This window comes from Cibotium barometz, chromosome 17 (genome assembly GCF_041138505.1).
Source record: "Cibotium barometz isolate CiBa-2024 chromosome 17, ASM4113850v1, whole genome shotgun sequence".
Taxonomy (NCBI): Eukaryota; Viridiplantae; Streptophyta; class Polypodiopsida; order Cyatheales; family Cibotiaceae; genus Cibotium; species Cibotium barometz.
In genome coordinates this window covers 9797723-9869811 of record NC_141062.1, presented here as the reverse complement: position 1 = coordinate 9869811, position 72089 = coordinate 9797723, and the positions used below count along the sequence as shown (strand labels likewise).

The 72089-nt window shown below is 42.3% G+C and overlaps 1 protein-coding gene and 2 pseudogenes across 1 annotated transcript; 1 reads left to right on the top strand and 2 right to left on the bottom strand.

Annotated features, from left to right (window-relative positions):
- Positions 1 to 22840: 22840 nt before the first annotated feature.
- LOC147629654 (putative voltage-gated potassium channel subunit beta) lies at positions 22841 to 24418 on the bottom strand. Its single transcript, XM_086811155.1, has 4 exons — positions 23795 to 24418; positions 23504 to 23650; positions 23183 to 23347; positions 22841 to 23087 (listed from the first exon to the last, which is right to left on the bottom strand). The coding sequence occupies exons 1-4, from the start codon at positions 24374 to 24376 to the stop codon at positions 22971 to 22973; spliced, it is 1011 nt and encodes a 336-aa protein (XP_086667281.1). The 5' UTR covers positions 24377 to 24418; the 3' UTR covers positions 22841 to 22970.
- Positions 24419 to 31960: 7542 nt separating this feature from the next.
- LOC147629653 (uncharacterized) lies at positions 31961 to 64983 on the top strand (annotated as a pseudogene).
- A 611-nt stretch (positions 64984 to 65594) lies between these two features.
- Positions 65595 to 68581, bottom strand: LOC147629652 (uncharacterized; annotated as a pseudogene).
- Positions 68582 to 72089: the final 3508 nt, after the last annotated feature.

The following is a 72089-nucleotide window of genomic DNA, read 5'->3' as shown; positions in this document are numbered from 1 at the left end:
ACAATAAAGATACTAATTTGTATACATTTGTTTGAAAAAAAGCATTTCTCCGTGAGGTTGAAAACCTCTCACATAAGCGCATGTAAATTTTATAATTTGTAGGTTTTAGCATTAAAACCTTCACCCCCAAATGGTGAAGGGTTTTTTCAAAATATCAAGGTCTAAATACACTATGCGTGGGTATTTCTGTCTTGTTTGGAGAGAGAGAGAGAGAGAGAGAGAGAGAGAGAGAGAGAGAGAGAGAGAGAGAGAGAGAGAGAGAGAGAGAGAGAGAGAGAACCCAAACAGAAATTAAGCCCACACAGAGAGAAGGATATATCGAACACCATGAAAACTTCTTACTTGCATTGATCGAACAACTTGAATAGCGAGATACATCCATGTACATGAGGGTGATCAAGGAGTGCTCCTAAAAGGCATAGGTGAATGGGCACACCCCCCTATAGCTCTAGCATGTACACATTATGGGCAGGTGTCTAATTGTGCACCCACTAATACCTGGCACACCTGGTGGGTCGGCCAAAACCTTGGACGATGTGAACCCACAAGTATGATAGGGGAATGCAAAAGGTGGAATGCTTTGAGATACATGCATATCCATGCTATAGGGTACAATATGGATATGTAAAACCATGCATGAATAATGATGTCCACACTCCAAGAGCATGGAGTGGTCCATGATTACAAAATGGATGATGTGTCCATCTCGTGAACACCACTGCATGTTGATCTACATGAAGATTTGTCAATGTAGACTCTAGCATTTGCAGCATAGGTATAGAATAGCCTATCATCAAGAAAGTATGTCGATGTAGATCCTCTAGCATCTCAAACATGTGCCCAAGGTGGCACAACACCATGGAAATGTGTCGATGAAGCACATAGTGACAAAGAGTCACCATAGAACCATGCCAAATAAGATCTAAGCATCTACATCAAGAAAGCATGGATGGTCAGATCATCCTCCAAAGAGAACACCATCAGATAGGAGTGATCCACCATAGGTACTAGAGCAAGAGTATGCTCCTCCACTAGAACATCGTCTAGAGCATCATTAGGCTCTAGCTCGGACATTGCATCATAAAAGATATCATCATCAAAAGGAATGATCATCATGAATATCATGAGCATGTGTTTCACCATTCAAGGTGATATCATCCATAAGCTTAAGAGAAATCTGCTCCATCCTCCCTATGCACTGCGACACACAAGGAGGGCCTTCAAGAAACATTTGTGCTTGAAGCATGTGAACATCCTCATCAAAGAAGATGAACACATAGAACCATAAGTGTATAATATCCATATCCACATGCCAATAGCATAGAAAAATCCATACTATCCCACCACAATGTATAATCCATAAGCATATTCTTAAACCTCCATTAATATGAGCATGGAAAGATAAATAAATCCCATCATGCATAGCATAAGAAACCATAGCATAGATAGGCAAATCATCCCCATCATGCCTTATAAAATAATGGGATAAACCCTCCATCACATGGAAAAATCCATCATTCTATATCCCATCATGCATGGAACACATGTCATTAATAATCATATCATGAAAATCAACATGTGAAGCATCATCACATAATGAACCTAATTGGCTTGTGGTGGGGACTTGTGGGGCTTCTTCTCTAGAAGGATGGTGCTTGCCTTGGTTTCCTTCTGAGGTCCTCTTTATCTTCAGGATTGTGGCTTTGGAAAAAGGCAAAGGCCACAAGTGTCTTGTGGGTAAGCCACATGGATGGTATGAATGATGGCATCTATGATGGCGGGCTTTTCTCAATGTAAGTGTAGAGTATGTGATATATCATGGGATGCCCTATGGGTTGTATTGGTCATTGGGCATATTACAAAGATGGAGATAAGTAGACTTCATTGTGAGACGACAAACAACGGTATTCATAGCTATCATGGATGAGTGAAGTAAATCTTCATGGGTGGGGAAGTTAAGGTCAAGTGGGACAATGAGTTCGAGTAAGTGATCTTCCTCGGTAAAGAGTGTAGAATTCATGATTATGTGGGACCACGTGGCAAGGTTGGATACAATCAGTGTGGTGTTCAAGAAGGAGATGGCTTGGTTGCAAAAGAAATGGGTGGCGACACGAGGGTCGATTGTTGCATTGTGTTGATGCAATGGGGCTAAGTCATTGTGTGACAAGTGTGGGTTGTGATAGGGTCCAATAATAAAAAGATATTGAATTAAAGGGCCATGGTATGCTTGGGTATCCCACAGAAGACCGGCTCATGGTTGGCAAAAGCTATTGAGGTCGTTGGCCCATGAGAGACCATGAGAGAAGCATGTCGAGCATGTCCTTCTAGTGGGTGTCATTTGAGGAAAGGGTTTCCAACTTATGGATTTTCGAGTGTGCTTGGGTGATGAGGGATTCTTTGTGGTGAAGGAGGTCTTGGTACGCTGCTTCATAAGTGGCTCCTTTGGTCATGGCTTGATTGTATTCCTCATGGAATTCAGTGAGGGCTTTGGTTGCCTCATCGGTTTTAGGCACACTCCTTTGAAAATTGGTTATCCACATGGAGATCGCTTGGGCATATTCAGCTTTACCTTTCTTGAGCTCATCTAGGAGTTTGTTTCTTTAGGCTTCATGTGCCTGGGTTACTATCGTAACCTTGATCGCTAGTTCTTGGTATTGAAGTGACAGAGGGCATCCATGTCTTGTTCCATGTCGTACTTGTTGTGAGTGTGGGCTAAATCCTCTTAAGCAGTTTCAGTAGCCAAGAGCTCATTCTAAGCGGATGGATCTCGTGTTTTTCTCTCTTGAGTTGGGCTTCAAGCTTGGCATTCTTCTTATATATAGCTTGAAGAAATTGATGCGAGTGGTTAAGCTTCTGACGCTCTTCTTGCAGATATATTCATCCATTGATACTTAAGCTCTTGTTATTACTAGAGGATGTGGCACTTGCAAGTCTTGGCCACATGGCCAATAAGCTCGACCCACCGGTGAGTCTCATGACCACATGGCCAATAAGCTTAATCCATCGATGAGTGTCGATTTTTGAAGTACTTGGGGGAGTTAAAAAGTCATGGGCCAGATTGTGTGGGATGAGATGGTCCATGAGAAACCAATACATGGTGTCCTTGAGTGTTTTATGGAGGTGGGAATGGGATGGTCCCGCAGGTGGAAGGCGACTAAAGTGAACATGGTAGAGGTTGGGATGATGTAGAAGTGGATCATGGATTTATGGAGGGTGGGGGGATCACTTGGTGACTCTCTTAATGGGCCTCTTCGGTTTGGTCTCCATGCACCTCATCCGGATATGGGTTTGGTGTGCGAAGAAGTCTTGGGGCTTAAACATATAACTTATAGAGCCGAGAGGAGCTTCCTCTTGAGTAGATTTATTTTGCAAAGGCCAACCTTGGAGGAAGAGCCTTCAACCACACACATGCCACTACCACTAGCTAAACCATAATTGCAGCCTCTCGCAAACCACAATCCCCTTCCTTAATCTAGGATTGTGGCACATCTACCATAAGTTTTAGAGATGTCAAATGTGTGTGAAGATTGTACGATGGGCAAGCAACATTGGTATACATTTCCACACGAAAGCAAGAATCATATAAAGGCTCCTCTAGAGCTTGTACATGCAAATATCAAGAGGTGGGTTATGCACCTACACCTACGTATTCAATGATGTCACCAAACTGTTAGACTTTGGGGCAACACTTTGATGTATCTTTGTGCCAATTCTTCTCACTAGTCTTAGTGATCCCCAGCGTTGCCACACCTGATCTTGTATATCTTTTATCTACAATATGAACTGCTCTACTACTCCATCAAAATGCTTTTCTGTTGCAAGATGATACTCAAGGTTTTGAATTCTTGTTTGATTTCTTGTCTTTAGAACTTTCCATGCTTCAAAAGTTATGGTAGTATGCTGAATCAGGGTCATCACCGAGACTAGTGATGATGACACATAGATATTTGCATTCCTTTGCCTCCACATCTAGATATCGTTGGGGTCTTGGCCGCCCCAAATGATCTTGGCCAGCGAGACGATGACAACATTTGATCTCTTCCACCCTAGCTCTTTGATGGCCTGCCCCATTATCTCCTCCACCTTGCCATTCGCATACACCTCTGCGTTGTCGAAGAAGTTAACATCAAACTCTCTTGGCCATTAGCACCTTTGCCACCTGCACATCAATCTGACAATAAGAGAAGACTTTCTCTTTGATGGCCTGCCCCATTATCTCCTCCACCTTGCCATTCGCATACACCTCTGTGTTGTCGAAGAAGTTCACATCAAACTCTCTTGGCCATTAGCACCTTTGCCACTTGCACATCGATATGACAATAAGAGAAGACTTTCTCTATGCCACGTAGTCCTTCCATAGACATGGATAGTGGGGATACCATTTAAAAATTTATCCTTTAGTGTCATTTTCATAAGTGAAATTTCAATTAATTCGAGTTATAGAACCAACAAGTAGGTGACCCGCGTGTTGCTATGACATTAAGCTTTTGCTTATATGCATATGTGCTATGTGCATATGCAAGCATATAACTGCATGTGTGTGTGTGTGTGTGTATGCATCTATGCATGTGTATGTCTATGCAAGCACGTGTGAGTGAGTGTGTGTGCATGTATGTGTGTGTTTTTGTATACGAATGTGTGTATTTGTGTGCATGTGTGTGTGCATGTGTCTATGTGTGACTCTCTCACACAAATATATATCTACGTGCGTCTCTCTCATATACATTCTCTCTATGTCTTTCACATGCACAGACATAATCCTCTCTCACATACATACACGTGCACGTGCAGTCTCTCTCTTCTCACACCCATCTTGCATACACACACACTCTCTCTCTCTTACACACACACACACACACACACAAACTCTCTCTCTCTTACACACACACACACACACACACACACACAAACTCTCTCTCTCTCTCTCTCTCTCTCTCTCTCTCTCTCTCCTACGACGTTAAAAGAGCTTCTTCAAATGGGTGTGTGGGTAAATAAACAAAATGGGCTAACCTTTCTATCACCTAAGGTGTGGTAGATTGGTTAGCTCATGGAGTTGTTATTCAACACGTCTTGTGTTCGAATCTCACTCCCGTCGGATAGATCATATTTGGTCTCTTGGGATTGTTTCTACGACGTTAAAAGAGCTTCTTCTTCTTCTTCTTCTTCTTCTTCTCTCTCTCTCTCTCTCTCTCTCTCTCACACACACACACACACACACACACACTCACACACTCACACACTCCACATGCACTTGTGTGATTGTGTATGCGTACGTATGTGTGTGTGAATTTATTTATATATAATAGTATTAATGTAATGTTATTATATATTTATTAAATTTATTTTAAAAATTTTATTATATATATTTTATTTATTAATGATATATTTATGTTATAGTATTATGTATATTTATATATTACATTATATTATATATATATATTTATACTAAGTCAAATTTATATTTATACACACATACATATATATATTTAATTGAATTTATATTTTAATTTATATATTTTATTAAAATCTACTTTTATTCTCTCTCTCTCTCTCTCTCTCTCACACACACACACACACACACACACACACACACACACACACTCACTAATGCAAATGCACACTATCTTCTCTCTCTTTGGGAATAGCTTATGTTTAATAAGAGTATATATTGATGTGTCCGGCCAAGGTTAAAACTTAATACTCCTCTTTATTTTAACTTGTTAAAATAATTATTTTTTCCTACCACTGGGGATGCATATGACACCACCGGTCCTCGCTAGGGAACTTGCGGACTACCAACACAAACACTATGGGTTGGAGGAAAGGGAGTGTGGATCCTCTCAGGAAAGTATACCCGCCAAGGATGAGTTGACCTTAATGGCTAGACATCGTCTACCTGCTCTCCAACCACCACATAGCACCGTAGTATCCCTAAAGGCCTCTCACTCACACCACACCCACCATTGACCACTCACTCACCTTACTCACACAGAGAGATTGACCAAACACCACAAGAACACAACATTGTATACCAAAATTCCCAAAAAGAATGATACAAGAGAGACAATGCTCCAAGAGAGAGAATGTCATACACCAAAGAATGTGCCACAAGAGAATGTCCTCTCCGAGAGAATGTGCTACCAGTCAGAATCTGCTACATGGCGGAGAGAGTGCTCCCCTTGACTCCTCCTTGGGTGTCCTCCTCCTCAAAGTACCACCCCTCATCATGTTGTGTAGAGGGAACATCTTCCATTGGGAAAAGGGAGATGGTGCTCAAGAGGATCTCTCCCTGCCTTGGGAAAGGGTGAGGGGTGTTGCCTCCATGAGTACCATCGGAGTTGGCCATGCACATCGTAAAGTGCCACTGGTAGTCGAAGGACCCGATGGGTTGGAGATGTCAGAGGGCACTGGCGGTGATGGCGGTGGAAGATGTTGGAGGGCACTGGCGGTGATGGCGGTGGAAGGGCAGTCGAAGAGCGGCACCGGTGATGACGACGCTCGGAGCAGTTGGAGGTGATAGTGGAAGGCTATTGGTGGAGTGTGGAGGACCTAGCTTCCTATCCATAGGTCGCCCACACTACTACTCAATTCACTGTCTTGATGAATGCCACAGAAAAAACATATGGTTCTTTAGCAAGCTAGACTTCGGGCAAAACATCAGGTGGGCTCCCAGCAGGCATACCTCATACACTGATCTTTCCAAGCAAACCTTCTGGAGAGATACACAAATAATAAAAACGATTTAATTGGGCTCTTGGGAAACTTCATCGAGCAAGCTAGATGTGGACAAAATGATTGAACTGAGGGTTCTGGGGCACTTCATCTTGCAAGCCATCTCTGTCTGTATTAGTTTACATTATCATTGTAGTTTCCTGCATCCAACAAGCCATCTCTACCTGTATTGCAACTTTGCCCGAGTAAAGCATCCGGCACAAAGATTACGCTTACACCAATAGAAGCACAAACCAACTGAACCATAGTCATCATCGGCGACCTCGTCTAGGGCAAAACTTCTAGCACAAAGTTTAGGCATACAAAGATACAAAATGAAACATGGCCATGGCTAGTACATACTCGTAGGCAAACATGAAAAATAAAAATACTGAAGACCGAATCAACCATCCTGAGTTGTGTGGGGGGACGAGGCCTGCAACACCTAGTTTAGGGTTTAGGCTTGCTACTTCCACCATCTACATGCTTCTTGGCGCTGTTTACAGCAGTTACCTTGTTCAGATCCTTGTCCTCATCCTTTCCACTCTCCACTTGTTGCTTGTTCTCTTCTTTAACTCTCTCCCCTTGTTGCTCTACCTCTTTGGGCCGGGCTCGTGTCAACTATTCAATGTTGCGGCGATAGAAAGGGCAGCCCCCAGAGCAAGAGCGCTTTGCATGGTTGCACCCCATGCTAGAAGCTGCTCGTGCATTTGTGCAAGAATACCTTAATGGTGTCTGTTTATGATGATGCCATGCATTCACCATAGCCCCATTCTCCAAAAGTAGCGAAAGCACATCAGGCTGGCCATGGGAAGCTACATGGTGGAGAGGAGAGAGGGGGTGGCATGAGTGAGAGAGAGGGGGGGCGGGAGTGGTCCGGTGAGGATGGCTAGGCAACTAATGTGTCCTACCCAAAATGCCATGTTGGCACGGCTTCAAGGTCAGGTCCTGGCTTTTCATGTTGGACAATGCCCTGGACGACCTTATGGAGCTGGGCAACAATCCGGTTGTGCTACGGGACCTTCAGGGTAGGCACGGCCAGAACGATCCTCCCCTTATGGCTTTCTACCATGGAAGCACAACAACCAGGGGGTCAGTGTGGGGTGTGAAGCAAGGGGGGGAGGGGTTTGTAGCCTACAATGCGGCCATGAGGGGAGAAGTGGGGGGGCCAGAGTGATGATGGGAGTGGAGTGGTTGGTGAGGGGTTTGCACCGGAGAGAGAAGGAGAGGGGGGTCGGGTGAGAGGGGGAGTTGGTGAGAGATGTGTTTCTTGACCTACACCCACCACCACGCCACCGGCCAACGTCTTTCGTGAGACCACCTCGGGTGCTTCGTAGCTCAGCAGTAGCCAGATGCTATGTTTTCTTCAGCATCCTTCTGCCCACCTATCGCCTATGATCACCGCCATAGCTTTAGTCACCTACATCTTCAGCCCAAATCCATCGCAGCTTGTCATCATATAGGTGCTGCCTCTTTTGCCATGTCAACAATCGGCGTTCCTCCTAGCTGTTGCTTGTGCTACTACACCCCTTTCTTGTCATGCCTAGCACCTCCACTACTCTACGGTGTAAGCTCCACCTGTGCGACTGTGTTGACCAGTCGGCGGAGTTGGGTGAGAGGGGTGCGCAGTGAGTTGGTGAGAGGGTGGGGTCGTGTAGAGGGGGAGTGGGAGTGGGAGTGGGAGTGGGGGATGGTGAGGGGGTGGTGTGCGAGTGAGAGAGAGGGGGCGGGTGTGTGGTTGGTGGGAAGAGATAAGAGAGGGGTGGGGTGTGTGGTTGGTGGGGAGAAGAGAGGGGTGGGGTGGAAAAGGAGAGGGTCAGAGGGGGTGGTGGGGCGCGCAGGTGAGAGGGGGGTGGTTGCGCAAGAGAGTGGATGGGGTCTGCGAGAGGGGGGTGGTCGGTGGGGGAGAGGGTGTGTCGAGTGGTCGAGTGAGTGAGAGAGAGAGGGGGCGGGTGTGTGGCCGGTGGGGAGAGATGAGAGAGGAGTGAGAGGGGGTCGACGGGCTGGGTGAGGAGAGAGGGAGAGAGGAGAGGGGGTTGCCGAGTGAGAGGGGGAGTGGGGGCTTGGTCGGTGGGGGGGCATACGAGTGAGGGGGGTTGGCTGGGTATGCGAGTGAGTGGGGGGCGGTGAGGGGGGGGGGGTGACGGGTGGGGGGTCGCGAGAGAGAGTGAGGGGGAGGGGTGGTTGGTGGGGGAGAGAGATAAGGGGGGGGGGAGTGGTCGGTGAGGTGAGAGAGGAGAGAGAAAGAGGGGGAAGTTTTGCTATTTTCCTTTTTTTTCTTGTTTTGTTTTTGTTTTTGTGGAAAAAATATTATGAGGAGGCTTCTCTTTTTCTTTTGGGGAAAAAAGTCAAAAAGGGGAATATTTGGATTTGGGAAAAATAAAATAAAATAAAAACTAAAAGGGGCATCTTTTTTGGTGGTTTTTTTTGTTGAAAAAAAACCTAAGAGGTCTTTTTTTTTTGTTTGATCGGAGAAGGGGGGAGTTGGTGAGAGGGGGGTGGGGAGTGAGAACAAGGGAGGGGTTAGATGTGAAAGAGAGAGAGAGAGAGAGAGAGAGAGAGAGAGAGAGATCTTGAGCTGATCCTTCTCATCTATATGACTACCTAGTTGTAGTTACTGAACCCATCCATGAAGGAATAGAGCACATGGCCGGCCACATCTTCCAAAACCTACTCCTATGAAAAGAAAGGGAAACCCATCTTTGATTTTGCATTGATTGAGGGGTCTAAAGTCTACACATATCCTGATCTTGTTGGTCTTTGTTTTGGGAATCACCACTATAGGTGACAACCACTCCAAGTGCTCAATGGGAACAATGATACCGGCCTCTTCCATCTTGTCCAGCTCTTTCTTCACCACTTCTGAATATTTTGGATTCATGCTGTAAATGCCCTTCTTGACTGGCTAACTGCCTTCTTTTAGTGGAATTCTGTGAGTGCAAATGTCTGTGTCTATCCCTGGGAGATCCTTGTAGGTCCATGCACACACATCTTGGTGTTCTTTGAAAAAGTTGGTGATTCTCTAAAGAGTGGAAGGGTCCTCACAGACCCAAGCTACCACTAAGACGAGGCATGGCTCCTCTGCTGTGCCCAGGTGTGCAGCTCTCTCACCTCCTCATGGTAAGTGGTGGGTGGAACAGGAGCGGTGCCTAGTGTAGGGGTCATGGGGTGGGGTGATGTCCAGAGGGAAATCACCAATGCGTTCCTCCATCTAGCCAACGTGTATCTCTTCTACTGGCAAGGCTTCCTCCCTAGTCTTGAGGTGCGCTGCCCGTTGCTCCTGCGAGTGTGTCTAGGAGGTTTATAAGCATCTCTGCTAACTCCTCTTGAGAGACCGTCTTTCTAAGTTGTCGGAAAACTCTGGTTTCCTTAGACCTATGACCTCTATCTCTTCCTGCTGAGACATTGGTGCAATGGAGGAGGCTAGAGTGAGCAAGAATTCTGTCCAATCTTGTACTACTACTCCTTCTTCTGAGAGTTCTTCTTCTTGGGACACCTCTTGAATGGGGTCTGGGTCCAACTCCACTATGTCCACCATATTGCACTCGAACCCCTCATAGGAATGTAACCAATTCCATACAGGTTCTGCCGCCTCTCCTTCTGAGCCAAATGGATCCGAGGCCTCATCCAATGGTAATCCTTGGCATTCCTCATGCTCTTCCTCATCACTGGTTCCTCCCTTCCAAATGGGAATCATGTCATGTAGGGCACAACCCCTTACACTCTCATTGGGCCAAGGGCACCATCCCCTTTGGGTTAGGGATATGCAAGTTGTCCAGGCCCCAATCATGGATTACCCGAGCTACCCTCAACCAAGGCCTTCCAACAATGAGCAAGCTATAGGCCCCTCTAGCTAGTGGGAGGTCTAACACCACAAAATTCATTTTAAATACTAATCCCTCAAAAGTGATCAGAACTTGCTTAACTAATCCCAAGGGCATAACTTCCCTCTGGTCTACCACTCTGATGGCGAAGGGAGTTGGCTCGGTAATTTAGAGACCTAAGGCTTTCCTAGTAGCTTCAAGCATGATGTTAACACCACAACCACCATCCATAGTGGCCCCTATAATTTTCCCTCCCACGGTGACTGTTACCCTCGAGCTTCGATGATCAGCCACTCTTGGGACAGTGAGGCATACCCTTTCTTGCTGCATGGGCCGTTGCCCACCACCACTACTACTAGATGTGGCTTCACCCCCAGTTGCCTTTGAATCCACCCAAAGCTAGACCACACCTAGCAATTGCTCTCCTATTTTCTGGCTCAAACCACATAATTGAGGAAGGGTGATTTTTACCTTTTCCCCTGTCAACACTTCCAACGCAAATTACTAACCTTGGGTTGAGAAAACTCCTCAACCGCCTTTGAAGGTGTGGTGGTTGGGGGAATGACCAAGGTAGGTGAGGAAGGGTGATTTTCACCTTTTCCCCTGTCAACACTTCCAACGCAAATTACTAACCTTGGGTTGAGAAAACTCCTCAACCGCCTTTGAAGGTGTGGTGGTTGGGGGAATGACCAAGGTAGGTGCTGCTTCCTTCTCCATGGGTGGTATTTGACTGAATTCCTCCACAGCCTCCTTATAAGCTTGTTCCACAATGGATGGGTAGACTACACCATCAGGCGGAGGAGTTGGTGTCTTTGAGGCTCCTTGGGACCGTGTGATAGTCGCCACTATTGTAGTGTCAGCCTTGGGAGATGACACCACTGCTTCCACCATGTTAACTAGTGGGATTCTAGGACAATCCTACGTGTAGTGGTCTTGGCTCTCTGGACAATGTAGGCATTGGGGGGCGAGCCCTCTAGTACTGTGCATTGAGCTTGCATGTGACCGCTCCCCCTACAACGATAGCATATACGAGGTCGGGTGGGGTTGTTGGGAGGATGTTGATTGTGGAACCTTTGGTTAGGCCGGGCCCCATACATGTTGTCAGTGGCTAGAGGTACTGGAGGAGCTGCTGCATAGACCACGGGGGTGGGGTTTGATAGGTTTTGGGTGTTTGTGGGATTAGCATGGGTGGGAGGTACGATTGACAGGTTGGGAGAGCGCCTGCTTGATATGGGATTTGCATAGGTAGGGGGTTATATGTTAAGGTTTCTCTGGGATGAGGGGTATTGGTGTATGCTACCATGGCTACTTGAGCTCCTTACTGAGGTGATGTGGACTGGGGTGGTTGAGGGGTTGGTACATAAGTAGCCATGGGGGAGGGAAGGGTATGTGGGGAAGCTAAGTAGGAGGGGCCAATGGTGATAGGGTTAATATAAGCTAAGTAGGAGGGGCCAATGGTGATAGGGTTAATATAAGCTTGAGATTGGGGGGTAGCTATTCTTGCCAACAATTGATGGTTCAAGAAGGGTGTTGGGTTTGGTTGGTGGTTAGGGACCTGGGCGGAAGTTGAAGCACTACTAGTTGGAGTCACCATGTAGTATTCGGTGAAGGGAGTAAGCCAGGTGGCACCTTGCTTAAGTTGTTATTGCATAAGTTCGGGTCCCATGGGGTAGTAACACTGTTGCGATATCGAGCTCATCTAGTGAGGCAGTGGACACTGATGATGACCCGCCTGGGGGATAGGCCCCACACTTACACCACTGGCATGGTTGGTGAGATCATAGGTGATATGCGGCTAGTAGGATGACAAGTTGTGTAATAGCCATTCTAGAGACTGGCATAGTTATAGCGCCAGCTCATTTAGTTGGGTTCACACTATAGAGAACCCTATTATGTATTTGGTTGAGTACCTTTTCATGTGGTGTGTACTCTTATCTTTGTATATGGTGTGTTGAGTGTTGTGTGAAGAAGAAGAAGATTTTCAGCCTTTCACTTTGTGTGTTCTCTTTTAGAGTTTTATGAGTGTGTGTGTGCTTGTAAGAGCTCAAGCTCTCTTCTCCCCTACATCTTTTCATGGTATCAGAGCCTGGTTTTTGCTAAGGGCTGAACTGCAAGCAAGAGCGGTACGAGGGTAAGAGCTTCATCTACTCTTCCCTATTTGTGTTGGCGACTACACCCTTGTCGAGGGAGCTCTACGCGAGGCACTGGCAAACGATCTCTGATTGAGGAGATTTCTTCGTGGGAGGAAAGCTATAGGGCAACTATACTGTCCTATCGGACTACATTTCTCGGGCCAAAAATGCGTTTCGGGTGCGTTAGGACCTCCGTGTTTCGAAAAGCAAGCGATTTCGAGCACTGCGGGTAAGTCATCGATTCTATGCAGAACTCTGTTTTAAGAACTGCAGGAAGACAGATTGGTTGTGCAGACATTGTGTGTGCTGCAACAAGGAGGTCAAGTAGTTGCCATTGGGTGTATGTATGCACATTGAGGTCACTGGTTTTGTGACATTTGAGTGTAGTATAGTACCGCTGCAAAAAATACAGCAGTTTGTGCAGGACAAACTAGAGTGCTGTTTCTGGTAAATTTGTGTGTTTGGCAAGATGTCAAATGATGGCATAAACCAGATTGTTGCTGAGAAGCTTGACAAGAACAACTTCCATGTTTGGAGGTTCAGGTTGATAAATTTCCTGATGGGAAAGGGTTACTGGGACTACATAGAAGGTGAGCATGAAGAGGCACTGGAGATACCGGAGATCAATCCGACTGCTCTGCAGATGTGAAAGAGTTCAAAGATAGGAACCAAGGAGCCAGAAAAGTTATGTATTGGCTCTCTATCAGTATACAGGACACCATGATTGGGCACATACAGGATGCCAAGTCCTCCAAGGAGGTGTGGGACACCTTGGTAAAACTCTATGAAACGAATACCAAGGCACGAAAGATACAGTTGAAGAATGAACTTCATACTGTGGAGAAAAAGAGTATGTCTATGAATGACTATGCATTGAAGATCAAGGGTATTGTGGAATCCCTTGCATCTATTGGTTATTGTGGAATCCCTTGCATCTATTGGTGTTTCAGTAGATGATGATGATAAGGTGGAAGTCTGTCCATAATCTCGGGCCACAATATAAGGCGTTCAAGACGTCTATTCCAGACTCGGGAAAACATTCCCAATTTCACAGATTTGGTGCCGATGTTGATTATAGAAGAGAAGAGCTTGGTGGTGAAGACCAACAGTCTTCACAAAACAAAAATAGTTTAGAGCAACAGGCCTTCTACACAAGTTCAGGAAGAGGACGAGGTAGAGGAGGCCGTGGACGCGGCCAAGGAGGTGGCTGAACAGGTAATCAAAATTATGGCCAGCAGTAGCAACAAGAGTCCCAGAATTCACAAACAACAACACGCAGGTGGAAGAGGCTAATTCAGAGAGGCTAGGGGAGTCAAAGAGGTCGTGGAAATTGGCAAAGGCAGTATAATGATACATGTGGATGCTTTTATTGTGGTAAGCCTAGACATGTGCAGGCAGATTGTTATAAGAAGCAGGTTGACATGCAAAATGGAAATTTTTAGCAAAACAACTATACATCCTCGAGTAGAAACAATGAGGATAATGAAAGGTTGTTTGTTATGCAGCATGTCGTTAATGCCATGTCTGAAAATGTTGAAGCATCACATAAAGATGATGTATGGTACATTGATTCAGGTGCTTCGAACCACATGACAAGTCATGGGGAGTGGTTCAAGGAGATGAAAAACCTTGAAAGACTAGGTTTTGTGGAAACTGGGGATGACACTGCTCATCCAATTGCAAACATTAAAAAATGGTCAGCCATACAAAGCCTAGGTTATTGTGAATTTTTTTAGAAATAAGAATTATCTTTTATTATGCTAATTGTGCCATGTCTATATAGGATGGCAAAGTGAAGTACCTTACAGATGTACTTCATGTTTCGAACATAACAAAGAATCTGGTTTCAGTTGGCCAGATGATTGAGCAGGGTTTGTAGGTTCGGTTTAACCCTGATGGTTATTATATGTTAAAGACTTTAAAGACAAGTGCAGGTTGCAAAAGGCAACAGAGTGGGTAGAATGTTTACATTGAATGTAAACATGCCTGAAGTGAGTGTTGCGATGTTTACAAATGGTTCAGGAATTGTTGCAAACACAGACATTTGGCATAAGAGGATTAGACATGTGAATGTGCAGAGAATGAAGTCTATGCAGACTAAAGGAATTGTGACAGGGCTGCCAAAGTTTAAAGTTGAAGGTATGCAGAAAATATGTGAAGCATGCCAATTTGGAAAGAAAACAAATCATGTATTTCCATGTAACAAAAATGTGTCACTGAGCAGAAATGCACTACATGTTGTGCATCAAAATGTAAGGGGTCCTACGAAGACCATGTCTATGGGAGACTGCAGGTATTATGTGACATTTATTGATGACCACACAAGGAAAGTGTGGGTATACTTCATGAAGGAGAAGAGTGAGGTGTTCACTCATTTTCAGAATTTTAGAGTTATGGTTAAAAAGCAAACAGGGAAACATGTAAAGTGCCTAAGGTCAGATGGAGGGAGAGAGTACTTCTCCAATGAGTTCTCTGAATTTTTACAGAAGAATGGTATTCAGAGATAGTTTACATGCAGATACACTCCGCAGCAAAATGGAGTTGCTAGAGCGGAAAAACAGGCACATTGCTGAGATTGCGCGAGCATTGATGGGAGAGAAGAATATGCCGCATAGCTATTGGGCTGAGACTGTTTCTACATTAGTTTACATCATCAACAAGACTCCAACTGTAGCCATACATGATGTAACTCCAGAGGAGAGGTTTAGCAGAAAACCTAATTTGTCTCATCTGAAAGTCTTTGGATGCATTGCATATGTGCATGTGCCAGATGAACTGAGAACTAAGTTGGATCCAAAAGCTGAAAAATGTGTGTTTATTGGGTATTCCCTTGAGCAAAAGGGATACAGGTGTTATAACCCTGCTACACGTGAGTTGAGGGTAAGCAAGGATGTTTTTGATGAGATGAGCAGCTAGTATGCTACTGAAAAAGAAGCTGTTGGGGCTGATGTGAGTGGAAATGTGGTTGCACAGAATGCAAGTCAGCAATCACAGTCTTTGAGTGGACCAAGAGAGTCCTCATCTAGTGGTTTAGTTGATAGACCATGGAGTGGCAGGCTGCGTCATAATACCAGTCCTGCAAATGTGATTAGTACATCACATAAAGACAAAGAGAAAGTGGTTGAGCCCCTTAGTATGCCTGACATTTCTATAGGGCATTCTCATGTTGATGGAGAGTCTAGTGACTCTCAGAGATGAGCCTTGATGAGGATCTTGGGATACCAGCTATGAGAACACTTGGTGTAAAGAAGGCTAAATGGAAGCCCCATGCATGCAAAGCTGCGAAGATCTGGGAGAGTGAAGAATCCTGTGCAGAGGTTTACCTATGATGGTTATGTGGCACATCACTATGCATACATGGCAAAAGTTGTGCAGGTTGTAGAGCCCATATGCATTGATGAGGCTATTGGAAATGTGTGTTGGGCTAAAGCGATGGATGAGGAGATGGATACACTATATGGAAATGAGACTTGGGATTTAGTGCAATTGCCTGAAGGCAAGAAAGCCATTGGGATGCAAGTGGGTGTACAAAGTAAAACATAACAGTGATGGAAGCATAAGCAGGTACAAGGCTAGATTGGTAGCCAAAGGATATGCACAGACATATGGCATTGATTATGAGAAAACTTTCAGTCCAGTTGCTAAGATGGCAACAGTGAGAGTTGTGATAGCAGTGGCTGCGTCAAAGCAATGGTCTTTACATCAGATGGATGTAAAGAATGCATTCTTGCATGGGGATTTGCAAGAAGAGGTGTATATGTTGCAGCCACATGGTTATGAGGATGTGAGTCACCCCGAGCATGTTTGCAGGTTAAAGAAAGCCTTGTATGGCTTAAAACAAGCACCAAGAGCATGGTCTAACAAGATTTCTGAATATCTTGTCACTATTGGCTTTCATGTAGCCAATGCAGATTTCTCGCTGTATGTGAGACACAGTGATAGAGGGGTTGTGCTTGTTGTCATCTATGTAGATGACCTGATCATTACGGGGGACCATGATGTAGAGATCTTTGATGTAAAGATCTTGCTTAGACAGAAGTTTAAGATGAAGGATCTGGGGGAGCTCAGATATTTCTTGGGCATTGAGGTGATTAGGTCACCACATGGTATTGGATTACTGCAGAGATAGTATGGCTTGGACATGTTGTCCAAGTATGGTATGACAGGTTGTAAGCCTATCTTAGTGCCATTGGATCAGAATGGCAAGTTGATTGTAGATTCAGGAGAGATTTTGGAGGATCCTACTATGTATAGGCACATAGTAGGAAGCTTGATCTACATGACAATCACCAGGCTAGATTTAAGCTATGCTGTTGGGTTGGTGAGTCAGTTTATGCAGGTTCCTCGAAAGCCATATTTGGATGCATTGAGATGCATACTGAGGTATGTGAGGCCTACTTTGCATTGTGGACTATTTTATGAAACTGGGACAGAGATATGTGTACATGGGTACACAGATGTTGATTGGGCTGGTAGTATCTCAGTTAGAAGATCTACTAGTGGCTTCATGTTTTCTTTGGGGAGTGCTGCTATGACTTGGAGCAGCAAGAAGCAGCCTATGGTTGCTCTATCCAATATAGAGGCCGAGTACAGAGGTGCTGTTATGGCAGCATGTGAGGTAGCTTGGTTGAGAAAGCTACTTGCAGATTTGGGTCTATCAGTGAGATAGACAAGTTGTCATTTTCTGTGACAACATTAGCAGTATACAGTTGGCCACGAACCCAGTTTTTTATGCTCGCACGAAGCATATAGAGGTCCACTACCATTTTGTCAGAGAGAAGGTTTTGGTAGAAGACGTTGACCTTGTTTATGTTAGCACACAAGATCAGGTCGCTGACATCTTCACCAAAGCATTGGGTATAGAGAAGCTCCGTAGATTCAGGGCTTCGCTTTTGGTGTACATGAGATGGAGCTGAGCTCGAGGGGGAGTGTTGAGATATCGAGCTCATCTAGTGAGGCGGTGGACATTGATGACCCGCCTGGGGGATAGGCCCCACAGTTACACCACAAAATGGTTGGTGAGATCATCGGTGATATGCGGCCAGTGGGATGACAGGCTATGTGACAGTCATTCTAGAGACTGGCATAGTTATAGCGCCAGCTCATTTAGTTGGGTTCACACTATAGAGAACCCTAGTATGTATTTGGTTGAGTACCTTTTCATATGGTGTGTACTCTTATCTTTGTATATGGTGTGTTGAGTGTTGTGTGAAGAAGAAGAAGATTTTTAGCCTCTCACCTTGTGTGTTCTCTTTTAGAGTTTTGTGACTGTGTGTGTGTGTGCTTGCAAGAGCTCAAGCTCTCTTCTCCCCTGCATCTTTTCATAGTTATAGCGCCAGCTCATTTAGTTGGGTTCACACTACTATAGATTACCCTAGTATGTATTTGGTTGAGTACCTTTTCATATGGTGTGTACTCTTATCTTTGTATACGGTGTGTTGAGTGTTGTGTGAAGAAGAAGAAGATTTTCAGTCTCTCACCTTGTGTGTTCTCTTTTAGAGTTTTGTAAGTGTGTGTGTGTGTGCTTGCAAGAGCTCAAGCTCTCTTCTCCCCTGCATCTTTTCAAACACTCCTTGTCCTCATGGCCCGCCTTTGAGCAAAATGAGCAATATTTCTCGGTGGGACAATCACTTGGAAGATGGCCTTGGGAACTACATAACGGGAACCATGGACTCGTCTTGCGATCTTTGGCCTTGAGCTACTCGATCTCCTTCCTCAGCATCTTCATCGCTGTTTGAGTAGGGAGTGCGGGGAGCACCCACTACTGTAGCATGTAGTTTCTAGGATCTTTGGGTAGTCAAGCAACCAAAACTTTAGCTCTAGTGACAAGTTGCGCACTGACTCCCCCGACTTCATGGAGAGTTGGTTGAGCTCTTGAGTAATGAGGTCGAAGTAGTTCCTTGGCCGAAAGGTAGCCACCAAGAACTATAGCTTAAGGGTGTCCCAATCTGGGAAGTGGTTGGCAGGGAATTGATTATACCACCGGTTTGCACTTTGTTCCAGCGTTGTTAGGAACAAGACCAAGTGTGCATCATCTCGATTGAGCCCTCTTGAGTCACACATAGTGAGGAACCACCGCACATGGTCTTCCACATCTTTAGTGATGGTACCTTTGTAGGTTGGTAGTTTAACTTGCACGCGGTTAAGGATAGTAGCCAATGGCTCTGGCACTAGTGGAGTTGCCATAGGGTTAGAAGAGGAAGATGCTGAGGGAAGAGCAAGGGAATGAGGAAGAACCCTATGATTACTAGTTTGAAGAGGAGAACGAAGGGGTGAATTACCTCTAGAAGCTCTAGTCTTTGGGGGCATACACAAAACTCCTGTCACCAACCACGATCACAAATCACCAAAAAAAGAAAAGAATGTTTTTTGAGACTATCCTTGACCTCTAGGAGAGGCTCATCGATCGTGATTGCCAAATTTTGTCTTAAGCTGTGTGGATGACTCTATCGGTCCTTGCTAGGGAACTCGCGAACTACCAACATAAACACTAGGGTTGGGGGAAAGGGAGCGTGGATCTTCTTAGGGCAGTATAATCACCAAGGATGAGTCAACCTCACTAGCTAGACATGTAGGACCATACTCTCCAACCACCACCTAGCACTGTAATATCCCTACATGCCTCTCACTCACACCACACCTACCATTGACCACTCACCCACCTCACTCACACCACAGAGAGAGACAAAACACCACAAGAGCATAACATTGTATACCAAAATGCCGAAAAGAATGATACAAGAGAGACTGTGCTCCAACAGAGAGAATGTCTGGAGAATAAATCTTTGAAAGGACATAAGACCTCTAAAAGGTTACATGAATCTAGTGGATTGGCTAAAAGTCATGGTAAGAAGGTAGATACATCAATTGAAGACCTTGCAGAGAAGACATGAAGCTTAATCCATGGCAAGCACTTCAAGGAGTGAAGGATCAAACACTGCTAGTTTCTCTCTTATCACGTGTCATTTCCAAAGAGCTATCACTTGATGAAATGTCTTTGGAGCTACAAGTAAAGTTTTTAGGTGTTCATTTTTTAAATGCTTGATGTAAATGAAGTATTGATATTGTCTTAAAGTTTTTAGTTGTTCATTTTTTATATGCTTGATGTAAATGAAGTATTGATATCGTCTTTACATGTATCTTACAGCTATAAAGCTTATATGAAGATGCAAGAGGTCATGACAAAAAAACTAAACTGCACCACTTGGGACGACACACATACATTGTTGAAGTACACTGCGGCTATATAAATAGGGTAGACACTATCACCATCTTGAACATAGTGACTTAGGATTTAACTTAGGAGACTCTAGTCTCTATGGGTTCTAGGTAGTTAGTGTCCACCCTGTTTCCTCTTCCTCCCGCTTAGGTATTTCTGTCAGGGTCAATTAGTTCATGGGTGTCACACCCGAGAATAGGTGGTTGTTGTAGAAACACTGGAGGCGGTAGGGTGACTCTGGGACTCTTAAAACTTCTCCATAAGGCACATACTATCTAGGATGAGGTGTACTTACAACAAGCATGGCCCTTGCTAGTGGAGTAAGAAAAGGCAGGTGGTGCATGTGCAGAGATGGTATGCTAGTATGGTTGTTGCTGCCCTCTCCGGTTTGACTCTTGTAGCAATGGGTAGTTTCATGGTTTCCACCCTCATATAGTATGCACCCTCAATGGGTAGTTTCATGGTTTCCACCCTCAATGGGTAGTTTCATGGTTTCCACCCTCATATAGTATGCACACGAGGCTCCTCCTTGAATTGGACTTAGGTGAGGGCATTCCATGCTTGTGTGGTTAGCACGGAATATTGAACACCACACCAATTCACGTCTAGGGTATAGATGCAGTTGACCTATGTTGTCTTTCTTTACCCCAACCTTCCACTGCTCCATCATTTGTTGCATGAGTGGGAATGCTAGGCCTTCTACAACTAGTATGGCCTATGGATCTTTCCCTTTGTCACCGATCTTTGAAGGCACTATGCTAAAAGATACTTCTGATGGGGTTCTTCAGGGAGACTCCTTGAAGATGTTCCCATGAAGTTGTCATCAAACTCTATGGCACTTTTATAGTATGGCTCAAAGTTTTATTGTTTTTCTGAGTACAAGGTGCAATTAGCTATTTGTTAGAGAATTTTTCTTTGTCAGAACATCGAGAGTGAAGGTATCTCAGTGTGGTGATGTAGTCTCTGATGGATACCTTCTCTTGTTTCTTGACATGGTAAAGTTGATCTATTGGGTTCCGTCAAGTTTCCTAACGCGGATACCCAATAGTGAAAGCAATCTTCAGGGTGCCAAAATCAGCCTTATCTGCTATTTTCAGTGATTGGAACCACTGAACTCCCTTCCCTTCCATGGTGAGGCCAAATGCACTCACCCTTACTAGGCCATCACGTCGATCGCACATGTACCACACATTTGATCAAACACTTCCAAGTGTGCAATGGGATCTCCAGTCCCATTGAACATTGGCATCAAGTTTGCAATTAGCATTGGTTTCATTGTATTTTGGTGTCGAGGGTTTGGCCCAAGTGTTGTAGTTGGGGGTCGTGTTGTTGTTCTCCCTATTTGGGATACTATCCTCGAGATTTCTTTAGTGGTTAGAGTAGCAAGTAGTGGTGTAGGTGGGGGTTGAGGTAGTGGCTATGAGTGATAATATAGGTATGGATAAGCGAGTGATGGCATGACATATGCTGAATATTTCCTTGCCCTTTAGGAGGCAAGTTGGGGTATTATGGCCATTGTCTCCTGGTCCAACTTTGCCTTTTTGGGTTGGTGTTGGGTGAGGGAGCTGGGGAGTGTGTAGTGGTAGGGCCTTGCTTGAAGTGATAGCACCTTGGTAACTGTAGGGTTCTGGGAGCTCTTCCCACCCTGTGGCACAATAGATGACTTTTGTGAGTAACATTACAGCTTCGAATTTGCATGTGGGATTGGTACAAATAATGTGTAGTTCATGGTGGAAGTGGTTAATGTAGTTAACTGGCACCTCTTGTTAGCGAGGAGAGGGAGGTTGCACTGCTATATCTGTCTGTCCACCAGAGATTTATGAGCATAGTTAGTACCCTGGCAGTAGGGGTAACCATGTCTAAGCAAGAAATGTCCTCCCACTTTACCCCATCCTTGTTGGTAGAACCTCTGATAATATCTTTGACCATTCCTTGTGCACTATCGAGCTTCTAAAATGGATTTGTTAGTCTTGGCAAGTGCAAGGATACTCCAACATCATCCAGAGTGAGGGCGAGGCTTAGGTCGACACGTGTAGCATCTCGAATGGTGGCTGTGCAGAGATGGGTGTCGTATGAGGATACGAACATGAAGAAACACAGGTTAGGTCCCCATGTGGGAAAAGCAAATAGCCTACTGATATCTAGTCTTTCCATGTGCACCATAACTTCAAACCTCTTTTCTACCTAGTAGCACTCTTGGGTGTGGTAGGTGCTCCACCTTTTTCTCTGATTGGAATTGGTTGTATATCATATGCCCACCGATTGAGTATGCCATAAATGGCCCTTATATAAATGACTAGGAACTTTCACACTAGGCGGGACAAAACCTTAAAAAATGTCCATTAGCACTAGTTCTAGTCTCTTAAGCAAATATGTACATGAAGTTTGTAACTTCCCTATTTAGTATTAAGCTTAAGATAAGAGGCTGCCTCATAAATTCAATTGTCATCCTACAAGGAATGGGGTAAAACACGTACTTATAAATAAGACATTGGAAGGTAAAACACGCTACAGGTCAAGGGTAAAGGAAACATTGTCTCTATGGTACAATAATAGTCCGTTGCACATAAGGTACTACATGGCACAAATGGTGTAGTATTTCTTTAATGTTTCACAAGTGAGGATGGGGTGAGGGTCGTCAGCCATGATCAGCGCAGCACGGTCGTTGTTAACACAGAAAATTTTGCAAACGTTTTTCTATTTTTCGATATGCACTCTTTCTTTTCTCAATTTTGGGGAAAGAAAACCGCTAAATCAAAGGTCTCCAGATTAATTAGAGAGCTGCTATAATCAAAGGTTTCCAGATTAATTAGAGAGCTCAAATTTTGCGGTTGTAATTAGTCTTGTGCGACTTGTGATCAAAAACAGTTACGGTGTACAACGGCAGCCTTAAAAATTCGATACGACAGGTTTTATCGTCATGACACTCCAGTCTCGTTAGTGAAACCATAGGCTCTATAGAAAACTCGAAAAGAGGATTAATTTTGACGTTGCTACATGGACAAGCAGTTAATACAACTGAAGATCCGGGGGACCTGTTATTATCTGTTATTATACGACTGGCACCGACGGTTAAAAAACGCTTCACATAAAATGATGCCCTTCTTTCTCGGGCTTGTTTTGGAGAGCAGCCTCTATCTTCTCAATCACCGCAGGTGTCAACAAGGGCAGTACCTCCAGGGCCTTCAAATTCTCAACAAGCTGACCGGCCACAAGAAGCGGAACTACCAACTCATCAAAGCTTCTCCTCGTATAATAGACCTTACTTTAATCAAGAATTAGTAGAAGATTTTTACCTGGTGCTCCTTCGTTGCCCCCGTGATTACGGTGCTGACATTGGGATTGGACACACACCATGCCAAAGCTAGTTGCGCGAGAGGCACATTTAACTCTTGGGCAATGGGCTTCAACGCCTCTGCTTTGCTCAGATTGTCTTCGGTTAACTTGACGCTAGCCAGGCTCTGCGCATTCAGCCAGGAGAAGGATTGCAGACATTAATTAAGTCGCAAACCACAGAAAAGAGATCAGCAGGCCTCTGCAGTTCTGTAGTCGGAGGATTGCTTGCTATTGTCAGTTAATTTTCCTTTCAAAAACGACGACTAATATAATAGCTGTACCTTGTATCTATCCATGGCAAGACGAGCGCCTTGGGGGGGGGCGCTGTCTTTGAGGTACTTTCCAGTGAGTACACCAGAAACCAAGGGGCTCCATGTTGTCAAGCCAAGTCCGTATTTCTTGTAGAGTGGGGCATATTCTACTTCCACCTGAATTAAAGCACATGATGATAGATCCAACAGGTATAATTAACTTCTACTAGAGTGAAGGACAGCTTAGTAAATAAGAATTAAACTGCAACTTAAAAGGCACGGTTGAAATTGGAGAGGAGATGTATGTAGAGTTGAGTTTACCCTGTGTCTGGCAAGGAGGTTATATTGGGGTTGTTCAACCGAGGGGCCAATGAGGCCCAAACGGTTGGAGATTTCAATGGCTTCACTGATCTCTTGGGCATCCCACTCACTCGTGCCCCAGTAGAAGGCCCAGCCCTGGTCGATCACGTAGTTCATGGCCCTCACGGTCTCTTCTACGGGGGTGTTGGGGTCCGGCCTATGGCAGAACAACACGTCCACGTAGTCCAGCTGGAGGCGTCGTAGGCAGCCGCGTGTGCCTTCGATGATGTGCTTGCGGGAGAGGCCGACGTCGTTGGGGCCCATGCCGCCCCAGAAGAGCTTGGTGGAGATGACGACGTCGGAGCGCTTCCAGCCCAGCTCCTTGATGGCCTGCCCCATCAGTTCCTCCGCCTTGCCAAATGCGTACACCTCCGCATTGTCGAAGAAGTTGACGCCATACTCTCTGCACTTGCTCATCAGCGCCTTCGCACCCTCCAGATCCACTTGCTGCCCGAAGCTCACCCACGCCCCGTACGACAGCACGCTCACTTTCAGACCCGTCCGCCCGAGGTGCCTATACTGCATCTTGCTGCTACTCGCCATCTCTCTCTCTCTCTCTCTCTCTCTCTCAGTTAGTTCGTTCGCTGCTGCTCGCGCTGCTAGTTCGTCCGTCGCTTGTTATAACCAGGCGTCACCTGGCCACGTGGCTCCCCCCACGCATTTCGTGCCCCCCAGTACTTTTTGCGTTGTCAAGTGGTGCAGTAATTGCCTCTTCTGTACTTTGCCTGAGGTCATGCTCGTCTCTGACCCGGGCTCGAAAAACAAAAGCAAAAACCAACATTTGCCTGAGGTCATGCTCGTCTCTGACCCAGGCTCGAAAAACAAAAACAAAAACCAACATTTGCCTTGCCATCAGTAGTTTCAAAAATTTACATCATATATATATATATATACTTATTATAAATCTACTATAAGAAATAAATAATTATGTTTATATGTATATATTTATATGTGTGTGTATATATATATATATACGTACACACATAAATATAAACTTATAAATTTATATTTATGATATATTTATTTATTTATAATTAAATATTAAATATTTATATTAATTATATATTTATGAAAATATGTGTATATATTTTTTTATATAACAGATAGATGTTTATTATGTCATAGTATGTATGTATGTCAAACCCATATGCATGCCTAGCCTTCTACGATGAACTTGAAGGTTTCTTTTTCTCTTGTGATACATCAACGTATTTGAAAATCTTGAAAAAAATAAACAAAGAAACAATATACTATTTTTCTCCACCGATTAGTCTCGACCTACTCTTGGAGGTGCTGAGCCTTTACATATACATACATACATACATACATACGCACACACGCACATGCATTCTTTTTATATTCTTTATATAATAAATATAAATGTACATACATATACATATACATACATACATGCATATACATATATATACAGACATACATATGCACATGCATTCTTTTTATATTCTTTATATAATAAATATAAATGTACATATTTATGATAATATAAATTTATATTTACTATATCAATATATGTATATTTATATAATAAACATATATCCTCTCTCTCTCTCTCTCTCTCTCTCTCTCTCTAGACCATAGGCATACATATATACACATCATATATTGTATATATATATATAAGCTTGAATATCTTGATTTTATCCATAACATGTACATATTATAACCTCTCTCTCTCTCTCTCTCTCTCTCTCTCTCTCTCTCTCTCTAGATTTATTGTAATTTAAATGCATCATGCTCCTTCTATGAAAAATGTGTGTGTGTGTGTGCACGCGCGCGTGCACGCATATGTATGTATATAAAATAAATAAATAAATAAATATATATAATAAATATTTAATTATTATAAGAAATAAGCATATTTAATGTAAACACACACACACCCATGCACATACACACACACATATATATATATTTAAATAATAAACATAAAAAGTGTGTGTGTGTGTGTGTGTCACGGGACCCTTTAATCTTCTTGAAGAGAATAATCAAAAACTCATAAAATATATCAAATATTAAAACAACTACTTGAATTAAATGGAAAATTAAAGCATATAACAAAACATAAGGCAAGAGAAAGAAAAACATCACCATCAACACAAGGCTGGGTGCAAATCTCCCCCCCCCCAATGTGAGTGGCTTCTTCTCGCGTGGGTATTTGTGATATATTTCAAAAGTAGGCTTTGAGCCAAAAATAAAGTACACATCCATATTTGCCATTTAATTAGCCTTTGTCCTCAAGCCTTCTAAGGTTTGCACAATTTTCTAATACAATAATCTAACTTGTGCACATATGCACATTACAAAATAATTCAACTAGTACTCGTACGCACACTGTACAATAAATTGACGCGTGCGCACACACACATCACACTGATGTCAAAATAATATCAATCGCCATAATACAGCCACAAAATATTGTGAATATAATAATGAGATCTGTCCACACGCCACGACTCAATCCACCATCTGTGCGACACCTAAATCGGTACCCTCGCACTGTGCAACACCTAAGTCGGTACCCTTGCACACCTCATCACCTAAACTCATAAACATAAACCACGTCAATAGTAACAATCAATTGACATCGCATCAATCAATCCTAACGTGTTCATGAGAAATAGGCATCATAAAAAAAAATATAAATCAAATATTAAATGACCATGACTATCATTCGCGTCAAATAACATGGAACATAACAGTCCCCCCTTGTTGGGAAACTGTCCTCAGTTGTGCAATCAATGAGTGGATGGCTTCATGGCACAAGTGGAGGACAAGATCATCCAATCAAACAATTTCTGAAAATAAAACCAAACAAGTGAACGCATGTGAAATGTATCTAAGTGTCCCATTCCACAGAGGTACCTTCCACATACAAACAATCGCTGGTGAACGATAGAAGACATAGATACGTCTGGTGTAGCCATGTGAAACCAATCTAATGTCCCATACCATAGATTAATTCCACACGACACTACCTTAAGAACAGAAGTTTGAGACGGAGTAGCTAATTCCCTCTGAAACTTTCATTCTGACATAACTTTTCTCTATCCTCAAAATTAGACTACAAGTCTTATTCCAAAAATGAATTAGGTCGAAATGAAAATTCTTATGAACTTAAGATTGAAAAATAATCACTTACATTACTGTCAATAACTTGATGAATTCTGGGGATTTGTTCTTGATTTTAATCTTGTAATTGTCTAACTAAATTCAAAAATTATAATCTTTGAATAGATTTATAATTCTTGAATTTGTGAATCTTACTTGTAAACAATGAAATCTAAAGGGGATCTTGATCTTAAACTTAATCTTAAACTTAAAATCAGAACTTGAAGAAAGATAGACATCTTGCGCCCTAGTTGATAGCAAGAACTTGATATACTAGTAATGAATCTTGGCTTAGATTAAAAATACTTGAATGGATGAAAATTGAGAGATTAGTCTTTAATTAATCATCATAATTGTAATTCTTGAATAAATCTTGTTCTTAAGGGGTTTAAATCTTGTGGTTGAATATAACTTTGACTTAGAGCAATTCTTGGTCTAGAAATAATCTTGTACTTGGATAGATCTTAAACTAGAACACTTGAAAATTTAGACAAAACTTTACTTGAATTGGTATAAACTTCGTAATTGTGATTGGTATACAACTTAAGCTTGGTTTCTAGTCACTTGAGAGCTATTTCTTTACTTTTCTCATCATTACTAAATTCGATGGTGAAGCAATTGATAACTTGAATCAAAGACTGGAGAAACTTGCTTGGTTCTTGAATCTTCAAATTGGTCTTAATCTTCTATGAAATATCTAGCAATCATTTTTACTTGAATTTGGGCAACTAGATCTTGAAGATAACTTTTGCTAATCTTGTCTCGATCTTTCTAGTTAGGTCACGGTATCTAAAATTCTTTTCAGGAGCTAAAGTTTTTTTAACTAGGTCTAGAAGTAAAGAATATTCAGAAAACAGATGCAAAAGCAAACAAGAAATTGTATACAATAAATAATTTTTTTACACACACCTCCACCTTTGGTTAATGTGTCGAGTGCGTTAACCTCTTCGGTGTCAAGCATGTCCTTTGGTGCAATTTGGTTCTTCTTTTTAGTTGGGAAAGATTTAGCATAATGTCCCATCATCTTACACCTGAAACACTTGACAATAGACACTTTGGATACGATGTCATTGGTCGGGCTATGCATGTCAGATGCTTCCACAGTTTTAACTTTCTTCTTAATATATTTGTTCATTCTAGATAGATATCGTTCAATCTTTCTTTGAAAGTTGATGCTCTCGTTCTTGATTCAAAAGAATATGGAGAGAATCAAGCTGTTCCTGAATAGTACGATAGTGCTGCGGATATTTATCCATTTCCTGACAATTAAAAGGAATAGGAAAAATTAAAAACAAGAGAAAAGATAGGGTTTCTTATCTCATATGGAACGTCGAGCTAGATGTGAGTCCTGCCAAGTTAGCTCAATACACAAATGCATAATTTTTCAAGAAATAATCCATGTACTCTTTAAAATTAGAAAACTAGCCGTAGGTTAAAGCAACATTTTAATGATATCTTCACTAACAAGCTGTTTATATTATTCGTACTTCATGAGGATTTAGAAAACAACATTATTCACAAGAATTTGACTAAAGTCTCAAAATTTCTCTTGAGGTAAATTCTAAAAATCTGTAGAAGAAATCCAAACTAACTATATGTACATGGGATCCTTTTCCATAAAATATGATGGGAATAGTAAAAAAAATATTTTTCTTTTGTAAAACATTTTACTGATCTCATTTGTAAAGCTTTAAGCTTATTTGAAAGCTTTTAAAGCTTAGTCAAAGGCGTAAAAATATATATATATTTTTTAAAATCTATGAAGCTTTTATGTTGATTAATAAGCTTAATAAAGCTTTTATAAGATTTATAATTTCTTTTTCTCCCATGCCTATTCTGAGCCTATTCCGACAACGCAGCGCGCAAGAGTAAAAAGGGAGAATTTTAATATATAAAAAAATCAACGCCTACTGAATTTCGTACAGTCGGCTAAGATTTGAGGGAGAAGGAGAAGGATTATATATATATATATATATATATATATATATATATATATATATATATATATATATATTACTTTAAGCTTGCCCATTTGTGCCCAGCGCAAAAAGTAAATAAAAACCAAAAGTAATTTTTGAAAACAACTCTTGAACAATTCTTAACCCTCTATTATAGAAACTGAGCAAAGGGAAGGTTTAGCAATTTTGATTATGGCTCTCAACACTCCTTTCCTTGCTCTTTCAATCCATACAAACAGATTACGAAGAGGATTAGTGAAGAGAAAGGTTTAGCAATTTTGATTATGGCTCTCAACACTCCTTTCCTTACTCTTTCAATCCATACAAACAGATTACGAAGAGGATTAGTGAAGAGGAAGGTGGTTTTATGGTTTTGGAAAACCCAATAATGGTTTTCCAGCTAGTTTTACCCTTTGGGCAATAGATTGATGGAGATTGATTACCCAATGGTTAAAAACACGCTTTATTTCATCCATACATAAACAAAAATCCCTAAACGTGTTCTTCTTTAATTTAAATTCAAGAAAATTACCAAAATCACCTCTGTTTTTGGTCTCTTTTACCTCTTTTGACTGCCTTCAAGAAAATTAAATTACACCAAAGCTCTGATACCAATGTCACGGGACCCTTTAATCTTCTTGAAGAGAATAATCAAAAACTCATAAAATATATCAAATATTAAAACAACTACTTGAATTAAATTGAAAATTAAAGCATATAACAAAACATAAGGCAAGAGAAAGAAAAACATCACCATCAACACAAGGCTGGGTGCAATCTCCCCTCCCAACGTGAGTGGCTTCTTCTCGCGTGGGTATTTGTGATATATTCCAAAAGTAGGCTTTGAGCCAAAAATAAAGTACACATCCATATTTGGACTTTTCCATTTAATTAGCCTTTGTCCTCAATTAGCCTTTGTCCTCAAGTCTTCTAAGGTTTGCACAAAAATCTAACTTGTGCACATATGCACATTACAAAATAATTCATCTAGTGCTCGTACGCACACTGTACAATAAATTGACGCATGCGCACACACACATCACACTGATGTCAAAATAATATCAATCGCCATAATACAGCCACAAAATATTGTGAATATAATAATGAGATCTGTCTACACGCCACCACGACTCAATCCACCATCCGTGCGATACCTAAATCGGTACCCTCGCACTGTGCAACACCTAAGTCGGTACCCTTGCACACCTCATCATCTAAACTCATAAACATAAACCAGGTCAGTAGTAGTAACAATCAATTGACATCGCATCAATCAATCCTAACGTGTTCATGAGAAATAGGCATCATAAAAAAAAATATAAATCAAATATTAAATGACCATGACTATCATTCGTCAAATAACATGGATCATAACAGTGTGTGTGTGTGTGTATTTATGTATGTATGTATATATGTATGTGTGTGTGTGTGTGTTTAAATATTCTCTCTCTCTCTCTCTCTCTCTCTCTCTCTCTCTCTCTCTCTCTCTCTCTCTCTCTCTCTCTCCGCGCTATAGATATATACACAATATACTCTTTATATAATCTATGTATATGTGTGTGTGTGTGTGTGTGTGTATGTATATTTATGTATTTATATATTTACATATATTTGTACACACACACACACACACATCTGTATCATATTATATTATATAAAGAGTATAATGTATATATATCTATCTAGGAGAGAGAGAGAGAGAATATTAAATTATTATAAAAAATAAGCGTATTTAATATAATAAAACACACACACACACACACCCACACACATGCACATGCACATATACACACACACACACACATATATATAGATATATATGTATTTAAATAATATACATACAAAGTGTATATATATATATATATGTATTTAAATAATAAACATACAAAGTGTATATATATATGTATGTGTGTGTGTATATGTGTGTGTGTATTTAAATATTCTCTCTCTCTCTCTCTCTGTCTCTCTCTCTCTGAGCTTATGGGAAGTTGTGCCCTATATGTAGCCCACTCCCCAAGGAGTAAAGTGAGCATGTGGGATAAAGCCCTCACCCTTTCCTCCACAAGTAAATAGGCTTTTGCCCCTTCCCCCACCATAGGGAAACGGACTGTTTTGAGGACCACAGGAGCTCTGGATAGGCGAACACGGTGCTGTAAAGCACGCTAGGATCCTTTAAACGATACGCTCGTTTTGAGCTATCACACGCCCTAGTTTAGGTTCGATTGTAAGTAAAGGGATCAAAAACGGGTTAAAAACAATCTAAAAACAAGTAAAAACGGGGTGTGAAACACCTTAGAAACCACTTGTGTGGACTTCAAGGGTAGTTACCAACGCCCGTAGGGTACCCACGTCACATGCATCTACGCTCTGGTCGGGTACTAGAGCCTGAGCCACTAGAAAGTGTTTCAGTTTACGCAGGCTCATACCATCCCTCCACGTTAGCATCTTGGCCTTCGCCTGGAACCCAAGGGAGTGCAACCCAAGATCCACGAATAGTGGATAGTGACTCGTCTTCTGACTCAGAAGCCATGGAAGGACACCCTACCAAGAACCCTGAGGAGACAAGCCAAAACATGCCAGTGTGGGCCCCACAACCTGGATCTAGCATGTTTAGTCGTCTAATAGAGACCTTTAGTAGAGATACACGCTCTAAACATGCGACAAGCGAAGTAAATGAAGAAGGAGGGGTAGTGGATTTGTCATTCACATCTTATGTAGACCCTACCCTCCCAAAGAGTGTCCATGTGGATATTCTACCCACTTCGTTTAATGAGGGCCCTACTGAGCTACCACCTTCCGATACTCTTCCTAAAGTAGAGGTCCCTAGAAGCCAATCCATAAGAAGTGACATTGCATCCACTTCAAAAGAGAACCGTTTGGCACACCAAGTCTAGATGGGATATTTCTCAATGAAAATTGGGAATATGATCTACACACAGAGACTCTAACGGACCTATACACGGGTTACACATACCATGTAGGTTGGTTAGAAGTCCTACGATCTACATCTAGCGCTACTAATCTAGAAGAGCAACAGCAAATGATATGTGAGGTTATTCATAGAATTATCCAAATTGAGAGGCAAAATAGGGGAGTGAACTTAGTTTCCACTGGCCCTATGAGATTTTTGGATACGGGCAAGGCCAAACAACCAACCCTATCACAATTGGAGACTCCCTCGGTGAGTCCCATAGACCCTTCGTATGTTGTTTTGCCTGGAGTCTCAATGCAGGTTGAGCCCACGAGCAGTAACTTTAGCTTTCCAACCTTGGCTCAACTTTCCATTAGGGAATCCACAATGCCTACCCCAATGATGAGCATGACAGAAAGTGCACCTGTTACCACTGTAGTTAGTACGACACCGCTACCTAGTGGAACAATACCTACAACAGTGCGTGCCAGTGCCTATCGACCCTATGTACCTATCGCTACTCATGCTCATGTAGCTCCTACGCCTCTTAGTATGCCAATGGCGTATGCTCCACGACTGCCTTATCACAACCCTTATTCAAGAGAAGCTAGGCCTAGCCACATATCATATCCTACGTCATTTGCCAACATACTCAGACCAACGCCAACTCCTATCAGCCAGGCTATCCTAGAAGTGCCTCCACCAGCTATGCCTGCTCACTTAGGTGATCTCGTAGCGTTTGCTCAGATGATCGGACAATCTATTGCGGAAAACATGCGGGGCATGCCTGAGAGAGAACCTAGAAGCAAGGCTGTACAAGTGGCCAAGCTCACTCAAAACTTCAGTGGTAACGAAGATGTCACGAAGCACATTGAAGTCTTCGAACACGTGTGTGATTCTTTGGAAGAGCACAATGAGCTGCATAAGTGTAAAGCCTTAGGCTTAACCTTGAGTGGGAAGGCCGGAGATTGGTATCGAACCTTAAGGGTTGAAGAGCGCACTCACTACCCCACTCTCAAGAGATTGTTCTTGAAATAATACATACGTGAGGGTGTGCTTTGGGGAGTAGCATCTCAACTCCAAAAAGCTGAACGCGAGGAGGAAGGGGAGTCAGTGAGAGACTTTATAAGTCGATTGAAGCATCTAAATTCTCGCTGCACTCCCGATGAGTGCTTCAATAATAACCAACTACTCGATAGATTCATCCGAGGATTGCGCCACAAGGATATATACAATGGCCTAGTCATTAGAGGTCTTACAACGTGGGAAGCAGTCACTGCCAATGCAATCCAGTTAGAAGATAACTTGATGATTGCAGGTAAAAAGGTGTCTTCGGAGACAAAATCCGTTAGTTCGCAAGTATCTGGGCACGAGCCAATGACGGTGAAACCTATTGCCAAGGAGCCCAAGATATCTGAAATGTCTGTGATGACCGACCTTACTAAGGCTCTCCAAGAATACTTTAGGGGTAATCGAGCTCCCCAGAATAGCCATATGTACCCAAGAAGAGAGCAACAATGGTGTTCGGTGTGCTTAGGACCACATAGCACGAGTGAATGTCCCACATTCAGAGTCAAATTCAATGGGAATTGCAATGCATGTGGTAAGTACGGCCATCAATATAAGGATTGCCTAGTACTTAAGCGAATGTTGGCAAATCAAGCACCACTAGCCTAGTCAAACCCACCTCAAGTACCCGTGCTAATGCCTTCACAACCTGTCGAGCAACCGTCATAGCACATAGTTCCAAGGAATCCGAATGTAGTCCAGTCTATGCCGTTACCACCGCCAGTGCTAGGACCACAACCCCCACATCCACAAGGATTACCTCAATAAACCAGATGGGTTGTGAGTCACATAGTGCGTGTGGGGATTATGATGAGGAGATAGACCCCACTGCTCCATACGGGATTGATACGTTTGAAATGATTCCCCAGTACTACATGGAGGATCATCTCGGGCAAGTCAAGCCTGTATATCAACAAGCGGCTGCTCTCGCCACTAGAGGGCAAAACCTTAATACTTTGGCGAGGAGACCACCTCTTCAATGCTACGAGTGTGGCGGACTGCATCGTGTAGCGGAGTGCCCTAATAGGCTACAGAAGATCGCTACTTAGATGCAACCAAATCAAGGGAGCACATCGGGAATGCCGGTACTTACATGTAATCGTTGTGGCATAGATCATTTGATTGCTCAATGTCCACATAATCCTAATGCACCCAAGATTACGCCATTGAATTTGGTTGAGGTCACCAACCAAGCACGAGGAACCACACCCGTTGTACCCGCGAATGTAGTTACACGGTCAATGCTTCAAAATCAAAACTACATTCTTGAAGAGAGGGATACTGCATCAATCGCTCAGGCAAAGAAAAAGAAAATGCGACGGAAGAGATCGCTTAATGCCACGAGCTCCAAGCCCAGTTCAAAGACCAACATAGGGATAGGAGACGACCCCGTGTATATGAATGATCCTGAAGATGATTCTGATTCAATAGAAACCATGGGGACCAAAGCCACTACCTTAAGGGAGGGACCCACTCGGGAGCTCAATGAAGGAGAATCAAGTGAGTACATAAACAAGGGGAAACAGAAGGAAACTTCCTCGGCCCCACAACCAAGTCAGTTAATGCCCTCTCGACCACCCAAACTGACTAAGACTCCCCAAGACAAGCCACGTGGGCCAAAAACCCTCAAGAAAAAGATTGGAACTTACCCGAACCCAGTTGAGGAGATTGAACAAGTGCAACACTTAAGGGGTTTGGTGGAAGAAACACAAAGAGAACTGGAGCCAAACCCGAGAAAAATCAAAATTTCAGACACCGTGTTTCCTACGCAAGTTCAGCCTCACAGGAACCATAAACCGTTAGCTATACCGAGTATCATTCGGGAGGAAAGTGAGGATAGGACATTCGGAAGTGGGCAAACACCCTTCTTGCTGGAAAGAATGTTTAGTGAGGGAATGCGTGACCCCATCGAAGAGGAAGTGATTCCATCTTCACCAGTCCCTAGTCAAGGGGCGATGTCTCGAAAAGCACCGTTGAATGTGTCCAAGCTAATGGATTTCATGTCCTCTGAGATCAGAACCACGATCATATCCAAATTATACGGAGATCCTGAGCTATTCTTAGCTCTTCGGGCATTTCTCAATGGAGAACTAAAGGCGGGGCTACCACAATTTGCAAATATGGATAGACCCGACACGCTTCAAGATGAAGGGGAACATTGGGATCTACAACCCAACCTAGATGAAGACTCGGTCGTTGAAATACCTGTGAACAAGTTGGGACAGTACTTTGAAGGTGACGAATCTAATGCCACCCTCCCCATTACTACCAAGGGATTAACTCTAAAGGGAATCCTTGATGGTGGTGCTGGAGTGAGCATTGTGAATAAAAACTGTTGGAAATCTATGGGGAGACCTCACCTCGAAGTCACAAACATAGTGGTTAAGATGGCAAACGGAACTATTGCTAAACCTATTGGAATGTTAAGGGACCTTAAGATCAAGGTCCTGGGATACAAGGTAAAACATACCTTCATTGTAATGGATTTCTCCAAGCATCCTATGTCATATCAAATGATCTCAGGACGTCCTTTCATGAGGGAAGCACAAATGGTACATGACTGGTCGAAAAACCATGTCTACCTACAATTCCAGGACTCTGTCATTCAAGTTGATCTTGAGAATGGTCGTGCGCATCCTTTAGGAAGCAAGGTTATCATCGATAATCGATCGGATACCACTGTTCACTCTGCCCCATTAAGGTATTGCTATACATGCAAAAAAGAGACTGATGATGGGAAAGATTCTCCTTATATGGATGTCCTACCGGGTATGACTGAGTCGGATAACGTGGATTGGGTACACCTAGCGGCAACCATAGACACATGGGAAAATAGAGGCACAAGTTCGGTAACACTTTGAGGGGCAAGATATACCACCGTTAGTGCCAATAAACATGATAGGTGTTATGCACTTGACCCCTGATGGCGAGAAAGCGACAAACTCCACTGACACTGAAAGTAGCGAAGACTCTGACCTATGTAACTCTGAGTATGAATATCAAGAAGAAATTGACTCTGAGCCTGATGGGAGGGATGAATCAAATATTCACCCAAATGGGGAAGCAATGAGGCCTAGGACGGTGACCTCCTGCAGTTCATCCGAAGGTGAGGGGGACACAAGTGAAGATCGACCAAGTGAATTCGAATCTGATAGAAACAAAAATCAAAAACTTGGTAAGAAGAAAACGAGACATAAGCACCAACGCTATCGAGCTAATGTACGAACTGCAATAAACAAGGCAAGATCCACTGCAGAATGGCTTTGTTATGTAGGAGCCATTGACGCTAATCGGAAGTTAGCGGATAGTTGGGGACAATACCTCCAAAGTGTCACGTGGTGTATTCCATAACCTCATGACGTCGCCCAATTAGAAATTGATGAGAAGCCAAAGCTAAGTCGTACTGCAAGAAGGCGGCAAAACCAAGAGTTGGCTCAGCAGCAACAAAAGGAAGCGGAATTGAAAGAAAAAAGCCTGGCACAACAAGAACCAGTAGACTTACACCCCACACCCGAGCATTTCAAATCATTCACCACAGAGGGGAACGTAAAGTGGTCTACACAAAAGCCCAACGATGCCTACCAATGGGAGTAGCGGTGTCTACGATGGCCCGGCGCGGTAGTCAAGGAGATAGACTTAGCAGATCCGGGTGAGGAGCCTAAACCAGTTTTTATTGCTCAAGACCTCACCCAGTCAGAGGAAGCTGCACTTAAGAAGCTTCTTAAAGAATTCAAGGACATATTTGCTTGGACATATCATGATATGAAGGGTGTTCCACCCTCTGTGGTGCAACACACGATTCCAATGATTAGCACTGCTAAACCAGTCCAGCAACGTCCCTACCCAATGAATCCTAAGTATGCAAAGATTGTACAAGAGGAAATTGAAAAGCTTATAAAATGTGGATTCATATACCCTATTGAGCACTCAGAATGGGTTTCTCTGATAGTCATCGTACTAAAGAAGAATGGGAAACTCAGAGTGTGCGTTGATCTCAAAAAGGTTAATGCAGCCACCAGAAGGGATCATTACCCCTTGCTATATTCTGAACATGTTCTTGAAAGAGTGGCAGGCAAGGAGGCATATAGCTTTTTAGATGGGTACTTGGGTTACAATCAGATCACAATTGCAGTCGAGGACCAAGCTAAAACAGCATTTATCACGGAGTTTGGAGTGTTTGCCTTTTGCGTCATGGCTTTTGGCTTGACCAATGCACCTACAACATTCCAACGATTGATAAACACGGCCTTTAAGGAATATCTAAGGGACTTCTATGAAGCTTTCTTAGATGATCTTTGTGTTCATTCCTCTTGGGACGAGCACTTGAGGTGTTTACGAAAAATATTTGAAAGGTGTAGATTATATCGCATCTCATTGAATCCTTTCAAATGCCAATTTTGGGTTAAACATGGAGTTATCTTAGGGCATATAGTGTCCAAAAATGGGATTTCCACTGACGAGAGTAAAATCAAGGTCATTCTGGAATTGCCCCCACCCACCAACTATAAGGGAGTCCAACGCTTTATGGGCCACGTTGGTTATTATCGAAGGTTTATTCTATTCTTCGCCGAGATAGCTCGACCATTGTATAAGCTTCTCACCGAGTTTATTTGGACCGAAGAATGTGACCGTGCCTATGAGCTATTAAAGAAGGCCTTAGCGAGTGCTCCAATCTTGCGAATGCCTAACTGGGATTTACTCTTCCATGTGCATATTGATGCATCAAACTTTGCTATTGGGTGTGTGTTAACTCAACCTGGAGAACACAAGCTAGACTACCCCATTAGCTTTGCCTCGCCAGTTGAACGATGCTGAGATGAACTACACCACTACGGAGCGAGAAGGATTGGCAATGATATATACAGTAAGGAAATTTCGTTATTACCTCCTTGCCACCAAGTTTGTTTTCTATGTGGATCATCAAGCATTGTTGTATCTGGTAAACAAACCATGTTCCACAGGAAGAATCACACGTTGGCTATTGATTCTTCTTGAGTTTGATTTCACTGTTGTTGTGAGACCTGGCAAAAAACATGTTATGGCTGATTATTTGTCTTGCATATCTAATGGTGAGGCTCCTACGGGGGTTGATGATGACTTACCTGACACTTCCTTATTCATGGTGGAGACAATGCCTGAATGGAGTGAGAAGATTGTTAACTTTTTGGTTAATGGCTTTCCACCCAAGGAGCTTCGTAAAGATCTAGCTCGAAAGCTGATCAAAGAATGCGAACCCTATTGCCTGATAGCAGGGACTCTTTATAAAAGAGGAAAGGATGACGTTCTTAGGCGTCGTGCCCGAGAGGATGAGTATCTATACATTTTGCAAGAGGCACATATGGGTGTAGCCGGTGGTCACTTCTCAGGAGACTTAACTGCGTGAAAGATCTTACAATCAGGGTATTGGTGGCCCACTATGTTCCAAGACACATCACTCTTTGTGAAGGGTTGCGATGAATGCCAACGATACAAGAAACCCCAACGGAAAGATCAGATGCCCCTACATCCGATCAAAGTAAACCAACCATTTGAAAAGTGGGGTTTAGACTTTGTAGGTCCAATTAGTCCAGCGGTCCGAAACACACAATCTCGCTATATTATTGTGGCCACTGACTATATGACCAAATGGGCTGAAGCGAAAGCGACACGTAAGGCAGATGCAAGGACAACAGCCAAGTTCCTCTTTGAAAATATAATCACACGCTTCAGTTGTCCTTTTGAACTTGTGAGCGACAATGGGATGCATTTTATAAATGACGTGATTAAGGAGCTCACAACAAATTTCATGATATCCCATCATAAATCTACTCCTTATTATCCGCAAGCGAATGGCCAAGCTGAGAGTACCAACAAGACTTTAATCTCTGTTTTGACAAAGACAGTTGAAGCTCATCGCACGGATTGGGATCTAAAGCTTACGACAGCTTTATGGGCCTATCGTACTGCGTACAAAGTGGCTATTAACTGCACACCATTCAAAATGGTATACGGCCAAGAAGCAGTCATGCCGTGGGAATTTGTCATTCCTAGTCTTCGTGTTGCTACTCAAGAGGGTTGGGATGGTAATCCCTTAGTAGAGCGACTGTATATCCTTGAGCGACTAAATGAAGAAAGACAATTGGCTATGTACAATGCCCTTGTGGAGAAGGATAGAAAGAAAAAATGGTTTGATCGCCACCTAAAGGACAAGGACATCAAGGTTGGGGATAAAGTCCTGATGTGTATGGAGTGCGAAACGAAAAGAAGAAGCTCAAATATGCTGGTAAGGGACCGTATAGAGTATGTGAAATTACCCCACAAGGTACCATCAGAGTGGAGAATCTCGACGGAGTTGAAACCATTGGATTCCTTAATGGGAGCAAATTCAAAAGGTACTATGATCCCCTGAGCCAAGAGGAGTTACATGCAATCCATCAAAAGAAGGCAGCCAAAGAACAAGCTGAGCTTAAAAAGATACAAGCGAGAGTCGAAGCCAAAGAACGTCAACAACGTGCTAGGCGACAACGAGAAGCCAACTTGGGAATTACGCAAGTATTTTTCGAGGAAGCAGAGGAGGATGCACTAGAATCCGATCCGCCGCCTCTAAGATACCCAATTGAGTTACAGAGTCCTTACGGGGAGGTGCTGTATAATGCATTATTGGATACAAGAGCTCAACACAATTTGCTATCATATGGCGTGTGGTGTCAACTTGGAAAACCACCTTTATCCAAGAGTGCTATCCAAGTTCAAGGAATCAACAAGAAAAAAACCCTTGTCTCAGGAGTTCTGCACACTTCGATTGCCTATGACAAGGGGACCGTAATTCAAAGCTTTTTGGTTATGCCGGCTGGTACTATGGAAGGCACTGTAAACTTAGGGCGCAAATGGATGATGGCCAAGTGCAATATCGATTGGGCAACTAGACGAGTCACAATGCAAGAACCAACACTAGGTCTGACCGCTCAAAATCCCGCACCTAAGTCATCCACTCAAATATTAGATAATGAAAAATCACAAAGTCCAGTGGCAAAACCATCTTTGATTGTTTGCCATCCCTCTAACGCTTCAACGCCAAGAGTGGAAACAGGCAAGGTGGTATCTAAGGTTCCGCTTACTATGCCAAAGAGTATATACAAATGGGTCCCAAAAGCTTCGTTAACAGCTACTTCCCCTGCTCAATCTCATTCAGCCACCAAGAGGCCTCGTAAAAGGAAAGCAGCTAACCACCCGAGAAAGGGCAATGTAACATCGCGATGGATCCCTAAAAAATTATTAGTAGCCCAAGGGTACTACGAAGGGAATGACCAAATTTGGATCCCTAAAAAATTATTAGTAGCCCAAGGGTACTACGAAGGGAATGACCAAATTTGGGTCCCTAAACATAAGCTAAATCCCTCTACATCACCGGTAAAACCTTGCAAACCAATTGTTGCCACCCCAATGACAATTTAAGACCGTGGTAAGGGAAAGATAACAGAGTGCTCCGCACCACTTCTTCCAGAGTTAGTTTGGATTTCCAAATGATATCGATCAATACCACCTAGCTTAGGAAGGGGGGAGTCACATGAATCTTCTAGTAGCTCTTCATGCCAAACACACATTGATATAGAAGTTTCTACATGCTCTACACCTACTCTTGCCAACAACCAACAAAAAACCGATGAGTCTACGTCTCCCCTTGTAATAGTATCGTCGGAAACCATTTCCTCCATTCGTCAATGGGAGCGTACACTACCATCTCTGCAATTGGATGTGGCCAAAAAGGTCATAAAAAGCTATCTGCCCACATCACAACCTATGACCCGCTGGACAAATTGGTTCCAAGAGGCTACAACATCATTGCAAATAATATGATCTACCCAAGGAAAGGGGGAGCATGTACTCACGCTCGACATTCTAATGCTTCCTCCTTAACCTTCTCCCCTGACCATGTAATTGCCAAATTCAAGGGGATGTATATATATAGCTTTATACATTTTTTTAAAAAAAACAAGGAAAAGAAAAACAAAAAATAGTAAAAAGAGCAAGAGCACAAAAACAAGAGAAATATCCGTATACAATCAAGAACTAGATTGACCTGTCATAAACCTACTGATGCTATATCTGTGTTTGCAGATATGGCAGATGCCATTTCATCATACACTTCATCCACTCCTACCTTTGGTGAGAGGTATCATCTGTACCTTTCTCAGATATTCCATATGTGCTATCCTGTAATTGAAACTGAATGGGATCATATAGATGTACTAGCCAGAGAGGAAAATGTTGAGGAATTAGAATGGTTAATTTGCCTATTGACCATGACTGACCCCTACTCCGTAGAGGACATATCCCCGATAGCCCAATGCTTTCCTTTTCCACAAGATGACTATCCTCGCATGGTTACATTCTTGATGAGTTTATGTGGATGGAAAAATGAAAAGGAAATATCTGACAATGATGAATGGACGGATGAAACTCATGGCACTACTGAGGTTGACTTTATTTATTTGGATGATGCGGATAGAGGCTTAGCCTTAGGGCTAGAGCCAAGACTCTACAATATCCTCTTACCCTCAGTAGTAGTGTGGTATCTGGTAGGTAGGTTAGTGTTTTCAAGTTTTTTCTAGTTTAGATTCCTTAAACGAGTCTTGAAATTTTCACACTGATGTGCCTCTCGAGGTATAGTGCTTGTTAGTTGATTGTATAGGTTAAAAAGTTTGAGGTGGGTTCGCTTTCAAGTCCTGAGACTGCCGCAACATTCATCTGAGACTGCCGCAACGTTCATTAAAATATATCTACATCAAATTGCAAGCTGTCTCGTTAAATCAAGGAGATCTCCAATTACAGGTGTAATTCTTCCATACCCACTCTCTTTCATTTTTACTGTTCAATTAATTGTATAAACTATAATGCATGACCACATGGAAATTGTCAATGTATTACTTAGTTTTTGAAGTTGCTTGCATGCTAGTGTAAATCATTAATGAGCTTAACTTTATTGGAAATATTCCTAGGCAGCATGACGTCTTTAGTTAACCTGGGAATACGATTGTCTTAGGTCTAGGGTCAAACCATCTTAATGTTTGACACCTGGCCATGTGTGTGTTGACCTCTAGGACATAGCTATTATCCCTTTGTCGAAAGGATGCAAGACAAATTATAGTTCAGGAGCGAAGATCAAAAGAAATAAATAAAAAAAAAGAGCCTACAATAAATGGCAATACAAGTCTATGATATGCTTTAATGTTGGCCTATCGCCTTATTGATACTTGGTAGGCGAGGAGTATTCTACTCCAGACCGATGCCTTGGTTGGTAGGGGGTAGCCTTGCCTAAAGTGAGCTAATAGATTCCTGGATAATGCCTTGTGTTAAACAACATGGTACCAGGATCGATGTTAGTTTTGCCTTAGGAAGGTCGCCATTGTGTTTAAAAATTATCACGTGCATAAAAAAAATAATAAAGGCAAAAGGCTCCTATAATAACTCTGATGTTTCTTGTGTCCCTAGGCTTGTGGTATTAACTTGTTCTTAGAGTAGACACAGTGTGGTCATCTGTTTATTTATTAAGCTTGATTATTTTCCTTGACTTAGGCCAGTTATAAACCTTGATTAACCTTTGACACCTTGCTAACTCTTGATTTACTTTCAATAATTTTAAACTCCTGTTAATTTGCTACACTAGCTCATTCATGTGACCCAAGTTAAACTAACATGCTTGAATTTATACACTTTATATCTTTTGAATTCCAGCATACTTTCACTCTACTTCCCTATTTTGCAGACGGTCCACCACAACAACCCTATCGAGCTTACCATACCATAGCTTCCGAGGACGGAATCTACATCAGGAAGGGGGGCATGTTAACCCATGACGAACATTGAGACGTACTATGTTTTACGTCATTTATTTAAATATTCTGAGTCATGGGCCGGGCTTGTCGGCACCATATGTTAAGGATAAAGGGATTGGGTGATCACCGATGAGAGGCGCACCTTGAATATCAGTAGGGTAAGGGTTAGGATCGACCGGCCATGTATGGGGGCCCAAGTGTGAACGGCCAAGTATGGGCGCCCAAGTGTGAACGACCAAGTCACCTATAAGAGTCAAATGTAACCCTAAAATCCTCATTCTCATGTGTTGTGAATACAAGAGTGCTCTTGCCTTATCTCTTTGGTTTCCTTCTCCTGCGTGAGAGAGAGAGAGAGAGAGTGAGAGAGCGATCGAGCACTGTGTAGCGGCACGGCGCGGCGGAGAGGCGGTAGAGCGGCGGTGACGGCGGCTCCTTCTTCACGGCTGCGACGTGGGAATCCTTCACGGTAGTGGCGGTTGAGCGGTGAGTGACACACCTTTTGCATTCTGTTTGAGCTTCCTTCCCTGGTTGTATGCTTGCAGCCATTCGTGGCTCGCATACGGTGCTCGGCAAGTCCCCAGCTATGACTTGTGCGGCAAAAGCGCACAGGCATATTCTTTGCGACCACTTAAAGCTGGCCCAAAGCATGCATACACTCTATGCGGATCCTGCCTAATGTTAGCAAGTCAACTTAGTTGTCGAAAATTACCTAAGTCTCTCGGAGAGCTCTGAACGCCCTTCTGCTAACTTCACCTACCACGCTCTCAAAAAGCTCCTTCCTCTTCGGATCAAAACATGATCTGAGCTCATCTTCAGGCATGTTTATTAAATACATGCAAACAGTCTCTGGAAGAAATTTTAATTGAGGCCTGTTAATTGACTCGTCCATGATCTACAAAATGTAAAAGATTTAAATTAATCACATGATTTTTTTTCAAGCAACATTGTATATAATTTTATCGCACAACATAAAAATTTAGATGACGTACGATTGATCACATGACACAACATATGACCAGTGACTACTAGCCATTTGGGACTGTAGCAAGGGTGTTAAAAATATACACCGTCGCTTACACGATGACGAATGCGTCGCTTAAGCGACCTTATGTCGCTTAAGCGATGTAAAAAAATTATCTAAAAAAATATGTCGCTTATGCGATGCTTTTTTTTAATCGCTTATGCGATGCTTTTGAACGATGTTTTTTACGACGCTTGCAGACTGACTAGCGTCGCATAAGCGATTATTTTTTTTAAAAAAAAATCCTCGCTTATGCGACGTTTTTTTTTGCTATCACTTAAGCGACGCTACGCATTCTTATACTCCCGCGCTCACCGAGAACCTCATTTCTCTTCGACGGGAGAGCACGGAGAGGTATGTATGTTGTGTTTGTATGTATGTATGTGTGTGTATATCTTTCTCTCTCTCTCTCTCTCTCTATATATATATATATATATATATATATATATATATATATATAGAGAGAGAGAGAGAGAGAGAGAGAGAGAGAGAGAGAGCATCTCTCTCTCTCTCTCTCTCTCTATATATATATATATATATATATATATATATATATATATAGAGAGAGAGAGAGAGAGAGAGAGAGAGAGAGAGAGAGAGGCTGGGATAGGGCAGACATAGCTCAAGAGCTTCGAGAAGACTACATATTAGATACAGATGTACTTACAGCACAACTGAGCAAAGTAGTCCCCTTCGCGGACTTAGGAGACCCTATCTCTATTATAGTAAAGGGTACACAAGCAAAAGTCTCCTATATGGACAACAATGAGAAAATAGTAGTGATGAAGCAAACAAGGTCTCTCCAAGGGACAAAGGTATGGATAGCTGATGAACTCACCCTGCTACAACTCAAGAATAGATTGGCAGAGCTGAATAAAGTTAAAGAAGCAAGAAAGAATGGCAAATGGGCAATATACAGAGGAGGACAAGCAATCATTAAAGAATTCCGTACCCCACCCCCCTCAAGAGCAAATCCATCCATGGATGAAATATAGCTATTTTTATTTTGAACCTCAATTTCAAACTAGATGCAATAGAACCCATTGTAATTTAAACTCTTAAGAGTCTTAAGAGTTCATTTTGAGTTATTTTTTTTTAGTTTTATGCTTCTTTGGCACCGATACCCATAGTGGAATGTAAATAGTATAGACATGGGCAGTCTCCCTAGTGAAGTGGTATCTAGGATGCCTCGATCTCTGATGTCTGATAGGCTATGTGGAGTAGTGACAGTCCAGGGAGAAAGAGAGGTATGCATGATCTGCAGCTACTCCAATAGGGCGTGCTAAGACTGTAAGATGCTGTACATGAGGTATCAGAGATAGAGGAGCTAGTACATAGTGTTCTGTGTTGGCACCATGTCGCATAGGATAGCACGTGAAATATCCTGAAAGAGGCCATCTGGGGTCCTCTCGGTCATAGCTGTCTGGATCTCTGGATCTAAGTAGCTCTCTCCGGAAACACTCAAGGCTTGTATACATTGCATGGTTAATCTCAGCGGTTGGTCAAAGAAGCTCGTGATGGGTTAACTGGGATGTGTATGTGGGCTGCCTATCTCATGTGAAGTAAATGGTTTCTGTGCCACCTGATCTCTAGTAGGTAAAGCCACAAGCATCTCTAATCTAGATAGTCTGGAACTCTTGTGAGTGGCCCAAACCCCTCAAGGAAAAGATAGTGGAATTTCCCTCTGATCTCACAATACACTGAGTATTTGCATATGTAGTGCCCCCTCGTCTCCACCAATGTGCATAGAAAGCAGATCCTGTCCTCTCTGGGGATATTTGTTGCTCTCCATGTCTCCACCCTGAGCTAGTGAGACGAAATTTTGATCTGGCCAATAGCAATCCTCATGTCATGTGAAATGTGCTTGAGCATGTAATGGGGCTCCCGAAAGAAGCCACCTGGCCTAAACTGTTTGCAACTATCATGATAGAACTGCATCTTAGTGCCAAGCTATTGTGGTGCTACCCATGTGATGTGTCTCTAGTCTAGATAGATCTCTATGGATGAGGTGATTAATGTCCTAGTGGGTGAGCTGTAGGAGAAGAGCATCGAGGCTGTAGTGGAAAGGAGGTAACTAGTCTAGTGGGTGAGCTGTAGGAGAAGAGCATCGAGGCTGTAGTGGAAAGGAGGTAACTAGTCTATATGGAACCCATGTGCCTGAAACCATTGTGACCCTGGCGTACCAAGTTTTGCATGTGTCCTGCCTCTGCTGGGTGGCGGGATGACTCGAGTTCCAACATGGGGAGCCTATCTCTGCTCAAAACTATACACCCTCTGGAACAGGGCATCCACAACTAGCAAGGAGACTACAAACTCTTCTAGAACAATGGCATAAGGCACTGATGGTTTACTCCTGATCATACATGAATACATCATAATCTGTAGCCTCTCCACCCTCTTCCAATCCTCTCCACTAAGATTGGGGCCCCAAAAAGGTGCCCTAACATCGCTGCAGGTGTCACTAAGGTGTCAAAACACCATCTCTTGGCGTATAGTTCCTAGAAGTAGACCTGAAAGCACTGTCGCTCAAGTCTTGCAAGAGCTGCATATCCCCTAGCAATCCTGGCATGTGCTGCTGGTTTCATTCGGTATCGTGGCCCTATGAAAGTGACCCCCAGATAGATATACATAAGAGTGCACAATCTCCACTGTCTCCCCTACATATGCGAATCTTGTGTCTCTCAGTCCCACCGATGTGGTATTGAAGACTATGACCTTGGCTTTTCCAAGGTTAATGGTGAGGTCCCTTTGCTCACAAAAATCTTGCAATGCCTCCAGGTGCTTCTGCAGCCCCTCTTTGGAGCTAGACATCAGCACAATGTCATCTATATATGAAACCGGACAGGAACCTAGATCAATGGACAAACACTTCAAATGTTAAACAAAGATGTGAAAACACAGCGGAAATAACTATAAACAAGGCTAAAGGGAACACGACACTGAGCCAGAATGGCCGGCCCCCCTACGAAGTTCTTTATTGATAGAGAAGCTTTTACAAGATACCAAGGTGCGAGTGTGAACAACACCAGATCTTTCCACAAAGCAAACACCTCTAAAAGCTGTCAGTAGAGGATTAAGCCAAGAAACACAAGATTTGACCAAAATCTCTGTTTTACCAAAGTCACCTCCAGATTTGATGAAGAGCTTGGATCTCACTGTAGACTTGATCAAATCAAATTCTGACTTCACCAGCTTGTAGAGCATGCTTGAAAACCCCTGGAGCTATGAGGAACTAGAGCAATTTGATTTCATGAAGTAGAAAATGCAGATTTCCTCCAAAAAAAACGACGCCTGTAAAATCGCGATTTCTCCTTTGTCTGACGGCGGTTTGCGCTTCTATTTTTTCGACTGGCTGGAGCAGCTATGGGTTGGCTATGTATGGCTAGAAGCAATGGGGATAATTTTAAGTGTGCAAGGAGAATGAGCTCCTCCACTGGCTGGGGGTGCAGACTCTAGTTGAAAAAAGCGGGAAAATTTATAAGCAACAAAATAGTCCCCAAAATCAGCTCATAAATCAGCCCGGTATGAAACCAGGAGCTGCCCCGAACCCCATGCCAAATCAGTTCCAAAACTGAGCCTCGAAACTGTCCCGGATTTCTCCAAAACCGTCCCAAATCTCGGCTCAACACCATATTAGTGAATTTGGGAATTTCCCAATTCCCATTTTTGAATACTTAAAAAAGGGGACATGGATAACATGTTTGTAAGTAGAAACCCTATCATATGACCTATCGTTGGAAAGCGCTTGAAAAATGGAATCTAAAGAGCTATAAAGCGCTCATTTTGGATTAGTGGTGTTCAAGTTATGGTTAATCCAAACTTTTGACCACGTGTCCCAAACTTGTGAGAAATTCCCATATTCCCCAATATGGTATTGCTCCGACCAAATGTAAGAGAGATAAGAGATCTTCTGACACTTGCACTGTTGCTATATCCTGTACAACCAGCATAGGCAGGAGATGGAGTGCTTCACACAGGGCTGATGTACCTACTACTACATAGCTTGCTCAAGGAAAAGAGGGGAAGAGGCTTCACAGCACCTGTACGGCCTGCACACAAGAGAGGGGGTAGAACTATACAGTTGCCGTACATTGTACGGTCAGCACAAAAGAAAGAAGAGGTTGCCCAATTGCTTGTATCAGTACGGGCGGTGGAGGGGAAAGAGAAAACTGTCGCCTGAGTGCTCCCTGAATTGCTGCTAATTGAAAGAGAGAGAGAGAGAGAGAGGTATATATATATATATATATATATATATATACATATATATACATACTGCTGATCCAAGAGGCGCCTCCCTTCTCCCCCTTTTCATAGAGTCGACCTCCTCTATTTTCAGCATGTGCTTGCTTTTCCCTTACTAGCTAAAAGAGGCCTTCCCTTACTAGCTAAAAGAGGCCTTCCCTCATAAAAATATCCAAATTTGTGCTTTATATATCCAATCACTCTATAAATGACCAAACTTGCCATCTTTAGAGTCTAGATTATAAAAATACCTCATTAAAGGTAGGCGCCTGGCTTTTATTGACTTTTTGAGCCATGCCCAAATACTAATATGTCCACCCCTTTGCTATTAGTGTATGAAAACACTAACTCATCACTTTAATGAGATGAAAATCCCATGCCACCTTTGTCCAGATGCCATCTTCCAGGCCAAAACCTTGCCAGTCCTCACAACAGGGCTACGCAGAGGGAGGAGGCGGAGGAAGGAGGGGAGGCATTTAGAGGATCGATCAACAGGAGGGCGAAGAAGGGCGGGCAGGGGTAGGAGCGAGCAGAGGGGAAGGAAGAGGCGAATTAGGGCGGGCAGAGGCAAGGATGGGAGGCGAAGCAGGAAGAGAGGCGGATGGGCGCAGCGAAGGAGGAAGGAAACGAAGGAGGAAGGAGGGGCACAGAGATGGAGGAAGGAAGCGAAAGCATAGAAACAGAGGCGGAGGAAGGATCAGAGGTGGAGGGGAGCGATTCAGGCAGCGAAGGAGGAAGGAAACGATGGAGGAAGGAGGGGCGCAGTGATGGAGGAAGGAAGCGATGGCAGAGGAACAGAGGTAGAGGAAGGACCAGAGGCGGAGGGGAAAGAAAGAAAGAAAGATTTTATTAACGTCTTCCAAAAGACCGAACTCGGCCTATGAGACATTAGGGCCAAAAAAGTCTCAAAATGGGCTGTGTAAGGAATTTCGCTAACTTGCTAATTAGTAGAATGTTGACAGTCAAAACGGCTCCAAATTTGGTCGTTTTGGATATTTAAAGCGTATCTATGTGATTGAACACGTATCTAAGTACATATTTTAAAATCTAAAAAAATATATCGTTTTCATGCTACTCTTTAATGGCTCGTCTCGAAATTTGTCCTCTTTTAGTGGCTTCGCGGCAAATACTTATTTCTCTTACTTTCGAATGACCATTCCCTCCGAATGCGCTCTCATCCATTCTCCAAAAAATTTCACTCCTCTGCTTCTCTAAGAATTTCACAAGCTACATCTCATTCTCATTCTTCTATGTCTCTCATGTTCTAATAGCTCTGCTAATATTTTTAGCTCTGTTAGTAATGAGTGATACATCTAATCGTAAGTTTCATTTGAATATCAAGCTCAACCAAGAGTATGCAACTACACGGAGTGTCTACCAAAGACCCCTTTCATGTGCGAATGAAGCTCAACATCTTCGCAACGAAGGAAAGAAGCATATTGACCTATGGACAGATGGAAGTCTATATCCACCGGATCCCAGAACAGGACGATATCCTTCTTTTCACACACCACATGATTTGATTAGATTTGTTGGTGATGGGGTGGATGGCTTACTTGGTTATAGTTCAAGACTATCTCAATCACATGCAGAATATATTACATATCTTCAAAATACTTTATCTTTGAATGCAACAAAAATTATAGAACTTGAAAACAAAATAGTGTCTTTGAAACAAGAAAATGATCAATTGAAAACCTTAAAAGAAACTCTAATAGGGTTAAGAGAACGAGTAAAACGAATGCAGGATGTAGTTAACTTGAAAGAGAGATCTGGACAAAGAAAAAAAAGGTTAAAACTTGTAAGAGATCATGTTACTACCCTTCTAGGATTTGACATGTCTAATGCTCAGGAAAGATTTTTGAATGAGCTTATGAATAGGTCGGATATCTTGAAACTTTTGAAACTTCCTGAAAATCAAACTAAAAAAAAACTAGTCTTTCAACATCTACTAAAAGATATGGACTTATTGGTCCAGCCTTCCCAAATGCAAAAAGTTTGTGACACAGTGGGAGTGAGTAGAAAGGGATACAGAGCCATCTCTAAAACCTGGTTCAGGGTCCTTAAGTATTACAAAATCAAAGCTTTTGGGTTGCCTAGACCTCACAATGTTGGAAAATATAGAACTCTGTTAAATGAGAAAATTTTCAAACATTTTGGAGAGTATTTCTATATTGAGGGAACAATGCCATATGAGAGACAAAAAAAAATCGTCTTTTGAATACAACGTTTATAATAATATTTGGATGAACATTAGAAAAGTCCAATCTTTTATGGTGAGATATTACAACATTCGAGAAATAGATTGTGAAGGAAAACTTGTATTTGTTATAAAGTTAGATGAAGCTCAAATCCAAAAATGTCCAAAAATGGAAAGAATATCTATATCCCTAATGAATAAAGCATTGGACTATAGTCAAGGTAAGCTTGATTCTCCATACCACAAAACTCAATCAGAAATGGAGCTATGGTGGATTGGATCAGCTCATGTGCCAGTAGAGAGTCATGAAACATTAAAGTGGCTCTTCTCACATACAGACATTCCTTCAGCTATTCAGAGCCAAAATGCAGGTGAACACCTTCATGTAGACAACATAGGTGATTTCATTGTGGAATGGCATTTGAGTGCTGACCTCAAGGCGTTGAAGTGTATGTTTGGTGTATGTGGAGGAGCAAATACCAAATATCCATGTCTTTATTGCATGGCCAGCACAGGGACAAGAGAATGGCTTGCAGAAAATGAGATTGGAAAACCACCATCCAGAAATAATGTGAATGTTGTCGATTATCCAACTTCTGTTAAAATTTGGGATCCAATTCTACCAATACATTTAAAAAATGTGCACATATGTACATTGCATGCAGAGATAAGAATCTTGGACAAATTGCTCCGACTTCATCTGGACTATGCATATTCTATTAAGCCAACTAAACTTGCAGATGAGTGCATAGAAAAATGTGAAGCCTTGCTCTCTCAAATGGGTTTCCATGGTGGTGCATCTTAAAAAAGATCATGTTCTTTCTAGAGGTACAAGTGATGTTCTGCAAGATGTTTTAATGGGAGGAGCAAAAGCAAGAAGATTTTTGAGCAACCATGACACCAAACAAGTCAATGCAATGTGGAACTGCTGGAAACATCTATGTGTCACCACAAATGTCAAAAGTAGACCAGATGTAGTCAACAAACGTATGGAAGTTTAGAAAAAACTCGACAATTTTTTCAAAGTCCTAAGACAACAAGTTGGTTCAAATACTTATGCAGATGATTTCAAAAAAGTAATAAAGTTTTTAATAAAAGCTATCATAGATGCCTGGGGAGAAAAAGACATAACTTATTACTTGGTGAGTGTTTTTAATAAAAGCTATCATAGATGCCTGGGGAGAAAAAGACATAACTTATTACTTGGTGAGTGTTCAAACTTATCAAAACAGTTAAAATTAAAGTGTAATTTCTTAAATTTACTAACAAAGCATTGTCTTTGTAGCATATTCTTTACTTGCATGGACTATATTTTGCTACAGAAGGACCCCTTGCAACATGGAACACACAAGGAATGGAAAGTCTCACTATCAAGCGAGAACTTCCTTTTTCAGATGTACCAGAAGAGGAGGTGGTCAAAGAAGAAGCAATGCACTTAAAGAATTATTCAATTGGTTCTATAGGAGGCAATTACACAGGATGAGAGATCAAAGAACCAGCAATCTGAAACTACACAAACACCTCAAGATAGAGACTAATGATTTACTAACACATTTGTACCTCTTACAAAATATTTGCTGAATTATAATCAGTCCTTGCAAAATATTGTGTGTACATTAGTTTTTGATTCTCTTGGGACTATTTGGCATGTCACCTCTGTATCTCAAAAATTTTCTCCTTCTATAACCTCCAAGAAGATTGATATCTGACTCCTCAGGTGCAGCTGCATAGCTAGAGTAGCAAAGAAAGTATCCTGCTCTTGAGGCATTGAAACCTGCAGCATATCCAAAGATTCTAAGAGCAGCAGCTCTCTGTAAAAGCAAGACCTTGTTAGCATTTATTTGAAGGGGAGTGTATCCCATGAACCTTGACAACACCTTCAAGGCAAATATTGGCAACTCAGCATCTTCAGAGAAGTTCATGTGGAATGCACAGAACACAGCCTTATCCAATGTAGGTAAGTAGTGCATGAGAGCAGATGAAGGCCTTCTTGACCTAGTCTCTGTAGCTTTCACTCTGCTGCCTTTAGCTCTTCTTATAAAATCGTCCTTATTAAGCAATTCAATCAGCAAGACAAAAACCTCACTTTAAAAAAATTACAATCACAATAACATTTTGCAAAAGATTAAATGGAAACTACCTTTTGCAACTCATCCTCAATTACTACTTTGTCTTTCATCAAGTTGCATGAGCCAACCCTTTCCACTTTATCAGAATCTGCCTGAAGCTTGAAATCTCTGCCAAAAGACTCTACACCTAACTCAATAAGCCTGTTCTCAAAATCCTCATCTCTAAGGGAAGGTTTCTCCTCATCCACTCTTTTAAGGCACAAGGCAAGTGCATTAGGAGCAGGGATAAATGAGTGGTAAGATGTTTGCAAATCAAGTGCCAAAAACTCTTCCTTTGACTCTACTTCTGTATCAATAAAGTCTTTGGTCACCTCACAAGCTTCTAAAATTGCTGCAATACAGTAGTCTTCCCTGATATTGAAGAGACATTGAAGATAGGACAAAGGAATAAAATCTTTCTCATTGATATAGAAGAAAGGAAGGCTTGGAACAGTAACAGAGGGTTCAGATATGCTTGCTTCCTCTGAGGGCTCTTCAGTAACAGTGAAAGCCCTAAATTCAGCAACATCAAGATTGGCACTTTCTTTCTCCTCAGATTGAACATCAATTTCTTCCTCTTCTAAAATCTCACTTTTCTCTAGCTTTGAGACTGTGGTGACATTTAAGTTTTCTTCCTCCTTCTCTGCATCAATTTCTGATTCTTGTTCTTTATCTTGTATTTCTGCTCTCAAAAATAGAAAGAAAAGAAACGAGACATCCTTGGGGACAAGGTTACAAAGCTTTTTATGAATTGGACAAGAAATGGATGAAGGGCATGTGAAAGAGATTCTATTTGAAAATCTACTGAACCTCTTTGTAACTTTGGCTTTCTCCATTGACAGCTGAGTAAAATCTACTGAACCTCTTTGTAACTTTGGCTTTCTCCATTGACAGCTGAGTAAAATCCGTAAGGTGACAAAAATCATTGTCTCCGATATGAAAACAATGAGCTTCAATTGACATTTCAAATTGTTTGTACTCCTCTTCAAGAATGTCCTTAAGCTTCATCAAAACATCGGAAAGAACAAACCTTGGATTGAATATCTCCACTGCATCTACGTATACCTTCATGTCATGACCATCTTCCAAAATAGCATTCAAGAGTCTTTCACTTGGGCTTTCTTCAACAAGTTCATGTCGTCCCTCAACACTTTTACTCATTGTGATATTTGAGAAAAACGCTGGAATAATTCTGAAGAAGGCTTAGAAGTCTTGATATGAAAGAGCTCGAACGAAGAGAAAATAAGTGGTCCAAAAGTTTTGGAATGCTTCTATCGCTTGGTGCAGGCTTTGGCAATTTGAAGGTTCGAAAAAAAGAGAGGGTTTTGAAAAATAGGGCTTGGAAGTCACTATATGGCACATCCCGACTAAGCGAAAATAAGTGGTCCAAAAGTTTAGAAAAAAATTGAGAGAGAGTTTTTGAGAATATCTGATGGAGCACGTGGAGCGTGGCAAAAACACCTTAAATAGTGACCGTTCGTGCCACGTGACAAAAATGATTACATGACACGTGTATCCAACGGTCCTATGTACGATGGATTCGAGGTATGAAAAGTTAATTTTCTTGAAAACATTTCTATTTTTCACCGACACGGTATCAAGCGAGATCACTCCTCCGAAATTCCCGGAATCTCCTTTTACCCTTCTCACCCATATCAAGCGATAGATCTCATCCATATCAATCGAACCTTCTTCATCGCTTCGTTCCGGATCCTCCCCTATCACTTGGCCAATTCGAATCAAGCAAGAGATCTATATTTTCACCTTGTTTCGGACATAGCTAGAACCAAGCGATTGCGCATTTCCAATACTTTTGGAAGCTTTCAATCGCTTAGTTCCATCTCCATTTGTCATTGCCCGAATCAAGCGATAGTGCTTATCCAACCACTTTGGATCTGCCCCATCGCTTCGTTCGGGCCACTGTAATTTTTTTTATCTCAACACACAAATCACCTCGATCGGGTCTCTTTTTTTTCTTTAACTTCAATGGCGAGGACAAAACAGAGTGCAAGGAAAGTCTACCCCCCTTTGGAGACTAAAAAAGCTGAAGACAAACCAGGATCTTCCAAAAAGCCAGTTATCGATGAAAAACAAGAAAAGCCTCCTTTAAAGCCTCGTGCTAGGGCAACAGCAAGAAAGAGATTAAACTATCAAGTGAAGTCATTAAGAGAGATCAGAGCGGCATAGAAATCTACTAGTCTTCTCATCCCTCGACTGCCATATATTCGGGTTGTTAGGGACATATCAGAAAGGTTAGTTGGCAAAATGAGAAACACAAATCTTGATAAAGTCCGATGGGAGGAGTCACAGGCCCTTATGTGTCCCTTATGTGTCTTCAAGAGGCTGCTGAAGATTTTTTAATCAACTTTATGAATGATGGATACATTGTTGCTACATTTGCTCATAGGATCACTCTTATGAGCAAAGATTTTATGCTTGTGTCCAGACTTAGATACAAGTTTGACAAAGCTTTGGAACCCATTCCAAGTCAAGATATGAGGGCTTTTGAAATTCTAAATATTCCTCTAGCAAGACAACCCAAACAATCAGTTGTTATTGAAGATATTTCGTATACTTATAGTACAAGAAAAGCTCAGGATATTAAAGAAGAAGTGGAGAAAGAGAGAGAGCAAGAGAAGATTACAGAGGATGCCATTCTTTCTCAGCAAGCTGAAATTCTTCATGCATCCAATTCAGAACTTTATCAGAATGTAACAGGTCAAATGATAGTAGATGTCTCTATGCATGGAGAGGATGAGGTTTATTGTGACATTGCCCCTGAAGACACAAGTATGCTTGTGAATCACAATATTGAGATATCTAACACAGTCCTCTTCATCTGTCTGAGGTTTATGTGGATTTCCTTTTGCTTTCTTGATGAATTTCTCAGATTCCATATTTTGTTGATATGTTTTGTTTATGTCTCCAGATGTTTTATGAGGGATCTTCCTGACTCAATGGCTATGCAAGTGACCATCCTTGATCCCCTTGTTACACAGTGCCTTTTCAATAGGCAAGGGTATCTTGCAAGTTTTCTCAAAAACTTTGATATGCTGACATGCAATTACATTGTATACCCTTATGTTGAAGTGTAAGACTCACACACTCAATTATCTTTTGTCCATCATTACAATATTCACAACTAATTGTAGTATTCATCTTATCACAGAGGCCATTGGAGTCTTATTATCTTCAATCTATTGGATAGAGATGTAATCTTTATGAATTCTTTAGCATCCATTCATAGGAGAAGTAAAATGTAAGAATCAACTTTACCATGGTTTATGTTCTAGAGAAATATTTTGTATTTTTTCAATTGTTTGGTTGACCCTCAATATTTTATGCTTGCAGTGCTGCCAAACTTATCTTAAGTTTTCTAGGTTCCACCTATGAAGACTATAAACTTGAAGATTTTAAGTACTACAATCAGGAAGTTCCTTTGCAGAAAGACTCAACATCTTGTGGATGGATGGTGCTTGCTAATGCTTGGAGATATCTTGAGTCAAGATTTAGAATGACAACACTTATTGTAAGTTCATGTAATAATAGCATTGATTGATTGGGTCAATACATTTAATGACTTTCTCATATTAAGAAATTTTCTTATTTTCTTTTGCCTTAGTTGCATGAATATCCAGATTCTTGGGTAAGTTGGGTAAGGGAGAAGGCAGTGTCTATGGTTTTGGACAGATTTATCAATCCAGTTGATCCTGATTCCCCCTTTCCACCTAATAAAGGAGCCAAGGGTACAACTTCAAAGAAAAGAAAAAAGGAGGAGAAGGAAAGCCATGTCAAGGATGGCTCATCCAAAAAGAAAAATACCTCTGCCCAAAGAGAAGAAGAAAAGAAAGAAGAGCCCTACTAAGAGCAGATCTTCCAAGGGGAAAAAGAGCACTACTAAAGAGAAGACCCATTCTAAAGGAAAGAGCCCTCAGGCTACAGAGAAGAGCCCTAGCCCTCCTGCTAAAGAGAAGAGCCCTAGCCCTCTTGCTAAAGAGAAGAGCCCTAGCCCTCCTGCTAAAGAGAAGACCCCTAGCCCTCAGGCTACAGAGAAGAGCCCTAGCCCTCCTGCCAAAGAGAAGAGCTCTTCACCAGCTCAAGAGAAGACTCCTATCAAAGAGAAGACCCCTAGCCCTCCTACCAAAGAGAAGAGCTCTAGCCCTCCTACCAAAGAGAAGACCCCTAGCCCTCCTACCAAAGAGAAGAGCTCTTCACCAGCTCAAGAGAAGACTCCTATCAAAGAGAAGACCCCTGTCAAAGAGAAGACTCCTATCAAAGAGAAGACCCCTGTCAAAGAGAAGACTCCTATCAAAGAGAAGACCCCTATCAAAGAGAAGACCCCTGTCAAAGAGAAAACCCCAAGCAAAGAGAAGACCCCTGTCAAAGAGAAAACCCCAAGCAAAGAGAAGACCCCTGTCAAAGAGAAGAGTGCTACTAAAGGTCTTCCATTTCACTCACCAGTGAAATTTAAAATTCAGAAGCGTCGTTCATCCAACAAAGAAAGTAAGAGGGCAAATGTTGGCTCTCCATTCAATTTCTTTTTCATGTTCCCCAAGAAGACTGCCAAGTCTCCAAAGCCAACCTCCAAAGAATCTTCTCCAAAACCAGACCCCACTGCCAAATCTCCCTCGCCAACACCTAAAGATCTCAGAGAAGAGCCCAACTTACCACCAGTTGAGGAATCCACTGCAAAGTCTTCCTTTCCAACACCTCAAGAGCTCAAAACACCAGAACTTGAACCTCAATCAGCCAAATTTGATCGAAGCAAACAGAAGAGAGAAAGATTCTCTAAAGAACCAGGGTCATCCCATGCCAAAAGAAAAGTTGATTTTGTTGAGTGATTCCACAAATTGGCTTTTGTTTTGTTCATTTTGTCCATATGAACACACCCTTTTTGGGACTATATTCTGTACTTAAATTCAGTATCAATAATTTGATATTCAACTGTTAAACCTTGTTTTGTGTTGCGAACAATATGTTGACCATTTTTGTGAAGAAGTCAAGACGAAATTTAGCAGAATATATTGATTACATTATTGGAGAAATCCTTTTTAGCTTTACAAACTTGCCCTTGCAAGTGGCTCAAATACAACTTTTTTTGGGGGGAGACATGTGATGCATGAGGTTACACTCTCCATCCTTGTACTGACAACAATATCATCTACTTTGAATCTATATTCAGGTGATGTTTCGTCCAGAAACTCAAGCGACTCTCTTACATGTAGTCTCCAGTTTGATGTTACTATGAGGTTCCTAGGATCTATGAATGGATGGACTATGATGTTAAATTCAAACTCTGGACAATTCTCTTTAGAATCCAAAGGGACCCAACTACCAAGCTTGCTTTTCCATCTCCTATAGTCATAGCCTAAAACTAGGGATTGACGACATAGTTGGTATGAGATAGACATAGAATTTGGGCTTACTCTACAACTGATATTGTTGCCAATATGAAAAGTTTCCTTGGTACTCCATCCTTCTCCAAGTACAGTGTCGAGATCAGTCGTAGATAGTCTTCTATTAAGCCACATCGTTCTTGTCCTCTCCAATTCCATTGTATTGAAACATGCCACAAAGACATGTATAGGCAAGAACCATTGAATTTTTATCCTTCTTGAAATCCTTCCAGGAGACATAGCTTTAAGAATATCATCTTTGATTTTGGATTTGAAGCTTGTTATGGTATTTGGATCGGGAACTTCCCATTCCAGTGACATTAATGTGGGAATAGGTATGTCATATAATTCTCCATGAACACCTTCTCTTGATGGAACCCTGTATTATGCAAAATACACAAATATATCCATTGATTTGTAAAATGAAGGTGGTTTGTCTGCATACATTACATCTGCAATCCCCTTGTGAATTGCTTTGAATGTGCCACTTAAGCTCTCAACAGGCTGCCACTTAAGCTCTCAACAAGCTACCACTTAAGCTCTCAACAGGCTGCCACTCCACAGCTGTTGATGGAAAGATAACTGAAATTAAATAAACAACAAATATATCAGAAGGAGAAATATTGTGTTGTATCAAATAGATAAAGTTTTGTTAAATTACAGTAAGAATGGAGAATCGGATGTTCATCCAATTACAGTAAGAATGGAGAATTGGATGTTCATCCAAGTTCAACACCATGTCTTTGGCCATGTAGACATGTTGAACTTTTGCAAGCCAGATCACTTTGAAGGCAAGAACACGACCTTTCCAATGGGATTTCACTTCATTTCGCTTGGTTCTTTTCACCCTGTGGGCACCTTTGCAAGAGGGAAGCATTGTTACCCAATCATTCACACGAAAAGACATGGGTTTCCAAACACCATCCTCTCTGGTGTTATGAAAATCAAAAGAAGTTATATTATGAGAAGGACGACGTGAGGACGCCATAGAAGCTCACAGATGAGAGAAAGATAGTGAGTCTTTTGAAAATGCAAAGAAAGGAGAATAAGCCATATGCCAAAATGGAGGGAAGATGGAAAAGGGAATGAGCCATACCAAAATGGAGGGAAGGTGGAAAGTAGACGTTTGAAAAAATTTGGTGATTTGTCATTAATAGCGTTGTTTTCAGAGCCTGAAAAGAGAAGATTGCGTATCTTCCTACTTGATTTTTTGAAATATAAAATGGAACAAGATGTCACTATTTTGGACCCAAACTTTAATGTTAGCCATCGTAAACGTCTAAATTAAGCCGTTTTAGCCGTTCGCCACTAAAATAGAACCGTTAAGAAGACATTTAGAGGAGACAAGAATGCCATACTTTTGTATACGTGTCAATTCACAATTGGACAATTTCTTAATCCTTAGATTAACAAACAACACTTTTCTAGCCGTTTTTGGCCCTAATGCAAATCGGAGTATCTGTATGGGGTATCCTTTGTCATCCCCACAAAATGAAAAAGTACTGAACTAAAAAGCTGAATCTGAGTGTGCAATAAGTACAATGGGTGGTGAAGGGGATGGAGCTCTACTACTAGGAAACTCGTGGTGCCTGCTCGTCTCAGGTTGGAAACTTGCATGATAGTTTTGAGCTGCAACAATAGATTGAACAGTAGACCGGCACACAGGCCTTCCCATAGCAGGGATTCTATGAGGTACTTGTAGGATTCACAGGGTGAGGTTTAGATTGAGCCTAATAAGGTGAGGGGTATTGCTTCATAATTTTATCGGTCTTTGTTGACTGCAGAGGTGCCCTCCCCTCAGAAATGAAATGATATATTAACGTCTCTAAGAGGCCATAGTGGCCTATGAGACCAAAACTGAGAGTACATCTGAAGTTGGTGTCTCATCAAAGAGAACAACTAAATGAGACTAAAAGGTACAATAAATTGATTGTCCTACAGTTATAAGAATAGAACTGTAAGACTCCGAGATGATACTGAGTAGAAAATACTAAAAAATGTATATCAGGTAAATCCATGTATGCTGATCAGTTGAAGTGTTGCCCTCTCCTTAGATCAAGTATCTCCGCCATGGGGCTGTCTAGAATGGAGAGGTCGTAGAAGTGAGGTAGGCACCTCCGATGCCGAGCAATAATGGCTCTGATCTGGTGATGGTGAGGATGCTGTGGTCGGGATCCTGGTGGGCATGGCCGACGAGCACAACATAAGATAACTGCTCTATCAGTGGAGCGTGGTTGGTGCCCAATGGAGGAGGTATCAGGAGGTGTGTGGGCTGGGTTGCTGGTGTTGGTGCTGAAGAAATCTGTCAGGGTCCTTTGTCTAGGTACATCATGGCTCGGCCTCCTGTCTGCCAAGAGGGTCTCTCTGTGTCTCCTGAGCTCAAGTAGAAACAATCCCAGGCATCTCTGATCCTCAAACTCCATGACCCTGCGTAACGGCCCAAAACCCTCTCGGAAGAGGTAGTGATATTTCCCTCGGATCTCATAATAGACTGTACATCGGCAAATGTAGTGTTCCTCTATCTCTACCTCCTGGTAGCATAGCTGACAAATGCGATCATCCACGCATATCGCCCTGTCTCAATCCGCAACTGGTGTGATGAGGTCCGGATCTGTCTAATGGCACAACGTTTCCCATGCTATAGGTGTACATCCATGTACACCGGGCGGGTGATAAAATCATCCGCCGGTGAGAGGTGTAGAAAATGGCTCTTGTAATGAGCCATTTTCGTGCCCACCAAGGGTTCAAGGGGGCTAGTCCATGTCCTCTCTATGTCCACTCTAATGATATCCATCCTGATCACGCGGTTTTGCTCCGAGCAGGTGAGATCCAAAAATGGACAATCTAGACTGTATTGAAAGGGTGGTAGTGCCTCTATCCGCAAACCATGTAGGTCAAACCATGATCTCATCTGAGCGTACCAACACTGAGTATCTCCATCCTCTGCCAACTGTATGGATGAGGTCAATGCCAATTGAGAGTACCTCTGCTGCTGAGGGAGCTCCCATAGCCGCTGTAAAAAGGTAACTGCCTGGAATAGGTCCTTGGTTACTACTGGTGGGGCACCAACTCAGCCCAAACAATCTCATGTGGTACTGACGATTCTGAATCATGCGGGCAATCATCATAATCAGTGGTCTCTCCATTTGCCTCCATCCCTCATCTATCCCTCTCTAAGATCTGTGATGTATACTAGGTCCCCAAATTGGAGCTCCGTACAGGAGGGTCGGTGTGACAAGTGTATCAAATAGCCACAATTTGGTGTGTGGCTCCTGAAACTGTATGTGTGCACACTGCCTCTCAAGTGCCCCCAAGGCTACATGCCCTCGAGCTAATCTAGCCGTTGTTGCCTCCTTCAGGGAGAAACGCGGTCCTGTGAAAGTAACTCCCAAGTAGACATATGACCTGACGTACTCTACCGGCTCCCCTTGGAAAGTGAACTGAGGCTCTGATCTCGTCACCCATGCCTGTGTGGTGTTAAACACCATAACCTTGGTTTTCCCAAGGTTCACTGTCAGATCTTTATCCGCACAGAAAGCCTTTAATGCATCCAGGTGTCTCTATAATCCCTCCGGAGAGTCTGAGATTAGAACAATATCATCAGCCAACACCCCTACTAGCCCCTGGGCCTCCCAATCTGTCTACATAATCAGAGACTGCATCAATGTACAGTCCAAAGAGGGTGGGCGATAGCGGGCATCCCTGCTTCACCCCTATCGTGCTGGTCACCCTATTAGATAGTCTGCCTGGAGCTCGGACTCTGCCTGTCACAAACTCATACAAAGCATATATCCCCCTCACATGCTCTTTTCTCTCTCTCTCTCTCTCTCTCTCTCTCTCTCTCGCTTGGTACACAGGAGGGCTGGACTGCAGGCTCTCAGGGTTGCATGCTCTTCTCCTAGGTGGCCAGAGGGGGGCTGGTTTCTCTGGACATAAAGGCGGATAGGGGCTAGTTTTTCATGAACACAGACATCATGTCGATGGCGTTCAATTGATGGAACTTTCAGCTTCTCTTTGCTTTGGTTCGGGACTGTTTTGAGATTAGTTCGAGGACAGTTTATGGGCTGTTTTTTTTGGCTACAAATTCAGCTATGTACATGGGTTATTGGCTGTAAGTATAAGGTCACCTGGTTATGTTTCTTGGCATGGGAGTGATGCAAGCTCGCATGGCTGCGTGCTCATGGAGCAGATTGTTTTTCTTCCTGCTAGAAAGGAACAGAGGGACCTATAGTTATGGGCATCTCTATGTTGCCAGATGTTTCATGAGGGAATAGGTAACTAGATGTATGCTATTGTTGGCACTATTGTTGAATGGTGCCATGAATGGTTCTGTATGGAAACAGGACAGAAGTTTCAAAGGGAAACATGCCTAAAGGTTTCATGTGGAAATAGGCCTTTCGCAACCAGACAGGGAGCTTTGGTCGAGAGACTGCAAAGCTTCGAGAGACTCAGCTACTACAGCCTGCTGTCTCATGGTGGGAGAAGTATGGAAATTGTGCTCCCACGCTGGTAATTCACTACCCTTAACTACAGTTTACATAGTACACTGTACAATGTGCATCTTTCTTGTTTCCACTTAGTTCTAATTTCTAATTGTATGTGCATTTCAATAACAGAAACGTATCGCCATTCGAGTGCTCTCACAGGATTGCAGTTCGGGTCCATGTGAGAGGAATTGGAGCACTTGGGCCCTCTTCCATACAAAGAAGAGGAACAGGCTGAGTACCGCTTAGCTAGAGCGGTTGGTGTTTTGTCATTGTTGCAACCTCCAGCTCCTTGAGAGGAATGCCCGACATCCGGAGCCTTCGTAGGTGAATGTGGGTAAGATCGACATCAGGAGGGAGAGGTTCATCCCAGAGATCCCACGGAATGAGCGTGATATGTACACCTTGCTTTATGAGGAGCTGACAGTGCCGAGCCACAACACCCGCTGATAATTCCCTCTGTGTCCCCAGGTTGTTGTCAGAATACGCAGCGGAGATGATGACCAGATCTGGGAGCACAAGAGCAAAAAACGCATGCAGAAAAATAGCACAAGAGAGAGAGAGATGTAGGCGTGTAACTCTGCTTTGATATACACAAGATGATCCCCCGATATGATACACTGAGTGGTATGGGGCTAGGGGCCTATTTATATGCCCCCAGATGGGCAGTCTCGCGGCCTACTGAAAAGGCCCTCCACGACTGTAGCAACAGTCGGCCAGCAGCACATGAGGCCCACGACTGCATACATCCAGTCGGCAGTGAGACACTCCACGACTGATGTCTAAGCAGTCGGACAGCTACTGGGTCCTCCCAGGTGGTGGTGTACTTTGCTATAGTTGTTTTCCATGGGCGCTCGATTATCTTCCCCTGGGCTCATTTTTGTGGTTTTTCAGGTGGATTGTTGCAGGTTAAGAGCTATTGGAGCTTCCCCTTCCTTGTTCTCTATGCATTGAGGGGGGTTGAGCTTGCTCCCCACAACCTCTCTTAACTTATATTCAGCTATGGTAATGCCCCTCTAGTGGGCTACTCTCATGAATTATGTACAGCTGTGTGGGGAATATGATTTTTGGCTAAGGCAAGAGCCTCCTTTGACAGGAACAGGAGCAGCTAACTACTGCTCCAAAGCAGGAACAGGTGAGGGTAGTTACCTCACCACGTAGGTGTCCAATTCAGCACTAAATTAGTGCTATTTTTGGATTGTTCAGGGGCTGTTCCAAGGCTCAGTTGATGCCAGATTGCAGAGGGACCTTGCTAGGGTCTACCAGGATAGTGTGGTGGTTGTATAGAGCTGAAAACAGGTGTGTACAAAAAATATAGCAAGTTGAAATTCATTGTTTGGGACTCAAGCGGGAGTGCCCAATTGCACTCCCGCTTTCTATTCTCAATCTCTTAATGAAGAAATTCATTGTTTGGGACTCAAGCGGGAGTGCCCAATTGCACTCCCGCTTTCTATTTTCAATCTCTTAATGAAGAAATAAATACCGCAAGGGGCATCGGACTTCGGGGCCAATCTGGTGTTGAGTGAGGAAGGGAGGATTCTGTTTGTGTGTGTGTCATAAAGTCCAGGTATTTAATTGAAAGAATTACTGCATTATGTGTCCATAGCCCGGTTTCACCAGCCGCCTCAAGGTTGCCTCCCAAGCCTCAGGGTTTCACCGTGGGTAATCTTTTAGCCCTTCGCTCTCTTATGGTTAGCTGCGGCCAATATGAGCCTTGGCCCAATTGAGCTCCTCTCCAACAATGTATTGAGCTCCTCTCTAACAATGTATTCACCTCTTCTCTAACAATGTATCTCTAGTCTGACATATAGTTGTTTTAAATATATAGATACGATGAGTGATCACGGCCGTAAAGTGAAGTTGGCGATCATCAAGTCTTTGCTACGAGGCACTGGACTTTCTGGAGATACACTGTCAGAGGCCATGACAGATTATGTGGAGATGGATGATGCGGGTTTAGATGGCGCGATTGAGATTCAGTATGCCCGTAGGACCTGGAGAGGGTACATCCTCCCAGCCACATGTAGGGAGATTCTTGGGAGATTCAGTATGCCCGTACGACCTGGAGAGGGTACATCCTCCCAGCCACATGTAGGAGTGGAGACATCTTGGCATGCACATACTACTGCGCATCGGTAAGCTTCTTGATTGATAAAATAGTAATGTCATCCATTTTTTACATATAGAATTCTTAATATATATATCCTTTTGATGTCTTTGTTTGCTTAGGACTCCTATCCTAGTTACATCACATCACGAGACTCCTGATGTACCTCCTAGTACTCAGGTGACACCTGATTCACAGGGTAGTGGCTGTTCCTCCCGCAGGTATATCTTTTATGGCAATTACAGATTAAATATCAAGTATTTTTTACAAACTCACATCTCAATATATCGTATGTTTGTATTGTGCATAGACATCAGCGACGGTAGAGTACCACACCACCAGTGCCCCCACCGCCAGTGCCCCCACTAGTGCCCCCACCAGTGCCCCCACCCAGTGCCGATGCGCACGTGCACTGGGACTTTGGGTGTCACATGCGACATCACACCTGACGGGGGTATCCTTCAGGTTGGAGCCGGCATCACCTTCAGACGACGGATGAGAGATCTTTGCATGTCATATCTACAGTGAGTTCATATACCATGGCAGTAAGTATTATTTAACATAAAGAATATGAATTACAGTTTTTTATTTGAATTACTAATTGAATTTATTTTGCAATGCAGCGATCAACTCGAGGATGACAAGAAATATGTCATCAACACACTGGGGAGACGGAGTTTGGGGCAGGATGGAGTCGGAAGTGGTTGCTGAAACAAATGTGTAAACTCCTGAGTCATCGATGCGACAATGCACGGTAAGTAGAGAGAGAGAAATGAAACAAAATGAAATGCTATATTTACGTCTTCAAAAGGCCAAGATGACCTACGAGACCAAAAAGTTACCACCAGAGAGCTCTGATACCAATGGGCAGCATGGGGTGTGTTGCGGTTAAGGGTACTATAGGGTGCTGCTAGAACTATTGCCACGAAATGCTAGAAGACTGCTGGCTTCAATGGTCTACTACTAGGCCAAGTCGATCTAGGGAACCTTGCTTGATTGTGGGTACTGAAGGTTGAGATGCTGATACTGGGGTTGAAACGCGAGATAGAAGCTTGTACATAACTAGAGTAAGAAAAATGAGTTTGAGGGGAATCGAACCCCGACACTAGCCATATGAGGCTATCACCACGAGACTCCCCACCACCCACCCTTGTTAGTAAGTTTATAAAAAAAAAACAAGACTTCACAATGAATGATTTTGAGATTAAATCTTGCCGAACATAGGCTGATCGGTGAGTTGATACGTAAAACGACTGGTCCTCATCATCATCTCTGAGATAAACCGTTAATAAAATTTCATCCTCATTATCCTTGTTGACTTCTTAGAACTCCTCGATCGTTAAATTTGTGTTCACGTTCATTTCCTCCGTAGGCTCGACATCCATTGTTTCCTCCTCTTCGGTGTCTGTAGTGTCAGAGTCTGGATCGTTGTCATTCTCATCACCTACAATGTCATCATGATCGACGGATAGAAGAATTCTACACCTCTCTGAGGTCGATGTGTCTAGATTCGAGGATGTAATCAAATCATCCTGATCCACTATCTCAGAGTCAATGCTATCAAGACCTCTAGGTTGGACATGCACAACTTGCCACCATGGATGAGCATCTGTATTCTTGTAAAAGAATGCTTGTTCAACATGAGTTGGCACAATGTAAGGCTCTTTTGTTGCACGCAATAACTTCGAGGAGTCGACGGACCAAAATCCGGACGGTTCTCTTTTCATTGTGGCATTATTGCCTTTATACCCGGCACGGAACCAATCCACCTTCAAAACCACCTGTCAAAATACACGAATCAAAACTTTAGAATTATGTTTAGCTTTAAGAAATCTACATGTTATTGTTGCATGAAGAGAGATCTCATTTACCTGCTTGAAGATACGATATGATACTTCATAAATGCCGACTATGGTTCCCACGTAACCAAGTTCACTGTCGATAAGATTTGTGTCTCTTGAACTTGCACGTGATAATTGCTTAAAAGAGGCAACAACGCAAGAATCCTGAGTTAGACGTAAGTCGAGACGTAAGTCGTCAATAGATTTTATCCGAAGATGTTGTCCATAAGTCCACATGTTGTCCATAAGTCCACATGTTGGTATACATTCGAGCCTACACCAAAGCATAAATTATTAAAAAAAATTTGAGATTCATTTGTTTAGTTTAGAGTTTTCAAAACCAAACAAGTTACCTATTTTTCACACCCGATCATAAACTCTCTTTGTTCTGTAGAGATAGAGATTGGCTCATGATCACTAACCGCACGTTGCATATGGGTGTATAACTAATCCATGAAAGTAGGTACGTCCCCGTCGTTATTTACATTGGTTTGATGTTTGGATCTCCTCTTTTTACGTCTACCAACTTGTTTGCTTGCAAGTTCCTCCTCGTACTCATCAATGAATTGTTGCATGCATTCGCTATTATAGACAATGAAAGTAGAAATATCCAATTTATCTTGGATCTTAAGTCGAAAAGGGACTCCCTTATCGGACAATACCTCGTCATACATGGTAGAAGACGACTCATTTGTCCATACGCGTGGAGCTTCAGGATCGGTTTTCTCAAGGTATTCACAAACGTAATACATGCATTCTTCAAGCATCCATCCCTCTGCCATAGAACCCTCTGGTCTTGCTTTTTGATGTACATAACCTTTTAATACTCCCATAAACCTCTCGACCCAAAACATCCATCGAGTGCTGACAATACCAGCGAGCTCTATCTCGTCTACTAGATGGATTAGAAGATGAACCTGGATATCAAAAAAGGAGGTTGGAAATTCCTTTTCCATTAAACAAAAAAGCTCTATACATTCACGCTTCTTTTGTGGAATTGACCCTTTGGCAATATCTTTAGATGTAATCCATCTATCAGTAAAAGAAAGAAGATATTAGAGATGTTATTGAATAAAGAAGATATGAAATAAAATTTTATACTAAAAATTAATGAGCGATAAATATCTTGCAAGCGGCGATATATCACATCTCGGACTCCTCTTGTAGTACATCCATCAATAACAAGGGGTAGAACATGCTACACATACATGATTAATCCGATCAACAAACATACAAGAAAATAAATACTTTCAAAGATCTGAATAGATTTACCTTCACAAAATTGTGCCAATCGTGTGTTTTTAAACCAGACAAGCTCTTGTCATCTAGAGTGAACATGTTTCGACAAGATGCTCCATATCCTGTAGGCGTACGAATCGACTGAATCTTCCTGTTGATAGTCTCCAGCTCTTCTGTCTTGAGCACCCATGGGGCAGGCTCGTAGGTTGTCTCATGTTGAGTTTCATCATAAAGTGGCCATAGATTGGGCTTTGAGTTTTGATCCTTGAAGTCATTTCTTGGAGCCGCTGTGTCTTTCAAGCCAACGAGGTGTTGCCATAAGGTTTGACCAACGTTCTTGAATATGTGCATAGGATCAAGAAGATGACATATCCTCAAATCCTTCCAATATTCCAAAGTATACCATATCGAAGGACTTTGAGCTACAGTACGTTTTCCTCTCACTCGCTGCTTTACAGCGTCATCATCATCGCCGCTTATGATCTCCGACTCCAGATCGATAGCGGGTCCAACAGTCCACTTTAGATACCAATCCTTTGGTGTCATTGGTATTGGACATCTCCCTTCTTCTACCTTTCCATTAAAATGTATAGCTTGCCTTCTGTCTCATAGATAATGATCCTCCTGAGATAAAAATCGTCTATGTCGAAGATATATATTTTTGTTGAGGTTTTTGCTATAAGTCAATCTCAACCAATCACCACAAATGGGACAAGCTTTATAACCCTTGGTACATATCCCTGCATGGAAAACATAACAAAGATGATTAGCGTAATGAACATCGTACAAACTTATGAAAGAATATATATATTCAAACCATTTACCTGAGCAAAAACCATATCCTGGAAAGTCGTGGTCCATCCTAAAATTCCATGAACAATGAACTGTCTTTGACCGATGCTTCTGGACATATCCATGACATCAATCCCTCTCCACAAATCTTGAAGATCGTCGATGAGAGGGGCCAAATAAACATTCAGATCTTTAACTTGTCGTTTTCTCGGAATTAAGAGTGAGAGCATTAAATGCTCTTTCTTAATGCTGAGATACGGGGGTAGATTATAGTAAATAACTACCACTGGCCATGTAGACCATTTACTTGATCTCATTGAAAATGGATTCACGCCATCCAATGCTACACCCATCTTTAAATGGCATGGTTCTTTTGCAAAATTTGGCCATGGCAGATCAATATGCTCAAATGCAGGACAATCTGATGGAATTCGCATTACTCCATCTTCTCTCTTGTGCTCCGCTCCCCATGTCATAAGCTTAGCTAATTCGGGACTTTGGAACATATGTTTTATATGCGGAGCCAGGGGAAAATGTCTCAATAACTTTCGAGGGACCTTACCTTTCTTCTCTTTATAACGAGGAGTTTGACATTTTGGACATGTCACACCGTCCTCGTACTGACCTCTATATAAAACACAATCGTTTTGGGACATGCATGTATAGAAGAATAGTCAAGTCCAAGAGACTACTTATTATCTTCTTCACCTCATCATGTGATGTAGGAAGGGAATTGCTTGTCGGTAAGAACTCCTGAGAGAGTAGCCTGCAAAGTCCATTAAAAATATGATCAATAAGAACAAAACATATTGTGATTACTCCTAAAATATTTAGATTAAAAAAAATGTTAGATTGTTACATACTTCAAAAGTGCTGAAATGGATATATTACTCGGCCTTGTCCTGCTCCACTAATGGTAGATGTTGCAATCATGTAGTGACTGCCCCAGAAGCTGAAAACCACTCCATCCAAAGGAAGTGATCCTCTCTGCCATCCTCCGTATCGTCTGCGATCATACTAGAGAATGCAAACGAGTAGGCAACGGATGATCTACACCCGTCTTGGCCTCCAAAGCAGGAGGTAGAGGATGTCGAGAAACCTCGAGCTGCAGCTGACAAGTGACCTGTCCGTGCCATGTGCGAGGGACATGTGCACCACTGATAGTGAAGTCATCCTCATCTCATCAAGTGAATATACCTACATATATGATATGGTTACATTATATACGAGCCTTTGATTTATAAAATAACCAATAATAAAACTAAGGGAGAACAGTCACATACCATAGGTCGATGACGCTCCTCAGGTGGCGGTGCTCGCTCAAAAGTACCATGAGTCATCTCATGTGAAAAGTACTCGTGTCGTGGCCTCCGATATGTGCCACGACAACGAGCGCACCAGCATATAATAGACTCGTCGTCGTAGTAGAAATCATCATAAATGGGTTCATGTGTAGTATTGGAACTCTGTGCACCCCAATCACCACGAGTAGGAGGTGGTGGTGTGCCCTCTGATTGGTCCGAATTTGATTTTCAAGTACTATAAAAACACGAATCATTAATCAAATGATCGAGAAGAAAAAATCAATGCATGAAAGAAAACATTGAAATCTAACAAGTTCTATGGTATGCAATATGAAAAATAAACAGACGCTACTATATGGTGGAGACAAACAGGAGGAGGGCTGATATGTGCATGGAGACATGGCAATACTTCTGCAAGGAGAGATGCCTACGAATCACTTTTCCTCAGCAGAAGGTGCATGCCTTTGCTAATGTATATTAGAATTAATTTGATTTTTGATAGATTGATTCTAAGTATTCTCTAGTCTATGTCATTTTGTTTAATGAAATTTACATAGACGGCAGCACGAAAGAGACTGCAAGTTGGTCACACATCTGGATGGGTCGAGATGGATTTGTGGCAACATTTGTGAGTATAAATCGTTCTAATTTTAACTTTCAAACATACTATTATTGAATGAAGAAATCAATAAGTCTTTGGTTCTGTCTTGATGTAGACCAAAGACTATGGTCGTGCACCTCGACGCAGGAGATGGAGTATGCTACATACTACGGGTACCGCGCTTTGCAGGCGACGCTTCCAGACATGCTTGATCCACTTGTGGGGGTATCACTGATTTATTTTGTGGTTTATTTTCATATTAACTGTAATATATTATTATTTGATTTCACTAAGTAATGCAGACGCAACATGGCGAGGAGGACATGACAGAGGTGGCTCGACAGGAGGCCGAGGGGCGACGACGAGAGTCTGAGGCGGGCGGCGGCGGTGGCGTGATCCCGGGTGGGGACACGGGTGGTGGCAGTGGTGATGGTGGTGTTGTGGTTGGGAGCACGAGTGGTGACAGTGCTGATGTTGATGATGATTCTGAGTCTGATAGTAGCGACTCATGTAGTGATGGCTCACGTAGTGATACTTAGTGATCTGTTTTGTATATGAGAGGATTGATCACACCACACTGTAGACACATGTACATATATTTATTGATGATATACATGTACATATATTTGTTGATGATATATATTGACATATGTTCTCGTTGCATCGCTAAATTTTTCTATTGTCAAACAATTAATTATTTGTCGATAAGTTAATTAGCCTAAGTATGTGCGAGAAGCTAGAACGTTATTTATTTATTTGTATGTTTTAAAACAAAACAAATCCTAAACAAGAAAAGAGGCGAGCCCACAATGTAACACATCAAAAGAAGCAAAAGATTGGCAAGCATCACCAATTTCTCAAAAGCTCTTGGAAAGCTAGATAGAGACAAATCAAAACTTTATTCAAAGTTTCATTATGGAGCCTGATACTAAATCAAGTACCAAGCACCGAATCTAGTACCAAGTACCATGTACTAAGTATCAAGTACCATGTACCAATTACTATGGACCATGTACCAATTATCAAGTACCATGTACAATTACTATGGACTATGTACCAATTATCATGTACCATGTACCAATTACTATATGGACCATGTACCATGTACCAATTACTATATGGACCATGTACCAATTATCATGTACCAAGTACCATGTACCAATTAACATGTACCAAGTACAGTGCACCAAGTACCATGTACCAAGTAGCTTGAAAATAGTTATTATTAAAAAAGTTTTTTAATTGTCGTTTTTTGTCCATCCCCGTTTCCGTTCATCGTTCGGGATTGCTTACATACATACATACATACATACATACATGCATGCATGCATACAATGTGCATGCATACATACATGCATGTATATACATACATACATATGACATACATATTGTAAGGACCCTTTTTGATATAGACATGTATATACAAAATTTTGGCATAAAGACTTAATTTTTGGTTGTGTATATTTTGCCTCTTAGTAAAATAATATATTTTGAGTCAATTACTAACATGTCTAGGGGCGTAATAGAAGTACGCCACCGTTTGCTTCTAGTCTTCATTTTGAAGGAAAATACGGTCCGGAATGTGGATCCGGAAGGAGCCGGAATATCTATATGAACCGGAATGCAGACCGGGATGGAGTTCCGGAAGGCAGAGAGACGGGTACAGAGGAGATCCGGAAGAGTGCGGGATGGGAACCTTCCGCATAAAGTACCGAAGAATGTGGGACAGGAACCTTCCGCAAGTCGTATGGAAAACTAGTCAGATTCTGTACGGAAATAAGAGAGTACAGGATACCGGATGAGAGCAGATGCCGGATGAGATACATATATACATAATGTCTTACATACATAGTACATACACACATAGTAGTGCATACATATATACATGCATACATGCATTGTATATGTATACATAATGTATGTACATACATAGTACATACACACATAGTAGTACATAGATATATGTATACATATGTATGTACATGTACATACATAGTACATACACACATAGTAGTACATACATATATACATGCATACATG

Excerpts from the sequence above, each read along its gene's own strand:
- LOC147629654 (XM_086811155.1), bottom strand. The coding sequence starts at position 24,376 with ATGGCGAGTAGCAGCAAGATGCAGTATAGGCACCTCGGGCGGACGGGT. Across the intron at positions 23,651-23,794 it reads ACCTCCTTGCCAGACACAGG|GTGGAAGTAGAATATGCCCC; the intron begins GTAAACTCAACT and ends GCTTTAATTCAG. Across the intron at positions 23,088-23,182 it reads GGGCAACGAAGGAGCACCAG|CTTGTTGAGAATTTGAAGGC; the intron begins GTAAAAATCTTC and ends GTGGCCGGTCAG.